A 65,949-nucleotide genomic window follows, 5' to 3' on the forward strand; every position below is an offset into this window, starting at 1 on the left:
CCTCCTTAAAATAATACCTGCTGTCTTGGGAAGCAAGGGAAGGTATAAGACCAGTACTTGAGGATTTTCTCCCTTGTGAGTCTCCTTGTAATACTCCTGTCTTGCTGATTAAAAAACCCTAAATTAAGCTCAGATGGAAGATCAGTTTATAGATTTGTCCAGGACTCTAGTTCCTGATATTTCAACAACTATAAACATGATACTGGCTAATGCAAAATGTTTTACAGTAATTGATTTGTGCTCAGCTTGTTTCAGTACAATGGTTCATCCAGAATCTCGGTATAATTTTGTCTTCTCCTGGGAAGGAAAACAGTAAAAGTGGACCGGATTTCCTCAAGGGTTTGCAGTATTGTCAAATTTATTTTTGAGAATCCTAGGCAGATTTAGAGGGGACATAACCAATAACTTTCTATTGATGCCGTGTGTGGATGATGTGCTTATAACAAGTACAAATAGGGAAAATTGGAATATACATGTAATGCCGGTTGCTTTGACAGCTAAAGGCTATCAAGGCTCCTCAGCCAAATTACAATTCTGTAAAGAAAAGGGAGGGTATTTGGGAGATTGTATTTTTTGTCAGGAGAGGGCAGGAAGGTACCACAAGACTGAGCAAAATGCTCCAAGATACACCTAAACCTACAACTTAGGAATAGAGAAAAGTTGTGTTCTCTATACCACCCTCAATCATCAGGGTAAGTAGAAAGAATGAACCAAAGCCTTAAAGACATCAAAGATTTGTGCAGAGACTTAAATGGCCAGATGCTATACCTGAGTCCTGTTCCTTTAATGCGCATGAGGTGTAAAGGCCAAATAAATTGAGACTGGCCCAGCACAAGTGTTATGTAGCTGGAATATTCAAATTCTGAGCCCAATCTTGGCTGTGAAAACATTCCAGTTTGTTGCCTTTTTTTTATGACTGGTATTACTGGAGAGACCCTGAGCTCCGAATGTTTGATAAATACACCCAGATTTCAGTCTCTAAAGAGACAAAAAGAAATATGTAAGCAGAGGGGCTCTAGAGGGAAGAACTAGGGGGTGGTTGTCAGCTGGATCTGTGCACTGCCCAGGGTCCAGGGGTTGCTTTCAGAGCATGGTCAGACATTCATTTCGTGGGGTAAGTGCCTCCATGCTTGCACTTTCTGAAAATCTTACTCATTTCACAATTTCAGGGTGGGTAGAAATTTAATTTATTCCTAAAAGGCCTCAATTATTTGCTGTTTTAGCCCCAGCCAGAGTTACCTTGTTAAAAAGTGTCATGACCAAGGACTTTTCAATCTGCCTTTTAAGTCCTACTTGGCATACTGAAGCTGTGTTTCCCGCTTTGATCCTATAAAACACTATTTTTTCAGCCGCTTTCAGTTTGTGGATCTCCTAAATTTTTTTTCAGTGCTGCTCTTGTGCCCTTACAATGAATTTCAGTCTGTTGTCAAGACAGCCATTATCCCAAATGTCTGCATTTTCTAAGCACTTCTAGTAAGTAATACAAAGTTAAATGACCCAGGGGTTTTGTTGGTTGTTTTTTTGTTTTTTTTTTTTTTTTTTAGACAAAGAATATTCTCTGCTGCTTAAAATAAACTTTTTAAAGCTCTTGAATGCTTTAATTTGTTGAAGGTATCAGTGGCTGCAGTTTTCTGCTGTGTGGTGGCAAAGCTTCAGGAAAAGGGAGAAAGTGTGTTTCTTGATGCTTTTTCAAGTCTTCTGACTGTCACATTAGGTTATTCATGTGTTAGAGTGTGACACACAAGGAATCCCTGTCACAACCGCCTGCAAACTTGTGGTTGTAAAGCTGTTCAGGTGGCTTTTGTCCCCATTCTGCACCGTATTTGAACATTTTTTTAAATGAGCCTGGCATTAACCTTCTCCTAACTACAGCAGATGTAATGCTGAGACACTCTTCAGCGAATCCTGCAGAGAATTTTAACCTGTGAAATCTCTTTGCCTCTGCAAATAATGCTTATATGATTAGTTTGAAGGTGGCAATGTTAGTGAAATTTCCCAAGTTCACCTTCCAAGTTGGGGTTTAGCAAAGTCTGCTCTCCCCTCAAAATGAGGCAAGACAAAGCAAGGAGGAAGAGGAACGTGCTCCTTCAGTTAAGCTTTGTTCATGTAGTGACAAGATTGAACCCATATGTCTGAATAGCTCTGCAGTAATAAACCATTTGGTTTTGTTTTTTCTCTTTCTTTTTTCAAGCAAATGCAAAGCGTATCACTCTGCACGCAGCTAAATATAAATCGTGTCATTTCTAGCAGTTTTTCCCATATATGGGCTCTTCTTTTTCACTTGTCATCGTGGGCCACGCTGGGAGAGCCATGTCAGAGGAACTGTATGTGTTTATAGGATGTTGGATGCTCTTTCCATCTCTTAGCAAGAGAAAGCTGAAAATACCCTTGGGTGCTCTGAAGAAGAGAGTGCATTCCTATTGGCCCTGACTCTTGCTAGTGTTGGGCTGTGCCTTTCCCAGAGATACTCCAGGATGGAGAAAACCACATGTACCTTGTCCATGATTAGGTCTGGAGCCTTTCTGTAGCAGTTTCTGATCTCAGCACGTTTCTGCCACGTGCCTTTTTTTAAACTTGTGGGTTTCTTTAAATGTCCCCATCATGGAGATATCATCTGTAGTTGGGGCTCTGACATTAGCACTTGCTTTTATTTTTGCTTGCTTTCTCTATTGCTATGATCAAGAAAGATCTTGAAGATAAGCATAGCTCTTGGGCTAGTTTAATGTAACAAAGAAAGAGCTCATATTAATAGGAATCTTCATCAATCTCTGGGCTCCTGCTGTCCCACACGGAAGCATTTTTCAGGTGTGTGCCCCATTGCTGCCTTGTGGCTGCACAGTGAAACTCTCCTGTGAGCCACTCAAAGCCCATTTTAAAGAAAATGCACGTGTTGAGTTTCTGGTTTTACTCTCTTGGCTACCTCTGGGTGAATCTGGGCCTGTGTGTTTCCCCAGTGAGCCCTGGCACCCATTAAGGACAGTAAAAATAGGTGTGCTGCTTATGCCTGCCAGCCTGTGGAAAGGGAGATGTGCAGAGTTGATATGCACAGATTTCTCCACAATATTTCACGGGTTATTTCCTGCTTTCCTTGCTAGCTCAGGTTTTCCCATCTCCCATGCTCCATCAAGGCCTTATGCCATCTATGGAATGAATCTTCATTCCCCTTTCATGATGTCTTCAGCGTGAAGGGGCAAAATGACACTGTGAGCTTGCAGCTCACCAAGTAAAAAAGGTTTTAGTTCACTTTCCAACTACGAATGCTTGGGTTTTTCATTTGGTCCACCTTCCCTCCCCCCTTTTTCTACTTGTGATTTCTGTTAAGCCTTACAAGGTGTTTTTTGTCTGCAGTAATCACACAAAACTCTGCGTCTTTATATAAAAAGGGGAACTGAATTCTCTGCTTAGCCAAGGGTGCTGCAAGCACTCATTAGCCAATGCTAGAAATTAATGCCAGATCTCATCTAACAGTTTCATTACATGTGAAATTTGAGAGCGATGCTCTTAAAAGAGGCTGCTAATTGATGACAACACAGATTGTGTATGTGCTGTCATCTTTATCCTGGCTGTGATTCCTTTTGCGTTGTTTTTTTTTTTTTTTTTTTTTTTAGCTAGTGAGGATGTGAGGGACAGAAGAAGCCTAATGGGACTTCATATACTGTATGATGTATGGGGCACTTGCAGGCAGGAATATTGAACTCATAAATGTACTCATTTGCCCTGGAGTCAGTGAGAGGGAGACGAAATACAGGACACCGCAATGTCACAGCCGTGCAGAGTCACTTCTGGAACAGCAGAGCGGCAGCAGAAAGGCCGTATTTTTCTTGGATTTTACTGCAAATGTGTAAATGGGCTCTGCTCTCATTGGATGGAGGAGAAGGTGAACTTTTCCTGGATTAGTCTTTATGCAGACCCTTTTTACATCTTGTTCTGCTGAGATTCTGGACATTTTGGGGTGCTGTTTGCAAGCGACCCTGCACGTGCTGTCTGTTCTGTCTCGTGTCTCCACCACAGCACTGCAACCCCAACCTCCACCAGCTTGCCCTTCAAGCATGAAGGAGAAATGAAGTTGAATGTGCACATCCGAGGCAGATGGTTAGCCCCAGTCTTGCAGTGGCATTTGAGAGAGATTTTCTTCATGTTATTTCAGCAGCACAGAAGGAAACGAAAGTGTTTCTTACTGTAAATACTTTTTTCTCTCTCCCTTCCTCTGCACTGCTGCGAGTGTCTGAAGACTCACTTCACTGCTTTTCTCAGAGAAGTCTATTTCTGTCTCATCTTAGATCAATTTAGGCCTGTCCTATGCACATATGATAAAGACAGCATATCGCTGTGATAGCCTTGAACCAAATTTGTAAGTCTGGGACACTGGGAGCAGGAGGTGAGATGCAATTGTCATTGAGAAGAAGTCAGAGTGGCCAAACCAGGGGCTGAAATGTTGAATTTTTCAAGCATAGCCGGATTGTTTGAAAAATAGTGCAGACCGCAATGCAAGGGTTTTACCCACTTCTCAGAAATGTGTGTGTACACGTGAATCCCCAGCATGGAGCTTCCTTAAGGGGCTGTGCCCACATCTGTCCAGAGAAAGAGCCCAAAATATAGGGTTCCCAGCTGCATCCTGAACCCAGCTGTTGTAGTTATTCCCCAGCACATCTGCTAAGCATCTGAAAGCATCCAGATGTTGACTCTAATGCTGTACCAGTTTACTTCCTCCAGTGAGCCAGACAGTTCCTGCTGTGTTGTTTGTGTAACCCACCTCGGCACTCGGTGCAACGCCCAGTGTGCTTCAAGCCATCTCAAAAAGTGCAAAGTATCTGGCCCCACTTGGCTCTCTAGATAACTGGTTCACAGTGTTTCTTCAGGATTGGCTTTTCAGTCTCACCTCTGAGGTTTGCACTCCAAACAGAGCTGGGGTGGCTTTTGGGTGACATTCAGTTTAGTTTTACAGTGCAACTTTACTTCCCATGAGCTTTACTCTTTGCCTGGGGTGGCTGTATGGAGCCATTCCTGCATGTCAGGTACCACTCAGTCACTAAAAGAACCTGGCAAAGTTCACACTGGCAACACAGCCTTTGGGAACAGAGGGAGAGTCTAGTCCCACACCTCCTTCCTGCTGGTGAGATGTCAAGGAGTGATCATTTTTAGTATTTCAGAAAATCAGCTGGTTTTCATGTGCAGCGCTTTATCTGACTGGACTAATTTCTCCTCCCTGGGTGGGGATGCTGTACTTTGATAAACTAGAAAAGGATGAAAGAAACAGGTGTTTCTCCTTTGCCTGCTCTTGGCATTAGCTTCTTCCTAAATGGGGTGAGCTGGCCAGGAGATATTTTTGTGTCCCCTCACCTCTCAGCCCTATTCTCACACTTGCAGCTACCTTTGAGCTGCAGGACTTTGCAGAGCACGTTGTGGCTTGCATTGGCTCAGCCTGAGTTCAGTCACCCAAAACCTTGCAGGTCTATTTTGAAACATCATTCAATCTGTCCACTATGGAGTTGCTTTTCTTTTTTTTTTTCTTTTTTTTTTTTTCCACTCTTGCTTCTGACATCATTTCCCGAACACTATATTCACTGAGCTCTGTAGCCAGATCGTCTCCTCAGCATATGATGCAAGGAGCTCTTTGAAATGGATCTCGGCTCTCCTTTTACTCTGCTCTGCTTGCTGGTGACCATAACTGTTACTCAAGGTAAGTAGGATTTTTCTTTATGGGGTTGGCACAGATTTGCCTAGATGAGCAGACACCCTAATTTTGCTCCGAGATCTTTTAAGGACTCAACCAGGTTTGGGGCGACATCAAATAGTGTAGCTGCTAATTCATGAAAGGGGAAGTCAGACCAAAGTAAGACAGATTATTTTTTGAGTGAATGGGCAATAACTAACAATATTGTGCTTTCTGAGTGTCCTGCATCTGTAGAAGCTTTTCAGAGGGGAATGTAAAGTCCTTGCACACAGAGCGCTGGCTGGAGAGCGACGTGGTCCAGCTCCCAACACTCAGTGTGACCTTGGGTTAGTTCCCAAGCTACTGTCACCCTGCCATTTACCCATCTCTGATTTAACTTAGTAATGTGCAAGTGTACTGTAAGCCCTGGTCAAGTTAAAACTGTGACTTTACTCTTTGGGTGAAAGCAGCTGTGCACCTGCAGCTGTTGTTTCTGCTATCCTCTGTGCAAGGTCCATGGCACTGATGCCCTGAGGACCTTTCTTTGCACAGTCTCTCATCTCTGACAGGGGGCTGGTAGATGGTCATCTCAAGTTTAGGGGAAGAAAAGACCAGCTGTTCAGCTTTTTGTTTCCCTGTGTGCATGGTGTGCACGCCATTCCTGTGCTGTTGAGGTGGGGGAGGTTGGACCTTATAGAAGGTGTCCCACTCCCCACTCCTCTGATTTTCAGTTACTGGTGATCCAACTTGTCCCTAGGGTTGAGTCTGTCCATCTTATGTCTCACCTGGGCATTTTCCTTCCTGGGAGGCAGCCAGGAGGGGATGGATGGACATGGCAAGCTTGCTCTCCTTTCAGGCTCTGCCATCTGGACTGGTGCGCTCAGCGGCGACTCAGCAGTCTTTTCTTTGGAAATTCAAAGCCTGCAGAACTTCTCCAGCATGAGCAAGGAGGATAAGAAATGCTCAACAACTGTCCTAGATGATACTTTGTTGGCCAAGTGTGGCACTTCTGCCAGTAGATGGCTGAACTTAGAGAATGGCTCCCTGGTGCTGAGGAGTGTGGAGAAAGACGATGAAGGAAAATACGGATTTGTTTTTCAGAACACCGCCAGAAATTTTACACTGGAAGTGTTTGGTAAGTGGCCTTCTTAGTAATGAAAAGCTTTTGGACTTGTGAACCTGGTTGGAAGTCTGATGCCTTGAGATTTTTCCAAAGAAACTGCTTGAGCTTGCAGGAGCTATAGGTGCCTCTGGGAGCCATGCCAGTCTCCCTCCTCTCCCCTGTGGCCTCAGAACTCCTGATCCCTTTTGTATGCCTGCTCATCCATCTGCAGGCAGCAAAAACAGAACCAAAGTCACTTCTGTACAGGATCCAGCTCACTGCTTGGGTTAATATGGAGAAGGCTTAGGAAGGTTTGTCCTCCTGCTGAGCAGTGCTCCAGGCAGACAGAGAGCGTTGCTGTGGTCCTCAGCACCGCCGCTCCTTTTGCAGGGCTTTCACTTACACAGGCTTCCAAGATAAATTGAAGTGCACGAAACTGTAATGAAAATGTCTGAGCAAACTGGTCTCAGTGAAGACAAATGAACCCTTGCACCTTTTGGGTGCAAACAGGCGGAACTGCTGTGCACAGTAGGTCAAAGATGTGACTCCTTGGTATGAAGAACAGGGGCTTAGACTGGAAGTAGTCAAAGACTGCAGAAGTGTCCTGGATTTAACCTCCATTTCAGTGGATTTACTTTGGAAACATTCGCCTCCTCCTTCTGTTCTGTTGTCACCCCTAAGGCAGGGGAAAAACTTCCACAGCCAACATGTTCCTGGAGGCAGGGAATTTTAACTGAAGATCATGTCCTAGCACAAGAAAGTGATTTCTGAGCTTATTTTCATGGATGGATGTTCTTAGTGTATATTCTCTTGTCAAAAAACAATACCAGTTCTCTATCTAGTTTGCATTTACAAAGTGGCAATGTAGGAAATAGGTTTGCTCCTTGTAGTAGACTGAAAGTGAGAAATTCAGGGAAATGTAGCAAGAGCAGTGATTCATTGATTCATTTTAAAATGTCCTAATCTGGGTATCATATCTAACTGCAGGTGTTTGTACCCATGCTGGCCATGATTTGCACCAGTTCCTCTCTAAAATGGAAGAAGGGGCAGAGTGACAGCAAAAGGACAAACCTCTAGTGGAGGGGAGGGCTGAGACCCCTCCAAAGCTACGATTATCTGCTTATTACAGAGGAGGGCTCTGGCTGGCACATGCTTTGGATCTTTCCACCACCCTCTCAGATCATGGGCTTTTATTTTTAAATTTTTTTTTCAATGTCAGTTAGGAAAATGAAAAGATGCCAGATTTTGGTGGCATCCCCAAAACAGGGACCAAAGGTCAGTAGCAGCATTGGGGTGGGCACTGTTAAGCATGTCAGGGCAGAGTGCAGGCACTCAAGAGTCCAGTTACTTGTTTCTGTGCTCCCTCGGTAGAGTAAATGTGATATTACTGGGATTGCTGGTAAGGGAAGCTTCTGTTCAGCTCGTGTTCACTGCTGAATCCTCTCCTCACCTCTCTCTTTCCTCCCTGTTCCCATTGCCCCATGCTGTGTGTGACCAGAGCCGACCATTGGCATCCAGTGCTTCCCTGACGGAACTGCAGAGTTGTCCTGCAATGTGGCCAGCAATGAGATCCTGGTCTTTCGGTGGCTGCTGAATGGCACCCACCTGAAAGCTGAGGGGGCTTGCATCAAGGATGCTGGGAAGAAGGTTCACCTGGACAAAACTGAGCCTGGGGAGTTTGTATGTGAAGTTTTGAAGGGGAACACTGTCACGAGGACCAGGCCCATTACTCTGTCTTGCAGCTACGGTGAGTAACAGCATCTCCAGAAAATCTTCTTTTGGTCTCTTGCAGCAGCAAACTGAGGGGTTTTTGGTGTCCTCAAAATCTCAAACTCTTCTGTCCTCTGGCATCTCCCTTCCAGGGTTACCAAATTCTGCCTTTAGAAAGTGACCCCTTGATTTCCTTCTCCCTCTTGTGCCTTGGACTGACACAGCCTACAACCACAGATGGGATAACTTTGTTGACGAGGTCCTTTTACCCAGCTCTGCAGCAAGGATGGATCTCCATCTGTCTCTTTTCCTACCTTTTGGTGCTGGAGATTTGCACCCTCCTGTGCACTGGTACTCCATGTTGCTTTAGAAACACAAGCTGCTTCCTACTTTGGCGTACATCCACGACCCAGATGCCTTCCAGTTTCTGTGCATCCCCATAAAAATTCTTCCAGTAGTTCACCCCTGTTGCTGCTGGACACAGTTGAGGTGTTTTGCCTCATCTCTTTTCCCCTTATCTAGGCCAGAAGCACAAAAGATTTTCTGCTCTGTGCAAATGCCTCTCCATCAGCCTCATCCATCAGCTGTGGGTAAAGACACAAGTCATTTACTTATGGAATGTAGGGTTTTTCCCCTCCATATCCTTATTCAGACATGTAAGTCTGTGAGAAGGCTGGGACTTTATCCATTTGCAAACTATTCATAAATGCTGAGTATTCTGCTTGAATAAGGCCAGAGTTTAATGAGACAGAAATCTGGATCCTTGGGTATCATTTAATTTGCACCTCCAGTAATGAAGATTCTTCTCTCTGGCAGCAAAAATGGTTATCAAAGCTACAGGCATAACTTAACCATAAGGTTTTGGAAAAATTTTGCTGTAATTAATTTAATAACTTTTGCCACTAGAGAAACTGTCCTGTAGCGTTTTAGAAATTATCTGGGACACTCCAGGTCCACGGCAGATACTGTTTTTTTCTTCTGTAGTTGGCATGCAGTTGGTGTGAAAGCACTGCTCCTGACCTGGAGCCTGTGTGCAGTGTGGTGGCGTTCAGCAGGAATGCTGGGGGCTGTCCGTGCCTGGTCCTGCTGGCTCCACTGGCCAATCTGTGCAGATTTGCCATTTGTGGCTGTGGAGAAGGGATCTGAATTTCACCCAGTAAAATTGTTTGGAGGCTGTTCAGTGTAGTCAGACCCAGGTTGGCTGAGGCACTGGGGAGCAAGGATGTGAACATCCAAGCCCTGTGATAAATCACACAAGTGCTGACAGATTCCATGGTTGATCCTGGGTGGCTGCCCAGTCCCCCGGGTGCGATATCTGTTCCCCATTTCATCTTGGAAAACTCATGAGGGAATTTAGTGATATCTCTTTAGGGATGGACATGCACATAAACACATATTTGGAAGGGTCTGAAAGAAAGAAAATGGCAGCGATTCCACTTTTTAGTCACCAAATACAACCACATTTGTAAAAAGTGGATTAAAGCAATTCTGGATATCAGTAAAATTATTTGAAGAGGGAAATGGGTTCATTTAATTTAATTGAAGGTTAACTAATTATTTTTGTGGGTTATTATTTGCTCCAGGCAAAGGGCTCATTTTAGTTTTCCCACTGTAGGCATAGGATCTATGTAAAAACATCCATTTGGGCAACCTGTTGGCTGATGAAAATAATTTGAATGATTATTACCAAAAAACAATTTGGCAGAGATGCCGTAAACTTCCCAGACAACACAGGGCTCTGAACACACTAGCTTCAGAAGTTAAGAAATCAACATATATAAAATAATTATTTTGATTAATTGCTTGTTCATTGCTTATTTTTAGCACAATATTCTATATCGAAAAGACCTTATTAACAAGTGTCAATTTTTTTAGAAAAAAGATTCAGGAAAAGAATTTCCAACTTGTACTTATACTTTCGGCAATATTCTCTAAGCTTTCAGCAACTAAAATAATTAGGGAAATTATTTCTGAGTTGCTGAAAGTTTTTCATTTTGAATGTGGGGTTTTGTTTTTTTTTTTTGAACTTGATAATTGTTCTTAGAAAGACTGGAACAAGCACTCTGAAAATACCACGAGCACCTGTGTGCAGTTGTTTTTACTGTCTTGGTGAGTAGGTGGAGTGTGATGGTGCGTAGTATATGCTGGAACATTTTAAATTCTTCCTGGTCTCTGGAGATACGGAGCAATTAGTGCTTTTGAGGGCTTGAAAATAAGCTCCAAATGAGCTTGTTGGTTGCTGCCGTGCTGTGCAGGCGTGTGTGCTGCTGAAAAGGAGTTAAATTATTCAGAAAGGGATGGCATAGGCTTACCTAAGGAGTTTTAAGGAATTTATGTTGCAGTTAAAGTGGAGCTGTATGGGTTGGGTTTTTTTGTATACGGCAAGGAGAGTTTTCCTAGAGGCTGCCCCAAGCTGGAGCAGATTATCTCAGTGAAGGAGCAAGCCTGGATGGGTCTCTCTTGTGCAAGTCTGCGATGCCCTCTACCAGCTGCCTGCTCAGCAGCAGCGAACCTGCGGGTCTGCCCCGTCACAGCCACCCTGAGCAAGGGCTGCTGAGCCGGGTGAGAATTACCAGTGCCCTGTGCTGCCCTTCTGCTCGGCCATCTGCAGCCCTCCCTCCCGCCGCGTGTTCCGCACGCTCCCGGCCGGGCAGGGGAACGGAGCGGAATCCTCCCCCGAGCAGCAGCCGAGCCGGGGAAGGATTTTTTTCTTTTTTTTCCGACAGCTCGAATGGCCACAGTCTTTGGTGCCTGAGGCAGTGCAGGCTCTGAGACTTGCTCTTAGGACATGACGGTCCTAAGCGGATTCTCTGATACCAGCTCTGATTGGCACTCTGCAGCTTTTCCTTCAGCAGGAGGTGCTGCCTTAGGTCTCCCTCCTCAGCTGCCCGTTTTCATACAACTTGCTGAAATGCAGTGTCTTTCAAACCACCACCTTCGCTGTTAAATTCGATTAAATCTTACGGATTACCTTAGATGTCAGTGATCAGAGCAGGCGGAAGCGAAAGCACGCAGCTTAGGCGCACGGGCCTCTTCTCTTAATGAAAAATTCCGTGCCATAATTAAACGATGTGACATAAATCACCAAGTGCCACGGTTCGCAGCTGCCCTGATCCAAAGCAAAGCAACAGTGATGTCAACAAGCTCTAATCTGGCTGCAGCGTTTCTCCCTCTGGGAGAAAGGAGTTTGTCCACCATGGTACCTAACAGCGCTGTGTCCTTCTTGCAGACCTGCTGCAGTACCCGGGGTTCATTTACATCCTGGCAGGGTGTGCAGCGGGGGTGCTTATCCTGGTGGTGGCTTTGCCGGCAGCCATATGTTGCTGCATGAAGAGGAGACACAAGTTCATCCCAGTGCCTTCAGGTGAGTGGGGAATGCTGTGACCTCCCTGTGCTTAATTTTGGAGAGGACTGTGTTTGTGCAGGTCGGGGTTGACATGGCCTTAGAGTAACCTGGTCTCAGCTGGGTGGCTGCTTGTCCTCCAGCCTGTCCTCCCTTGACCTGCTGGAGCAGGAGTCTGCTTGCTGATAGGCAGCTTCTATAGCTAGCAGGGTCTTGAGTGAAGCCTCGCTTTTCCTTTATTCACCTCACACTTGTGCCCTCACACTGTGCTGCTGGCCAGAAGAAAAACCCAGACCAAAACCGTTCCTGTGGGCAATAAAACTGAACCTCATTCACGTGTGATCCCGAAATGACCTCAAGGTCTCTGATGGCAATCCTCTGTCAGCACAAGTCCCTGAGAGCAATCTGCCCGTGCCAGCTCAAGCTGTGCTGCCGCCAGCATGGCCAGGCGGGTCTCTGGCAGGCTGGCAGTGACCCTTCGTGCTCGGCATCTGTCTGCTCCGGGAGCGGGGCCAGCGCCGCCTCAGGAGGGGACGCAAACACACCTTGGGGGTCTGTCCTCACAGCTCACCTGCCGAGGCTGGGGCTGTGGGAGGCCTCTTCCTCCAAATCTCTGGGTTTGCTTTCACAGAGGAGGAGAAGGATGACGGATTAACCATGTCAGTGGTGTCCGGTGAAGGCATGAAGAGCCCCCCCAATGGAGACCGTGTCGAGGCTCAAGCTGCCCAAACTGACCGTCCTCCGAAGCCTGGTGAGTCCAGTCGGACAGACACCTTGTTTAGGAGGGACACAGTGTCTGTGTGTGGCTGGTGGGGGTGGAGGTGACAGCAGAGAGGGGCCTGGGACACGCCAGCACAGGGAAGGTGCTGCACCTTCTCCGGGAGCTGCAGCAGGGCGTTTTTCAGGACCTTTACTCATGAGAGGTAGAGGCAGCCATCCCACAAGCATCCCACAGAGGGTGCTGCCAGCAGGCTGCAGGCTGGCTGTTCCAGTATCTCCTGTGCTAAGACACGTACCGCAAAAACAGCAACCCCCCTCAAAACTCAGCATTTTCCTGCTATTTTCTCACCCCCCTCCCCTTCTCATCAGTAACACTTTATAAAAATTGGCATTGTTTTTGTAAGCAGTCATCTTCAGGACGTCATCAGCAGGAACCTGTAAATAGAGCTAAATCTCATCAAAGCCAGAGGCTTGTGTATTTTCTTAAATTGAGGCTGGAGTGGGAATATGGTCACATATTTAAATCTTCAAAGAGAAGAATTTAAGAATTCTTCAAATTCTTATTTTAAATATTTAAATATTAAATTCTTTTAATTTATATTAAATAATAAATTAATATTTAAATATTTAAATTCTTCAAAGAGATCGAGCATAAACCCCCACAGCTTTAGCACAATGTGGTCAAGAGAGTGCTATGATAAAAACCCTTCTGAAATGTCCTGTTCTGTAAGTGCTTGATATTAATACTCCACTTTTTTGCATTATGCTTCCCTTGCTTTTGCTTCCCGAACACAAATGCTGGCAACGCCTTGCCTAGTAATGCACCATCATCAGCTGAAGCAGGTTTAGCAGAGACATCATGAACTGGAGCAACATTACATAGGTCACAGCCTGGTCTCAGCACTGCATTTCTGGTGTCCTTCACTGTACTGTGGAGAGCCTCCTGTAGTAGCTCTGCTCTGCTTTCTGTCTAACCTTGGATGCTCTTTGCTCTGCTTTCAAAATATTAAATGCTACTCATGAACAGAGAGCAAGAAAGAGGAAAAAACCCCTTTCAGGTCATTGTTTAGTATTAATATACTTCAAGTGTAGAGTTTTTAATAAAAAATTCAAACATCATAAGTTTGAGTATAAAAAAGTAGCCCATATTTAGATTTTTTACAATTTATAAAAAGCAGCGATGCATGTGGAAAGTAGGTGAGAACTAAATGTGTGCTATTAGCCAGCTTTAATTATTCAGATGTAAGTGGATAGATTTGGCTTGAGTGTTTTGGTACTGAAGGTTTGGTACTAACAGTACTAAAGTACTTTGGTACTGAGGAGCCAGATAGCTTCAGTACCAAAGTGCCCTAAGGCATGATGGATAGCTCAGTGAATGAGTAGTTACAGAGAAAATTGAAATTTGACTTGCAGATGCCTGGGGCGAGGGGACGGAGCGGATTAGGCAGCCTGCAGCATTAGGGACCAGGGGGAGAATTTCCAAGAGGGTGAGCCACAGTGTGGGCACTTAAAAACCATTTCTCCCTTTTCCAGATGCTGCCCAGATTGGCCAAGGCGTTGAGCCCCAGCCACTGGCAGAAGAAAACTTGCCAGTGCAGCTAGAAGCTGAGGAAATGCGGGATCCTGAGGTCATAGTTGACATGGAAAGCCAGGAAGATGCCTCAGACTGTTTCCCGGATCCAACTGATGACTGATCTCCCGTGCTTGCAGTTCCACCCTGAAGCCTGTGACACTTGTCCTTTGCATCCCATAGTCTCACTGTGTCTGGAAAATCTAAGCAGGGGAAAAAACGGTGAGGTGTCAGACCTTCTGACCTCATTTAAATAGAAAAAAGAAAATACAGAGAAAAGCACACAAGTGGCCTGACAGGTTCACTAACAAACAGAAGTGGGCAGCTCTTTGATGCTTTGGCTGATAACAGAGCTGCGGCACAACTCAGGAGCCCCAGGGGACAGCCTGGAATGAGACAGGCGGGCGGCTCCTCCTGCTCCCTGCCCACCCCATGGCTTGTCAGCCAGGGGCAGGCACTACAGGCAGGTTGAGGTGGCCTGCCAGTCCCAGGCAGAAACCAAGGACTTGCCAGAAATTTCCTGAGAAAGCTTCTTCTTGGGAGAATTCAGGGCATTTTTTTTATGGGCCCTGCCAAGGAAACTCAAAGGAGGTCTCAGCTCAGTACCTGCTGCCCTGGGTGCTTATCTGAGTCGCTCCTCTGAGCTCCAGACCCTGTGATTTGGCCCTCACCTCTTGCTGCCTGGAGCAGGAGCAGTGGTGGGGGCTTGAAATTTGACTTGCAGATGCTGTGTGCAGAGCTGGGGTGGTGCTGGCTTTGCTCACCTCTTGGTGCCCCAAAGGACAGAGGGTACAGGTTACCTTTCACCACAACCCGACTGCTTTGGCTGCCCCTGAGCTAAGCCAGCACTGTCACTCGCTTGCTTGCTTGCAGCGGGAGGGGGGCTGGGGCTTGGGGCTGCAATTTTGGACAGAAACCTTGATTTTAATGCTGAGGTTGTTAATCAATGCAAGCATTAGTGCCTTTAGTGTAATAGTTTAGCTACTGCAAGCTGATGAAGCTGGCCATCTGCCTGTGCATGTAGGCTTCTTCGGGACTGTGTTATTTGCACAGACAGCAGCAATTTATAGAATCTCTTAGGTAAGTCTTACTGCTGCTCACATCCTGTTTTGCTCAGGGGAGGTGTGTCTGTGGAGCAGCTGGGGTAGACCTGCAGGGAAGAAGGATGTGGTGAGGAGAAGGCAGGGGCTCTGTCTTAGGCAGCAGGTAAGCTGAGTCCCAGCAAAGCTGCCAGGGAGTGCAGGGCTGTCAGGCTGCAGGGAGTGCTGCAGGATGTGCTGCCAGAGCAAGGTATTTTCTGTCTAAGACAATTTAACTAGTCAGAGTGTGGTGTTAAATCGGTTGTTAGTGTTAAATTGGCCTGCTGGGCTAGAAAGGCATGGTAGTAAAAGCAGAGATGGTACAGACTGGGACCGAAAGGGATGGGGAGGTGTGTACTGCATTCTTCTCCTCCGTTGTCATTTCGTCCCTGTTTTATATTGTGCTGACACTGTGAATCCCTTGGAAATGGATTTAAGCTATGCCTGGTGAATGCCATCCAACGAGGGCTGCGAGCACCCCAGCAGAATCCAGACTAAACTGAAAGCTTCTCTCCCAGGCCAGGGAGCTGGCGGGATGGCTGCACGCTTACCTGGGACTCCTTCATCTCTGTGTTCTTGCCAAGGCTCTGCATCAGTGACACTCAGCCATAGGTGATTGTTCTCGTTGTTTCCTTGTCCTGTGACTCTCTTTAGAAGATGTTTGGACCTTGTGTGCTGTGTTGGTGGTGATTCAGCCTGTCTGCCGTAGGAACCAGATTTCCCACGGTAAGAGGGAGGTGATGATTCTTTTCCTTACGGTGCTGTTCTAACTTTTTTCAGTATAAACATTCCTCAAAGGCTGTGAGTTGAACGACAGAAAGGTGACACAGAGTGCTTGGGCTGGCAGCGCAGAAGCAGCGATGCTGGGTGAACGTCACCGGGCCAGTGTCACCAAAATGGGGGGACATAGTCAGCATTGCTTCACTTCTGCACTTTCTGGCAGGGGCAGGAGGGGACAGTCGACTCCAGCACATGCTTCAAAGGCTGAGCAGTGCTCTGAGCTGCACTGGAGAAGACAGCAATGTTTCAGTGCTGAGGTGAGAGAGCTGGGCCAGCCTTGTCCTGCTGGGCCGGGGCATCCCAGCTCTAGCTTATCCTAGGGCTGCCTTCCTGCTGTCTGCCCTGGGAGGGCTGGGGATGCCCAGCAGCTGTGAACACCACCACTGTTATGATCCCAGCCCTGGAAGGATTTTTCCCATAGAGATGTGAGAGGTCTTTGTGAGACAGATTGTACCATGGCTGGTTTTCTGTCCTTTACCTTTGAAAGTGCCATTCAGCAACAGGGCAAGAATTTCTGTTACTGGGAGGTCAGGAGAGAAGGGATGCAGCCTGTGCTCTTCCTTTAACTCTATGTGTTTGTGCCCAGCTATTATTCTTTTTTTGGTGGTTTTTTTTTTTTTCTTTTTCCTTTCCCCGTGATTCATTTTGTTCCAAATAAAAAGATTTGTTTTCTACCTTATTTTGGAACTAAGTTTTGTTATTTAATAATTGTCTCTTTCTGGTTTTTACAGGAATTACAGGCTTGTTTTCAAATTTATACGCAGCAAAATAAAGGAAAGGTGATAACTAGTTATTGCTGACTAGAGCTGACTTGGGTGGTCAAGGACACAGAGATCATGAGAACATTCATCTGTAAGTCACCCCAAGAGAGGCTGTAGGACAGTGGCACAAAGCTTGTCCCTGTTGGAATGTGCAGGTACATCCATGTGCACCAGCAGCTCACCAAGCCCTGCTGTGGTGCCTTGCCTGATTTGTGAGGTGCAGGGCAGGGATGCAGGGTGATGGTCTGGTTTTACCCATCTTTATCCATCTGTATTCTTTTTTTTTGTGACACCTAAGCCACCTTAGCTGTGAGAGAGGATGCTGGACTGCATAGCACCTTTTGCAAGGAGGAGGTGGCTCGTTCTCACCCCTAGACAAGTGGGCCCAGGTTGCGGATAAAAACAATGTCCTGATATGATCCTGTCAAATCCCCTGAGTTCGGCATAACAGGTTTATCCCTAGAACACTGGTGTGACTGGGCATGGGAGATCATGCCTTGTAGTCTATGAACCCAGCACTCCGAGGAGCCTTCTGCCTGAATTTCCAGGTGTTTTCAGTCTGACTATGGTGCTGCATCTCCCAGGAAAGTGCAGGGACAATTTCCAGCCTGGGTCTGACAGAAGAACATGGACGTGGCTATGGATGTGGATGGTGCTATCAGGAATTTGACCAGAAACAGAGGTGCCTGTGCTGCCTCTTTGGAGCTTCTGGTGTCTTTAACGAGGCTGTGCCATGCCAGCTCTGCCTTCTCTGGACTGCTGAGAGAGTCCTTGGTGCCTCCAGGTGGCTCTGGCCTCCTCTGGGGAGCTGGTGCTTTCCAGGTGATGGGAACTGACCACCACATCATCCTCTCTGGCCACTGGTCGTGACTGAGGAAGGTTGGGAGTAGTGCAGCTTCCACCCCACTGCTAATCAAATGCTGGCAGGATGAGGGGAGCTCTGCTCTGTGGGAAATGTGGGTGTTTTGGGATGTGATATCCTCTCACCTGAGAAAAACCACCAGTGGTTTGTAGCACTGTACAGAACAGAGGTTTAGATTTGTATCCATGTCAATCTTTCATGGTGGGAAGAGAGGAGTTTGCTTGTGGCATGTGCTAGGCAACAACTGACATGAAATGCAATGTGTAATCTTTTCATCATGTAATTAATTTAGTTTATTAGTATAAAAGGAGGGCAGAGAATGAACTTATTTGGCTTAAGATCAAAGTGAAAGCAAAAGCAAGCAAGAAATGTGTTGTAGAGTGGTGAGCAGAGACAATGGAAGGATCTCTTTAGATTTCTTTTAGCATTCACAATGAACTCATCCCCACAAAACTATCATGTCAGGAAAGCTCCCACATCCCAATAATGAAACAGTGCTTTGTTTCTCAACCTCTACCACAGGCTGCTGTGACTGATGTCCCAGTGGTTGTGTTTGTAGCCCTTGGGGTGCTGCCTCAGAGCCCAGCACGAGAGCAGAGACGCCAGAGGCAGCAGTTTATGGGGAGCTGCAGGACCGGCTCTCCCTGTCACCCTCAGCTCTACAGAAACAAGAGTCGAAGTTGGTGAGTCTGAGAGCAGATAGACAAAACTGATAATGGCCAGTTTACAATAGCAAATCAAACTGTTGTTCTGAAAAGATGTGGAAACAGTGGTTGTGTGAACTTCTGATAGAAATCTCTGTGTAGTTGAAGAAAACCCCTCTAGATTTTAGGCATGTACATGGTAAGTTCACGTCACCTTTTATGAATTATTGCAGCTCATTTCAAAACAAGCAAACAAGAGGTTCATGTGTAATGAACCTGTAGTGTTCATTACACTGGCAGTGTCACAGAGAGACATCCTTAAAGCTATTTCTTAAAATGAAACAGCCAATTCTGGTGCTGTAGAATCCAAATCTATCCTGGTGTTATTACCACCAAGCAGGCAGGAGTGAGATGCCCCACAGATTTCCATAGGTGAACACACAGAACTGGTAACAGAAGTGGGCAAGAATGGCAACATCACCCATTTCTGTCTGAGGTGGAAGCAGAACTCCGTGATGTGTCATTGCAGAAGCTTGGATTAGTATTTGGATGTTGTTTGTGCCTTCTGCCAGGCTGCTCAGTGCCTGGGACCTTTGACAAACACTGCACCATGCATTGGTTTTGTTCAGAGTAAATGTTGCACTGGTTTTGTTAGAGTAAATGTTGCATTTCCTTTCTGCAAGATTACATGACTCATCTCCTCAGGCAGAGGATGTGGCTGGAGACAGCAGGAGCATCTTTGCTGAGAACCTAGAAGGCCCTAAGCCCTTTTAAACATTTGTACTTTTCCAGCAAGCAAATCATAGAATCACAGAAAGGTTTGGGTTGGAAGGCACCCTAAAGTTCACTTAATTCCAACACCCCTTCTGTGGGCAGGGACACCTTCCACTAGCCCAGGTTGCTCAGATCCCTGTCCAACCTGGCCTTGAATATTTCCAGGGATGGGGCAGCCACAGCTCCCCTAGGCCACCTGTGCCCCGCCACCCTCACAGAAAAGAATTTCTCCCTGACACCCAATCTAAACCTACTCTCTTTCAGTCTGAACTCTTTGCCCCATGTGCTACCACTGCATGTCCTTGCTGGCAGGTGTTGTGTTAATTATATCAAGATTAATTTAACTTTGGTATGATCAGTTAGCAGATTTCTTCGGGCTGTGCAGGACCACAGGGAAGTGCAGCAGACTTTCTGCCTGTGCATGCTGATGGCATCACTGTCACCTTCATGAAGGTATTTCCTGCCTGAGGTGGGACTCCAGCCCCAAGCAGCAGAGGTTCCCCCACTCTCCCATCAGCCCTGAGGTCAGCAGAAATAAAAATGACTTTATGAGATCATTCATTATGCTTGCAAGTTCATGTACCTGGCACAGCTGCAGTCTGCTCATTGTGCCGAACACTAATGTAAGGAAAGCTCCCATCTGCAGAGGTAGAAAATACAGGTGGCCAATGTCAGCTTATTTTTAAATTGATCTATTTTTCTGGTTAGCATATTCGGTGTCACACTTAGCCAATATCCATGATAAAATACTGAATGGGGCTATAGTCCAAAGTGTGTGTTTTATAGCTAACATAAATAGAGATGCTATTGGAAATTTTGTGCAGAATTTTTAAAACTGATGATGGCTACTGATAGTTTTAGTATTGCCTAACAATACAGAAAGTGGATGTATTACAGACCAAGAATTACTTGGAGGCAGTTTTCAGCAAATCTTTCGGCATTGCAAATGCAGTACGTTGGAGAGAATTATTGTCTACTCCCATATCATATGCAAATGGAATGAAGAAATACAGCTGGGTGCCTATCCTCCAGCCAGCATTGCTGTCTCATCTTTGGTTTATACAACTTCCTCTTTGAAGGCAAAACATATTTTCCCTAAACTAAGGAGTGAAGCAGTTTTAAAAGCTTTTTTTTTTTTTTTTTTTTTTTTTTTTTTTTTTTTTTTTTTTTGATGCTGGAAAGTCACGTAACAAGATGTCTTCAAACAAACAAAAAGAAAAAAAAGAAAGAAAAGAAAGAAAAAGAACTTGTGGTGGTGTTTTTTGTCTGCGTGAAGAGAATTGCAGTGGTGACATTGACAGCATGACTTGAAGCAAAGAGCACTAAGAGTTTGTGTTGCTCTCCTGTGAAAGTTTTCAATCGCAGAGCAATTGGCATCAGATGTCTCCTCTGAAACAACCGGCAAACCTACAGCGAGGGAATTTGGGACGGCCGGGGTGGGAATCAGGCATGTGTCGGGTGACACATTCAGGAAGGTGTGTGAATGTCAACTCCATTGACCTCGGGCCAGCTGGAGAAGTTGGTGGAGGCTTTCCCGAGGGGGCACAGGGAGCCTGGAGCAGGAGCACTGCTGGGTGGGACAGCCTCTGCTGCTGCTGTCTCTGCTGTGTCAGGATGAGTCGAGACAGGACACAGAGAGGAAGGGGGTGATGACACAAATTCAGTGACTGCTGTGCAGGATCCAAAGGGAAGAAAGGGCACGGGCTTAACGACTGAGGGTACAGACGTGGTGGTGAGTAATGGCAGACAGAGATGATTTTTCTTCCCTTAAATTGGTGGGGAGGCTTCAGGGGTCTCAGGCAAGGTCTGTCCTCCGTCATCCTGCAAACTCTTCAGGCAGTATAAAATGTTTTTCTCTGGAAAGCTGCAGCTGCTGTTGCTTTCTTCTCACGCCTGCTCTCCCTGGCATTTGTCATGGATGGTGTTCCCCAGACAGATGCACTCCTCTGCTGGTGGTAGATCACCACTGAGCCCCTCAGGGGATGCTTTGCCCCGGGCTGCAGGGCCTCCTCATTCCTCTATGTCTTCTGAGCCATTTGCAGGGAATGTGCTGTGCTAATTCTGATGAGCCCAAGAAGGGGAGTAAACCCAAATCTGATAGCAGCAAACAGGAAATAATCTTTCTTCTTCCTCCGCCTCCTCATTCTAGCAAGCCCTTTCCCGCATTTTTATCTTGATGTCACTTTCTGGAATAGGCTTTGTTAGATGAGATAGGAGAAGGGTGCTGGAAAGGCAGGACTCCAGCCAGCCTTTTAGGTACCCTGAATACAGATAAGAATGTGCCAGCTCTCTTTCCTTCCTGTGCACGAGTTGGGTCAGGATTCCTCTTGCTGCCATAGGAGGTCACGGTGAAAGCTGTGCAACTTCAGCTTCTCTTTGTACACATTTCAGCCCAGCTGCTGAGAGTTTGGGACTTTTTTCCTTCAGATGATTTAGTGTCTGATGAGGAGCTTTGTATCCCTGCCTTTTGTTGAGCGTTTAAAGCTTTGTTATTTGACCAGTGCAGAGATCTGTTTATAGCTTTCTCTGGAGAACCAGATGCAGATGAAAAGGCCCATCTTTGCTGGAGAGAAAATCAGGAAGAGTCAACAGTGCCATAAATTTTATCTCATCCATCTTAAAAAGTCCCAATGGCTAAACAGCCTCAGAAAAAGAGGAAGGTAGATGCCTGTTTTTATACTGAATTACTGATGCTGAAGAGCTTAAAGGAAAATCAACGTAACACAAATAACCATGGCAGCTAACCCAGTGCCTCCTACCTGTGAGGGCACAAGGCATACACAGTAACTTTCCATTGAGGCTGGACTGTAAACTTCCTGCTCTGCAAAGTGCCCGCTGAAGTTCAGCAAATTTCTACTGAGTTGCTGAAAGCTGTGTATGTAGGGAACACCAGACACAGGTAATTAACAAAAAGGCTGCTCTTCCATGATGGCAGTGTAAAGGGATGGCTGAAAAGAATGGTGACACCATCTGATTGTCAAGACTGTAACAGAAAGAGCTGGGCTGCAAGTACTGCCCTGGTAGAAATACTGTGAAAAGCCACAAGCTGCCACCGATGCCCTGGTGCGATGTCACACAGAACACACTGCACCTGCCTTACTGAGGTCTTAAAAAGCAGAAACTCTCAGAAATGCAATAGCACAGCACCTTAGCCGTTACTCTCCCTGGCAGGCAACAGCAGCTGTGGGATGTAAATGTTCAGAAAGATGGGCAGCTTTGTGCCTGTGTTTTCCTTTGCTGTGGAAAAAGCCCTTTGCCAACACTGGTGTGGCTCCTGCTGCAGTTGTGGGGTGTTGGCCCCAGAGCTGAGCCCATCCTGACACTGAGGTTGCTGCCTGGCAGGACTAGGTGAGGTGATGCATTTAAATGTAGGAACAAACATCAGAGGGGCCAAAACCAGGTTCACAGGGCACAGGAAACTTGTGGGACCAGAGAAGAAGCAGGGGAAACTGAGCTGCTAAGTCAGAATCTGCACTGAGCAGGAGATGACTTGAATTTCCACTGGATCTCATGGCCCTAGATATACATGGTGCGAAGAGCATCTGTGTAAGTGAGGTGAAAGACACCAGGGCCCTTTTCTTGCTTCAGAGAACAGCAAGACTGTGCTGACAGGTCATTGAGACGTTTCTGAGAAACTGACATCTTAATTTCCCAGTAATGACAGCCAAACCTTCTTATATACGTGCATAAGACCACATAGTGGGCCTTTTTCTTTTTGCTATCACAGGTCCACTGTCTGATAAATAAGCTACAGACACTTTTAGGATGCACAGTGAGGCTTCACAGAGGCTTATGCAAGGTCTTTCAGGAGCAGGGACATTTTATACCCACATACACGGTCCCCAGGGGCTGCATTAGCAGGAAAAATACCAACAATGTCTTGCATTTGAAGGGAAGACTTTCCTTTGCCTGTGGGAACTATACAAAAGCCATTCAGGGCCACTCCTAGGAATAAATGTATTTTCCACTTGTTTGTGCTCAGTCTCCTGCATCACTTCTCAACCTCCCACCTGCCCATTTTCAACTGTCCCTCACTCCTCTCTGAATTTATAATACTGTAGTAGAATAAAACACTGTACAAAACATCAGGTATTACATGCATTTATTAAGCTGATGGTTTCTGGGGAGTGTCAGATCTTGTCCAAAAGATTACTTGGATGGTAGCAACAACTTGTCTTCCCTGGATATATTTCTAGGAGCAGCTGTTCTTCTATTATCCTTCTTGGGTAGCTAGTCCATCCACTCTCTCATGATGAAGAGGCACATTGTAGTTAATACAGGTCTTTGTGTATTTACCACTGCCAAGACTGGAAGAGGCTTTTATTGCTATTTATCTGGCTTCTTGTGTAAGACAGATTGATTGCAGCATGCCAGCAAGCCCAACGCCTTTTGCAGCAGTAGTAATGTCACTGAATTTACTGGAACAAGATGCTAAAAGTTAGGTCCTAAATCTAGGGCCATTATAGATGATGGAAACCATCAGCAAGACTGAAATGCACCATCTGCAGGAATAACTGATGGGATGCTGCCATCTGCTCTAGCCTCAGCCATTGCTGTGAACCACAGACTGCCTGATCTAAGGGGGTTATGTTCTTTCAGACCAGAAATAAAGGGTGGTTTTTTTGTGAGGTTTGGCTGTTGACACACACTTACCGCTGGAAAAGAAGAAATTGTGCCTGAGAGAGAACACCTGGGGCTAAAGGTTTAACGGCATGAAGTTGTGTTGAGGGGTTTAGGTTAGATATCAGGAAAAGGCTCTGCTCCCATGGGCTTTTGGGGCACTGGAATGGGCTCACCAGGGAAGTGGTGACAGCTCCAAGTCTGTCTGAGCTGAAGAATTATTTGGACAATGCTTTTAGGCTCACAGTGTGATTCTTGGGGCTGTCCTGTGCAGGGACAGGAGGTGAACTTGGTGATCTTTGTGTATCCCTTCCACCTCAGAACATTCTATGATTCTATGTGGGATTATGGACATCACAGGAGAATTGCCTCTTCAAATAATCAGTTTTTCTGCACGATTCATGGTTTGAAAATGTTAATTTACTTTTCATGAGAGAAGGATAAAAAGGTTTGTGCAGACAACTATTTCAGTATCAGTAGCGTGTGTGTGTGTGTCACTGTTTCTGGAAGATTTCCTTTGTGTACAGGCTAACTTAGGGCTCTCTGTCAGCTCTGAGGCACTGAGTCAGCATCCCTGCCAAACCCTTGGCTAAAGCTCTGTTTTGAGTTATTGATCTTCATATTTCCACCCCTTTATTCAAGCTAGAGTTTTTCCTTTCCTGGCCCTGTGTAAGGCAGAAGTGAAGAGGAGGCAGAATGTGTCCTTCATCAACCAAATGGCTGAAACTCTATGCAGGAGCCAGCAGTTCCTTGGAATTGCTACGGCTGAGTTTGCTTCTTCTTTGCTCCTCCTTTGCTCCAGCCACTGCCCACAATTCCTCCTGCTTTTTAAAAAGCAACAGTAAAGGGAGATGTGCCATCAGGAAGCTCTTAGCTGCCATCCAGGGAGATCCAGATGGAGCCCAGTCTTGCAGGCCAGGGTGCAAGCCCAGGAGAGCTCCTAAGAGTAAAGTTACCCTTCCCCAAAGCTTCCCCTCCACATATTACCCATCTGACATTCCAATTAAAATCACATTTGCTCTTCTCCTTGCACACTGTGCCTCATCAAAGGCCTGGTGAGAAATTTAGAGGTGTGAAGGTCTTTGGTGGTGCTCAGTGCAGGATGCCTGACTCACATGCAAATACCACTTACCATAACCTGACTTTCATACCAGAGAAGATGGTACAAACTATCACATGGGCTACAAATCTACTTTTTGCAGTCTTCCTTTTCTAGTAGATCAAATAGCCATATTTTTTATAACAATCTTTTTTCCTTTTTTTTTTTTTTTTTTAATAAGCCTCAGGCATGAATGTTTATTGGCTCATCACTAAATTGAGAACTTAGAGCTGGCAACAGCTGCATATTGTCTCTCGAGATGTTGCCTTCAGATGTGGGGGACTCTGTCACCTTTACAAGGAAATGCGATTATGATACTTACATTCCCTCTGAGGCAACTGTGTACTGTCTTACAAAGAGCAGAAGCGTAAAGGAAAGAGAAAGCCACAAAAGCAAATTTGTGAGTACAGCGCCTTGTGGCTTCTGCAGTGGAAACAATGCCGCAGAGAGAGAGAGCAAAGATGCGACAAGACACAGCCCATTGTTGTGGCTGTGCTCAGCCCTCTGCTCCCATGTGTGTCAGAAGATGGGCATGTGTAGCAGTGCAACTGGGCTAAACAGGGCTTGAGCATCCTTAGCTTGATGCTAAGGACAGGCCTAGCTGAACCAGGCCCTACAGCACCATGCTGGGGGACATCTGCTTTTCTATCATTGCCATTTTCTAGCTGGCTTTGTTCAATCCACTTCCTGTGTGAGAAGAGAGGGTGTCTGCAGTGAGGAGAAGAGTGTGAGAGCACTTTTATCTGCAGCTCGCCTTGTCCTGCCCAGCACAGCTTGGGCTGGTGTCTGGGCTGTGGCCACTCAGAGCTCCAGCCACAGCTTTCTGTGCCACTGCCTCTACCACGAGGGCATTCAGGGGCTGCTCTGCCAGTGCTCTCTGCTGTAGCTGTTTTCAGGATGTTTATCCTGTGCCACACCTCTGAAGGTACATGCTGGCTTCTAGAGTTTCTCTGTGGCAGCAGCCCAGAGTTACATTCAGGCACCTTCTCCTCAGTGCCTTCCCTTGGGGCTCTCCTTGAAGGGAAAACAGAGACATCACTGCAACAACTTAGAGTGCTTCCTTCCAAGCAACATCCAAAAAATCCCTTTCTTCTTCTAAAATGGGGATCAAAGCCCAGTCAGGACTGCAGCATGACGTTGTCTTGCTCCTCAAGAGAGGAAGGGTAAAGCTGGCAGAATATTGACATTTCCCCACTTGTCATCTGGCAGGAAGACTGAGCTTAGAGACATGAGCTGCTTTGTCTTTCTCCAGCTGGGTCTGATGGTGCAGGAGGTTTCTGAGACTGGTTAGAAAAGGGGCTGCTTTTGGGACAGACCATGCATGTGCCAGGATCTCATGGGGGATTCTTGCTGCAGGTGAGTGATGTGGCTCTTTGAGGTCTGGCTGTGCTTTTGGCTTTTGTTACTCAAAATCTTGCAAGTGGATTTTGTGCACGTGCACAAAGTACTCAGGAATACCAAGGCCTGGTGTCACTTCTGTGATGTGACAGCCATGGAGCCCTCTCTTCTCTCAAGCGCTTCTTCACTGCTCATTTTTGAACAGACATTTTATATCCTTTACTAATGGTTTCTCGCTCCTGCCTACCTGTTGCTCCAACAGAAACCAGGATGTTTGTTGAGCTGGTTTGCGGTACCATAGGAGCTTTTGGTCTGACTCATTTCGACTGTGAGTTTAGAAGACTATGTGTGGCACGTGGGCATGCCGACCTGATTTACTGGAAGTAGCGGACTTCATTATGAACACAGAATTCCCTGTATTCCTTTTACACTTGGTTCTACCACTATGGAGCTTTACCTGTCTTCTCTCTCTCACATTCAGACAAGCAGACTTTTTTCTGTTTGCATTTCATTTGTACCATGGACAATCCCCTGGCAGTGTGAGCATGCCAACAAACGCAATGTGCAGGGGTACCCTGGAAGCAGGTGGTGGTTTTGAGGGATGTGTCCCTGAAGAAGAAGGGAGACAAATTTGAGCAGAGCATGGACAGTGGTTTCAGCATGCTGAGCTTCCCTCCACTCTGCTTGATGGACCCAGCAAAAAACCTCCAAGAAACTGAGGAGAAATTGGGGTTGCTGCCTTTGCCCAAATTTCTTTAGGTGCTCAAGCTGGAAGCAGATGTGTCCAAGAGTTTGACACAGCTTGCTTGGCTGAGGAGATACCTGAACATGGCAGGCCCTGCCCTCAGCTTGTGTCTTGCCACAGAGGGTGGAGGTCAGGAACAGAAATGTGATCTTGCTGCTGTTGCTTCCTCTCTCCTTTTGTGTGTGCCTCCTTTGTGTGTTCTTTGTAAGGAAACAAAAGCAGAAAGAAGGAAGAAAAACTAGGTTTTCCTGCAAGAAGTGTTTTACCTCATTAGTACCAGTAAAAAATGATTAAGCTGGAGAAGGGGAGGTGTCTTACAAGACCTTCCTTTAACTTCAAGGTAGAAGAATGACATGAATGAACAAGAAAGATTTATCTCCTATTGTACATTTTTCTTCTGTCTTCTTTCTTGGCCTATGTCTGTGACAAAAAGCTGGAAGGTTTCAGTGGCTAGTGTATCAGAGGAATTATGCTGGTGACGATGAGATTCAAAATCCTCACCACTCCATCTGTCTCCTGTTGGAATCAGGAATAAAGACTTTATTAGCTTCACACATGTTTTTGGACCCAGCTCCCATGCCTCCTCACAGCTTCTTTCCTCGCTGTCTTTCCCACAGCAGCCAGCCTCAGGGCTGGTTTTTGGCTAGATGAAGGCAATGTTCTCATTATCACCCCCTTCAATGCTCATCCCTCTCACAGCTTGCTCAGGTGGCTGGCCCTGCCTGCAGGAAGCATTTGTGGCTCTGGCCAACCCCTCATACACCAGATGTTGATGCAAAGCTGATCCTGATGGTTTCCAAGGGAAGTGTGTCTCCTTTCCAAGCATTGTCCAACAGCCACCTGCTCCTCACTGGGGGTCCTGGGCTTGCTCTCCCCTGGCTGCTGCTGAGGCTGTGGGGGAGAATTAGGATTCCCATAACTACCCCACCCAAAAACTGCATCCCTCCCACTAGGATGGTGGCATGTGCATGCTGGAGCTGAGCTCTTCAGGTGAGCATTGAGGAGGACAAGGGCCCCATCTGGCCCTCCAGCTGGGTGGACAACCCTCCAGGGCATTCCTGCATTTTAGTGCCCATTTTCTTTGTGTGTCCACGTTGCCTCCATGCAGAGAAAACACCCTGTTGAGACTTATTTCCGCCTCTGCTAGAAATGAGAAGTGCTGGAGGAGAGGAGGAGGGCACAAAGGCTACGCCGACATGTCCCATCACTGCTTGCTCACAGCAGAAAATCCTCTCACCTGCCAGGAGCTATCATTAGACAAGGCAACACTGGATTTTTTTTGACCCTGAAAATGAACTTTAGGAGGATTTTCCTAGTCAAGTGCTTGCTGCTTTTATTTCCCAATGTAAAATGTGAGTTTTTCTTACTGTTTTTTGCTCTTTTGGGCTGATGTTAATATTGCAATGTAAAGCATTTACAACTTGGTGGGCTGCTACTGATAAGAAACTTGTTCCACTTTTCCAATGAGTGAAGACATCTGGGTTATTGCTGTTATTATTTGATTTAATTTTCAGCCAGGGGGAGGGCAGGACCTGAGTTTCCTATTCCAGTTATAATAATAAGCTGTAAAGAGTTTTGGTTTTAAGTTAATGAGCCTTAATTTGACACATGTATAATGAGAAATGTCAGCATGCAGTTTGCTTTCTGCCCTCGAGGTAGCTTGTACTACATTAGAGATCCAGTTCACTGTGCATTATCGCATGTAATTTCCTTTTCTTATCAAAGATGTGCAAATCTTTTGAAAGTGCAATTTATATTCTTCCATAAATATTAACAGAGTGATATATTTCAGTGTCTTCAGTGGAGTTGAAGTCTAAGATGTGAAAACAGCAAGCTACTGCATATATCTTTTATATTTTGCATATTATTGTTGTCATTATTTTTTAAAATATTAATCTAAAAACTTAATTAAGGTGTTAACTCATAGAGTAGGGAAGGTTTTAAGAGATGGAGACAATACAAGCCTGCATAATTTTTTTTCCTCTGTTTCATTCCACTAAGATTGTATGAATGGCTGCTTAATGCTTTGCTTTTTCTTCAGAACAAAATTAATAGATAAATAAGGATTTCTCTTTTTTTTTAATGTACACAATCTATAAAACATCTTCCTCAGCAGAAGTAGGGATTATTCCCTTGAATGGAAAATTGTTTCATAGACTTCCTTCCTTCTCTAAAATTACTGTGGGAGCTTTTTCTTTTAACTCTTTCTTGTGACTGTGAGTGAGCTGTAGGCTCTCAGTTAAAACCTTTCTACCCTGTGGAGCACATTTCAGTTGGCATTTTTATCAGAAATGTTGTTTCATTAGCTAAACCGATTTTTAGTATCGTATGTGTGGGATACTCAGCGTTCCACTAGAAAGACTCTGGAGATCGGATCAATATCTAGAGATGTCTAGAGATGTCTCTGATCCACAGACATGCCATTGAGTTATCCTTGAAAACTCAGATTACTTTTTTCCTTTACTTTCAGAGAGACAATATGACTAGTGTCTGTTACGCAAAGAAATCCTGTTACTAGCTCTACATACTTGTTCATGACTGAGCAGGAACAGCTATCAGAATTCAAATATTGGGGTACAACATGTAGTGTCATCTGTGTGGGGCACAGCTGCTTCCAAGGCTGTTTAGCTGATAGCTTTATTTCAGGACATTTCATTAGATATGTCAAATACCTCGCAAGAAAGGCGGTGCTGGAAGAACAACCTCTCTTTAGAAGTGGTGAATTGCCAGAAGCACTACAGCATTAATGTTCTTGTTGCAGAGCCATGCTATTTTAGCTCTCTGATTATCTCTAATATTGTTAGTTTAATGAAATAGCCAGTGGATTTCAGTTTCCCCTCTGTGGTGCCATTTATCATTATCCTACATACAAGGAATGAAGGACTAATAAAAATATGCATAAACACAGTTTTTCTCTCTCTGTGGGGAAAAAGCGCTTAAAATATATAAAATTAGAGCGGAATCAGCTCTGCGTGGTGATGAGAAGGGAAATCTCCTCCTGCTGGTTGGCTTCACCCTGTAAATCGAGGAGGAATGAGCACAGGAAAATGACAAACTAAATAAGCTGCGGCTCTGAGCGCGTGCGTTCAGGTGTCAGTGAGCTTATCCCACCTGACACTTGCACGCAGATTTCGACCTCCTCCTGAAGGTTTGTCCACCTGCCACGGGGGTGGGGACAGTGCCTCACTTGAAATAACCTCCCTGCAAAGTTTCCCAAGTCCTGGCTCACCAGAAATGGGCCTGCAAAGAAGGTGGGTGAAGCAGCCTGGAGGGGAGCGGGCAGAGCACCCAGGCACTGCTCCAGGAGAGCGTCATCCCCACTGCTGGAAACACGATGGATGTTCAGTAGCCTTGGCTTTTCTGAATATCCCCTTTGGCAGACCCATGCTCAGGTGCTTCCCAGTCCTGGCACCACCTTTGGGAAGCCCCTGCTCTTAACTGTTCTGGAGAAGGGACCTGGAATCAAAGGAAGAGATAAGATTTTTTTTTTTTTTGGCAATTGCTTTTCTTGTAATGACTCCTGCACCCCCACAGTTCACAGGATGCTGGTAGCTGTTTCTTCCTGCCTTACTTGCCCCATCAGGATCCGTTGTTAGAAAAATCCAGTGGATACATCCCAGTGGGGCAGAGTAACTGGGATGGGAGAGGAGCGGGCACTGCTGTGGGGGTGCCTCCAGTTCAGTGCCTTACACTCACTCACACCTTGACATGGGCTGCTAATATTATCATCATTGCTACCACTGGGGTTGCTGAAAATGGTTCTGCTGTTCAGGGACGTGACTATTTTTGCTGTCTGCAGTAATGTTTGCGGTGATGGGCACTCTGGGTACCAGCCTGTGTCACGTGCAAAGCACAGAAGTGACCTTCTTTGCAGGAAGGGCTAAGTTCATGTTAAAGTGAATGGGAGGCCATGAATCTTGGAATCCAGAGTCACTCCAAGTAAGTCATCCAGGGCATAAATCCAGCTTTTGAAAGCTGGACTCTTAGCTTTCTTGTCTCTCAGAATTAAATTGGATGCTGGCATTTATCTAATGAACAATCAAGAAGCGCTTTGGAGTGGGGAAGAAGATGTCATCAGTAAAGCAGAGAGGCTTAGGCACCTCAAGAAGGGGGATGCATAGCAAATGACAACATTTTGGGTGATTGCTGTGGCTGCTGGAGACAACTGATGGGCTGTGCTTCCCTCCACAGGCTCCAGCACCAGCTGGATTTACAAGGCAGTGAATGACACAGCCCTCCTCAGCATCACTGCCCCTGGGAGCTTCTATGAGGCAACGTGGATGAAAGGCAGGCAGAGGCTGGTCCAGGTCAAAGGTACAAATGTTAAGTACTTTGTGAACAGGGAGCAGTGCAGGTGCGCCGTGTTCCGGAACAGGACCCTGCAAATCCAGCGCCTGGAGAAAGGGGACAGCGGGAACTACACGGTGGTGGTTTACCAGCAGGATGGGAAACTGGAGGCAGAAGAAAATACAATGGTCTTTGTTCAGGGTGAGTTTTTGCTTTCCCCATGCCATTCCCAGCACAGCTGAGCAAGACTTGGTATATGCTCTGTTCTCTCCCACAGCCTTTCCTACTCTGTGCCCTCTTTTCTGGTTGGGAGTGGGAAGACTTCTGTAGGACATACCTTCTCCTTCCTGCCACTGACAGCAGTCTGCCTCTCTTCTCCCTTCTCTTGCTCCTGCTGATGGCCTCAGATCCCTGGTTTCTTTCTGGCTCCCCTGTTTGTCAGCCAGCAGGTCTCTAGCTGTGTGCAAGAAGGAAGCTGTGAGTGCATTCACACTGACAGCAAAGTGAGGGTGGTCAGCCCCACTGCAGCAGCACAAATGGTGCCAGGACCCTGAGAGGGGACTGTGCTCCCAGCAGCATCCTCCTTCCAGAAACCTCTGGTAGGACCACAGCAGCCTATGTAAGGTACAGCTGATGCACTGTGGGTTTCAGGTATTTCTGGTGCCATTTTATGGGCACTGAGTTATGACTTTTGTTCTCTGGCCACTGGTCCAGCAAGCTGAGCAACTTGTGTTGCCATCCCCTTGAGGAGAGCTCAGGAGTCCAGATGTCACTAAATGCCTGCATTTGGGCAATGGAATCCCACCCCATTTTTGCTCTAACATACAAAATAGTCAGCAGTCACCTCTTCTGAGATAAACCACAATAGGAATTGAATTTGCAGTGGAAGAAGACTCATGCACCCTATCCTTGCATAGCATAACACAACAACAATTATGATTGTGCTGTTCAAAGCACAGTTAGACACACACCTGAGGATTTCAGCTGCACGAAGGCAGCCTCCATTCCTGTGCTGTATCTTGTCCTAGGAGATTGGAGCAGTAGCAGCCCAAAGGTTTTGGGGTGAGTAGGGATGATGGGAGTGGCTATTCTGCTCCTTAATAGCTGCTGTGACTTCTCCAGACATCTAAGCTGTAGGACAGCACAAGTTTTTACCCCAGTGAGGGGATAGTTTTGTTCTGTCCTTCTTCACCCAGCATGCACACCTTTGGCAACATCTTGGGTTTGTGGGGACCAGCTGGGATCATGGAAATGATGCCTTACTGAGGCAGCAAGGAGAGCTGGAATGGCTTTAGCAGGGTTTGTGTGCAATGGGAGGCCCCGTGCCTAACGGGCCGCTGAGCACTGAGTATGTCTCACTGCTTTGGGAGTTATTACTGTCAACAGATTCAGGAAGTCACCAGGGCATGATGCTTCTTGCTCGTGTTTTAGGCCACTGAACTGTCATTGGGGTGTCCTCATTTCAGGTCAAGGTTAATGCTCCAGCCCAGCTGTGTGCTGCATCCTTTCCTCTGCTGTGCAGCCGAGAGGTTGTATTACCCCTGACACATGGTTTTGGAAGTCCTGTAGTAACTGTCGGGTGCTAGAATAATTTGTCAGCCAGGCAAATTTGGCCCTTTGTTACTAGGGCTGGACAAACAGTTGTTAAAATAGTCCAAATGATATCCTCACACAACTCCATCACCAGCACCTGGACTCTAATGGTTCCCACTGGGATGTTTCCCTGAATAATAAGTTCCAGTTTACAGAGGAGGAGTGGGCTGAACAAGGAAAGGGTGGCTGCAGATGTTGTGGTGTGAACCCTGACTGCATGTGCTACGAGCAGTACTTTTCTGCTTTAGAATTTATTATCTCTATAACTTACACAGCCTGTAACGAGAGATGGCACTGGCATGTTTTTGTTTATCTGGCCTTAAAGGTGGAAATAATTACTTTCCATTTGCTGTCCCTGCCAGTGGCCCTTACTTGAGGAAAACCCTGCAGGCTTTTCTGTCTCTTTCAGTGCCACCAGTGATAGAGAAACTGGAACCAAAAGGGAGCAAGTTGTTTGCAGGGCATAAGGAGAGACAGAAGTCAGTTTTGCCTGTCATAACCTCACTGAGAGCTGAAGTGTCTGTTTTGTGTTCTCCATTCTGGGTTGATGGCCTTCCATGCTGTGCTGTTGTGCCTGCTGAGAGCTGTCGGTAGCACACAGAGCATCATAAGCAGCTTTTTGTAGTTTTTCCTGCTTTAGAGAAAATCTCTCCTGATGGGCACAGGCAGAACAGGACCAACTTCACTTGCACCAAAACACAGGGCCGAGAGGTGGAGGGGGCTGTGACTCTGAGTCCCTTCCATCCACCTGAAGACTCAGCTTCCTCCCCTCACCTGCCTGGTGTGCAGCTCTGCTTTACTGGGCCAACTATGTAGGCTGCTGCACTGCATTTTCTTTATTATTGCCTTGTTACTTCTGTAGTAGAGGTCTAATTTGCTCTTCATTCTTCTGTGAGCTCATTAGCTGGTGATTTGGGGTTAATTCTCTGTTCTGCATGATAACGGGGGCTTTCAAGAGGAGAAAGTCCCTCACATGTGCCTGTCCCTTTCCTTCTTTTTCAGAACCTGTCCCTCAGCCAATCCTCACTGGTGACTGTGGAAATAAAACTGTATCTGTCAGGTGTGAAGTGAAACGGAAGGCTAAGGATGAAGCAAAAGAGAAGGCTAAGGATGAAGCATTTATGATAGAACTGACTCAACCCAGTGGCAAAAAAATCCAAAAGAACGCAACAGTGCTGGAATGGCGTGGGTGGAATTCTGGGATGTTCAGATGTGTTGCTAAGAACCAAGTCAGTGAAAAAATGGCTGAAAAAGTCATTAAGTGTCCAGGTAAGAAATATCTTTCGTCAGAATCTGCTAGGGTGGACCACACAGCCTGATGCAGTAGCACGCGTGTATAGGATGGGTCCAGGTTTCAGGAGCACAGAGAACCCGAGTACCCAGTACTGTGAGCCTAATTCCAGCGCAGTTATTGGGATCTGATGCTGCTGTGGTAGCCAGGATGCAAGTCATGCTTTCTGCCTGGAATTCTCCAGCCTTGTCACATCTCCCTGCTCCCCATCCCGCTGCTACCAGCCTCACTGCTACCCTTAAGGCAACCCTACTCTAATGGCAGAGTGGCCAAGCCGAGGGCAATGGGATGTGAGAGGAGTTTTGCTCCTCTCCTTCTCTTGTTGGGAAATCCATTGTGTTTTTCTCCTCTCTGTAATAATGTCTATGAATGTGGTGGTTGCCTGCTACCCATGGGAGTGGATGAGTTCTCTCATAAGGGGAAAAATAAGCTGCTTGGACTCTTCAGCTTGGCCTAAAAATCAGGAGGGAAGTTATGGAGAATTTTGCTTCGGGCTTACATGGGTCAGATAAGCATGACTCAAATGTCCCATGGTCTCCCTATTCAGCTGAAGCCTCATCTTTCTAAACCACAGAAGCAGCAAAAAGACTGAGAGGATTGCATTTTAAACGGGCAAAGTCATGCTGAAAATGATTCAGTAGGAAGTCATCACATGTGTCCTCCTCCCACGTAAAAGTTTTGAAAGCTAAGGCACAAGCACAGGACAGGTCACACCGGTATGACACTGGCCATGGTGCTCAGTTCAAAGTTCAGAATCCCAGTGCAGTGCTGGGGAAAAGTCCTTGAATTTGCTGGGCTTGGGTTCATCCCACCCAACCATGAGTGCTCTGCTTGAAGCTTTCTCTTACTCTAGATTCCTGCTGGAGCTGGTGGAGAGTTGGGAGGGGCTCACAAGAGCTGGCTCGGTATTTCCAATTTTTACCTCTTTCTGCCATAGTGAATTTAGGGAAAGTCCAAGTCTGAAGGACAGCCCATGGTGTGAGAAGGGAGGGAGCAAGCCTTAAGGCATAAAGGCTTTACTGGAGTGATCCCAGGTCTGCTGAGGCTGACTGAAGGCCAAAGAGCTGAGGAACAGGATGGCCTCTGCTCCCCTGTGCACCTGTTGCCTCCTGAATAATCCTCCTGATTTCAAAAATAGCCAAGAAACGTATCTTTGTGCTGCTGCCTGACCTGATGGACTGCACAGTCCCATTGGTGTTAGCATTGGAAAGGGGTGAGAAGGATGTGGCATGGGCTTTGGAGCCGGGTATGAAAGCATGGATCAGGCAATGCCTGGATTAGGTCTGTTTAAGAGAGGAAAAATTATTCCAAACACCTTGTCTGGATGAGGAAATGCTGGCTGAAGCTGCCCATGCCAGGACACAAGCCAGGCAAGCTCAGGTCTGCCTGCACTGCTGCTGTAGGCAGACATTGGCCATCATCTAGACAATTTTGATTTCATTTTTTTTCACCCTTGAGAAATGCTCTTTTTTCACAGGGTGAATTGGGTCGGAGAGTTTTTTTTTTTTTTTTTTTCTCACATAATTAACAGAGAAATACCAATGATCTTTAAGGTACAAACAGCATTTCTCAGACATCAAAAACCCCCCAAAAGCATGGAGCACTACTCTTCCTACCCAAACTAAATACCTCTCAAATTTTCTGTGTAGTAGCAGGACTCTGCCAGCTCCATAGTAGATTAAAAATCCCTCATCTTGCAGTCAAATTTCCTCCGAACGCTGCTACCCTCTGTGAACTCTTGGTCCTGCATTTGAGCAAATCACTTTGAATTTTGACCTTTGCAGGCAAGGTAAATTTCAGGTGGGCTTCAGCTCAGCCAGCTTTTCATGGAAATGTAATTATATGTGAATCTGCCTGGGCTCCTCTTTCACTCATCTGGGAGAAAGAGGCACAGAAAAAGCAAAAGACACCTTGGTGTAACACTGGCAACTGAGACAAGTGGCAATTTAAATACAGTGAGCTGGCACACATGAATGCTCTGGCTTCAATTTTCTGCAGAACTTGAATCCATCAGGAAGCAATCAAAATTCTCAACAATGAGGAGCAGCAACTTTCTGCTGTGTGCAGGGAAAAGGCGAAGGGTGGGGTGTCTGCTGCTCTGCCTTTACAGTCAATGGAAGAAAATACAGAATTCTAAGTAAATGTTGTGCAAGTTATTTCCTTCCATCTAACATCCTCTTTCATCCCCTTAACTAGGCAAGATGGACTTTTATCTCATCTTAATCATAGCAGGAGGTTCAGTCTTCTTTGTCATCTGTGTGATTTGTCTTATTTATTGTATCAGAAGGAAGAAAAAAAGGCATGAAGTTTATGGTAAGTGTTTAAGGGGCTTTGTTTTGCTATCCAGACACCTAAAATAATAGGGCTTCCCACTGACAGCAACCCTGTGGTCTGGAGCATTCTGTCTGCCCTGACATGAGCAATAACCTGCTTTTAGCATATGGTGAATCTGTGTAGATCAGCTAGCATTGCCAGGCTCACTTTCTGATACGTGCTTTGAGCAAAGCCACCTGAGTATTATTTTACATTACGGCTGCTCTCTTTTGAGTGGTACAGATCACTGCCTCAGCTGTGCAGTGACACCATATCCTCAGTCCTTGGGCCTGGATTCAGCAGGAATTAAGAAAATTACTCTGAGAAAATGAGAATGAATATTTCAGTGATTATTTTATGGTGACTAGCCTCTCTGAAACAGTTTGCTGCATGTTTAAGGCCAACGCAGTGTCTCAGGAGGTAAATCCCTCAATCCCTAAGTTAAGATGAGTGATATTTCAGAAATGATGAATCAGTGGTCAGAAGCCAGTTGGTATGAATTTACTTCTCTGCGTGTGAAAATCAATGCTGGCAAAAGAGATCTCTGGCTTCCAGGTGTCTGGAAATCCCAGCATGGACAATGGCAGGGAAGAGTGCTTTGATGTTGCTTCCTGGGGTTAGATCTCACTTTCCCTTCAGTAGTCTCCAAAAGGGGGTGTTCAGGATGGGGGTGTCCATCAGTGTCTGCTGGGGCCTCCTTGAAAAAGCTGCTTCCCCCAAGAGACAGGGCAGAGCTGCCCCAAATCCTCCAGGTACCACGATCTCAGCCAGGCAGCCAAAACCTTTCACGCTGGCCTGGGAGGTGCAGGCAGAGGTGATTTTTGCTGTCCACTGGGACAGCAGGAATCACCTGAGACTGGCAGGTTAAAACCCCAACATTTGCCTTTTTTCTTGCTTGGGCCAAGAACTCAGTGCGTGTCTGACCTTGGGGTCCTTGTGTTGTTGCAGAAGAGGAGCGGGTGATGCAGGCTCTGCCCATGGACAGCGAGAGGGGGGTGCGGGAGCTGCCCCAGATGCCGTCCGAGCCCACCCCGAAGCATCTGCGAGTGCAGCAGCGCCCGCTGCCCCCGCAGCCCCAGGAGCTGCAGCAGCCGCGGCCCCGGCCCCGGCCCCGCACGCAGCCAAGGACTCCCACCCTGCCCAGAGAAAGGCCCTGAGCGGACGGCCTGGGAGGAGGGATGCTGGTCTGTCCGCTCCATTCACCGGGAAAAAGAGAAGTTCCCGGCAGCCGGGAGCCCCTCCTGCCCAGCCCCGCGTAATGCTCAGTTATGAACAGGCGGCTTTCGCTGCAGAAAATTAGGGAGAGCATCCAATGGAATCGGAGAGACCCAGCGGAGGAGGCTCAAGGTGATGGGCATTCGTCCCCGTGGCCATTTTTCTGCGGGGGTCTTCATGTTAGGATTTGGACATGGAGCACTGAGCCCTGAAACCTGTGTCTTTCTGCGGTTCACTTGTTTTTACTGCACCTTGCTGTCTTCGTGCTTTCTGGATGGTTTCCACCAAGAAGAAGCTAAAGCTGTCCTGAGACAAAACGGACCTATGGATCTTGCAGGGTTTTCATCTCCTGCTGCACATTCTTTGGCTTCAGCATCAAATACATGGCCTCCTGGACCAAAAAATAGTTGTATGTAATTAAATATTTGTCTGAAGTTGAAAGGATTTTTGTTGTATAATGCAGAGAAGAAAATATTCAAAGGTCGTGTGAGAGCCTTGAAACACTTGTGTGGGAAAAACACACATGGGACAGGAATAAGGTTTTCCCTTTCTCCACTGTGTTTAGAAAAGAAACTTGAATTGCAGCAAGAGAGAGTTAGGTCAGTATTTTGTTTTTTTTTAATGAAACACTGAGAGAGATTTCTGGGAGAGGTTCTCCAGCACTGGGATTTCAAAGGGTGGATGAGACAACATTCTGTGAAGCCTCTTTGTCCTAACAAGGGCCAAGAGAATGTGCTACATGGCCTCCTCAGAAACAGTTTAAACTCAGTTTCCTGTGACTTTTAGGCAAATAAAACAAACTTTTATTCTCAACATAAATCTGTGTGATTATCCAGACAGGTGTTTTTTTTTTTTTTTTTTGTTTTTTTTTTTTTTTTTTTGTTTTTTTTTTTTTTTTTTTTTTTTTTTTTTTCCTGGTTGTTTGTTTGTTGGTTTTTTTTTTTTTTCATAGAAGAGGTCTGATCTTGTTTGGCTTGTGAAACAAAGCATTTTCAACTGCCGGCCAGTAGGATTACTGGTGGCACTGTCTGAATTGTCAGAGGTTTACATCTCAGGGCCTCCTGCTGAGGGCGAGGGACCACGTCTCTTGATTTTGCTGGTAACACCTCAGGTATAACCAGGGCATGATGGAGAGCTGCTGAGAGATCTGCATCCCCAAAGGAGAAGCTGGACTGCAATAAGTCCACCTGTACCACCTTCCACGTGTTGGACACTGTTTGCTCCTCTGGGCCTTGGGGGTGTCCAGAACTGCCTCTACAGGACAGCTGAGGAGCTGAGAGCACTGGCCTGTCTTAGAGCAGTGTCTGGATAGGTACACTGACCCCTCTGGGGTAAAAGGTGTGGCAGGTGAAGGAGGAGAGAGCTGCAAGAGCCACAGAGCACGAGACATCCAGCCAGCTAGCTGATGGGTCTGGCAGAAGGACACCTAACACCTCTTTCAGGCTGGCCTATCCCACATGTGCCAGGGGAGATAAAACAGCCATGCCTTGTTTCTCCTGAGAAATATGACTATTTTTATCTTGTGGTATGAGGGCAAGGAGGCAACTTGTCAGGAAAAGGAAGTGTCTGCCTCCTCCAGGGCTCAGTCACTTCACTTGAACTCCAACAGCGGGAACAGCCCTGAGAGTGCCACTTGCTCTCGCCTTAGCTTTCTGCAGCTGATTTTCAGGCTTTTGCTATTTAAAATTGCATTTGGTAAATGTCTCATGGCTTATTTTGTAACACAGCATATGCTATATCCCTGAACTGAACAAATAAAGAGAAGACTGGGTGCAGAGGATCTTACTTCACAGCTGTGCTGGTACTTCAGTGTCTCACTTCAAGAAAAAGGAGGCAACAAAAACATTTTGGTCCCTGAGCCACAGAAGCGGGGATGCAGGAGGTGTCACACCATCCCTGGGAGGTGCTGGGGTGTCAGGAGCTGGTTGCCTCAGGCTGGTGTGGATGAACACAGCTGCTCTCCCTGTCCTGTGCTGCCAGAGCTACTGGTGCTGCTCTGTGGTTACAGATGTGGGCGGCCTTCCTGGGAGACAGGGAGGGTTACTGAGGCCTGAGAAAGAAGATTGATCCCTATTGGGTTGATTTACACCAAAAAACAGTTCTTGGCAGGCAGGCAAAAAAATACTACTAGCACGGAGTATGCCTGTGCAATGGAAAGCTCACCAGGGCAAACTTTATTTTTTATTTACTCCTTATTTTTTTTTTTCTGATAGTCACCATTGTTTTTGTGATGTCTCGTTGTACAAATATTGTCCATTTCAGCACTTCAGGAACAAAATATGAGACATCACAAAAACAATGATATCAATGCTCCATGACACATTCAGAAAAAATGCTGACTTATCAAATAAGCACCAAGCAGAACTTCATTTTTCTGAATTCAAATTTCAGGCTTTTATGCTGCAGTGGATGTTTCAGTTCTGGAAAATAAGCTGACATTGGGACCTAAGACATAACAGGATGTGCTCTGGTGGCTCTTGCTGTAACCATTCTTGGTTCTTCTTTTGTAGATGAGTCTACCACTGAGTCATGAGATAAAGAGTTTTTTCCTATTCTTCTTAAGGGGGGTGAGATGATCAATGTGCTGGTCTGGTCCTTATCTGTCTGCTGCCTCATCCCCCTGTTTGGAGAGCTGCAGTTTCTGGGTATTAGCAGGGATCAGTTTTGCTTGGTGGTGTGCTCCAGAGCCAATGCTGAAGGAATGGCAGGGAGGTGCAGCCCTGTGATCAAAGCAGATCTGTAGTTGTGCTGTGGTCCTGTAGCATTCACCAGACGGGCAGACTGAGCTGACACCCAAAAGAACAATGGTTGGTTCTGTAGAAGATACAATTCTTCTATCCCAGCATTGATCCATGAGAAAACTGCAGCAGCTGCTGCCCAAACTTGGCCTTTCTAGTAAAGGAGCCAGAACCTGCTTGTCTCTCTGTTGGCTATTAGCCTGTCCGGAGGGAGGTTCTCAGGCTTCTAGCACAGGCAGTGAGGGAGACAGATAATTTAATTTCTAAACTAAAACTCTAAGCCTGTAAAAGGTCAAGTTGGAAACCACAGCTAGCACAAGTCTTTCTTGAGATGTTTGCCAAAAAGATGCTATGGGGAAAAGACACTGATTTTGTCCTTATTCTGCAACAGATATTCAGGTGCTGATAAACTCCAGTCCATCAGCTCCCTCCCCACCCTGACAGACAGGCATTATCTCAGTTGTCCTGAAGCTTTGCAAAGGCTTAAAAGCACTGGGGTTGTGTTTCAAACTGCAGGCCCCATGGGCAGAGCTCAGCCAGCAGGGCAAGGTGTTCCACCAGCGTTCCTGGAAGGTGCCAGCCCTGCAGGGAGCAGCCTGGCATGGCTGGCACCTCCTGACACCCAAACTGGCTGATGGTCACCCTGAAGGACTGAGGGTTTTGTTCATGTGCTGCAGCTGATGATGTTAGAGGTCAGACCTCAGGCTTTTGGATAAGATCAGTTTGTAGTAGCTATCAAGACCGTGAAATACCCTGGGCAATCCTATCTCGTGCTGTGGCAAGAAAGATAAGGGTTAATTGAAGGAGGGCACAGTAAGAGGCCCTGTGCCAATGAACTGGCCTTCTGGTCTCCTCTGCCAGCCTCATGTCAGAAGAGGAGTGCCAAACCAAACACTCTCACTCTCTCGTCCAGCAAAATGCTCAAAGGTGCTGTAAACTGTGTACAGTTTACCACATGACCTTTTCCCATCCTTCCAGCCTGGCTGCCTTGAGCCGTGGATCAGCAGAAGTGTGGGAGTCTTTCCCTCCCTCAGAGGTGCAGCTTCAGCCTTTACCCTGCCAGAGATGTGCCAGACCAGCTGCTTGAGGAACTCTGGTCCTAGCCCCAAACTGGAATTCCCCTCTACTCTGCTCCAGCCCGCTCACCAGAACTGCTCTTCCTTTGTGAGGAGGAGTTGCTGTCTGTCTAAGAACAGCAGGAACACAGGTGAAGGAGCTCTCCCAAAACATGACATGGCTGCTGCTCCCCTGGACCTTCTGGTGGAGCTGGGAAGGTGTGAAAGGGAGCTGTGAGCAGAAAAGAGAAGGCATGTGAGGAGCTACCTCATGTCATGGTCAGTAAAGCACCTGCCAGCTACTGTCCAGAGCTCCCAGGCTGGGATTTAGGGGCAAAGGAAAAAATCAAGGATCAGTTGAGCTGGCCCAGTGAATAAGCCAGGCTCTGTGCATGGGGCATACAGGACAACAGGGCAGGTGAAGAGGATGGTCAGGTACAGAAATGGCTGCTTGAGAAGATGAGCTGGATGACCAGGAAGCAGGATTTGAGTCACATAATTTTGTCACACTCTCAGCCCTGGGGTGTGGCTTTTCCTTCTGTGCAGAGCTCCCATCTGAAGTGCGATTTACCCTTTGGGCAGGGTCATGAGTTGCCTGCCTTGCTGGGCCTCGTGTTTTCACCTCCTCTTTTCATCTGAGGACCAGCTGCATTGTTCTCACCTTCTGTGACACTTCCCACCATTCTATTCTAGTTTTCCTTTCCTAGAAAATGCTCACTCTGGATGGTTTATTCTTCCTCTTTGAACGACACCTCAGGACTCCACCTATGCACATGTCAGCGTAAGGGAGGAGAGGGGACTTTCAAGGCATCCTCATGGTGTCAGAGCACGGTTCCTCATGATCGTGCCTAGCCTGAGAAGCCCTTCTCCGGGTTGCTTTGCTGTTGGCTGCCTTTGCCAGTGCTGTCAGAAACGATTCCTGGCTCTGGAAGGAAGCTCTTGGCTGCTTTCTGCCATGGAAGGTGCCCAGCCTGTGCCTGCTCCCCTTTCTGAGTCTCACAGGGCACGGGGTGAACCCTGGGTGTGGAGCCCACGGTGCTGTCAGGCCCCGCTGAGGCTGTGGTTGATCCTGCCCACCTGCCTGTCACCAGCACTGACCTCAGTGAGGTGCCAGAGCCTCGCCTGCCTTTGGTTTGGGTGCTATTGTTCGACAGTTTCTGCCTCGGGTGCATCTGAAGCGCAGTTTTGAGATCACGGGAAGAGATAACGCCACAACAGAGATGCTCATTGGTTGCCTTTCCCACACGCTTTTTCTGCCTACATAAAAACAGCAGGCAAGTGTTTCGGGCTGCTGCCTGGCCTCCCACACAGATGCCTGCTTTCCTTTCCAGCCCTTTTTGTGTGGCATGGGGCAGGCGAGCGAGCACTGTGCAGAGGTGGAGTGGGGCGAGGAGAGATGCGCTTGGTGCTGTCCACGGAGGGGAACAGCTGTGAAACAACGCTGCCTGTAGGCATCCCCAAACTGCATTTCTGTGTCTGCCACTCCCTGGCTCAGCAGCAGTGAAATGGGGAGGTGCAGTAAGGCTGGTGCATTTGGACAACCAGCCCTTGCAGAGTCATAGGATGAAATATCTGGGACCGCTGCTCTTAGCAGCTGGAGTTAGGCAAAGCCTTCTTCCCCCGTTAAAGCCAAAGTGAGCTTTCTCATGAATAATGGCAATGAAATAAAGGCATGCTTGTTTGCCAACAAATTCCTATGGAAGGGTGACCTGGTCTCCAGTTTTTCTTCCATAAAACATGCATGCACATCACGTGCTTCCACGATGGGCTCTTCGCAAAGCCTGCGTCAGCCCCTTCCCCATTTGGCTGGGTGCCCCAGAGCCCCCCGAGCTTGTTGGCAGGTTTCCTGGAGGATCCTGCTGGGCAGTTCCAGGAAAGGAGCTCTGTGCCAGGGCACTGGGGGCTTGCCCTGCTCCGATTCTTACTCCTGCCTCATCTCCCAGCGACTGGTGTGTCCTGTCTGTCCCTTGTGACTTGCCCTGCCCCGAGCAATAGGCACATGGCAAACCAGGGAGAGCAAGGGCAGTCTGTAGGCTTGGGGTGCTCCTGTGATGCTCCTGTTAGTATTCCTGCTGGGAATGGGATTTCTCCTCTTGTATGAGAAGGGAGTACTTGTAGCTATCCGTTTGTGCTGGCACTGCTGTTTTCCTCCATCTCTGCTTTCCTGGAAGTTTTACAGCGGTTGAAGGCACCACCTGAGGGAGCTGTGTCTCCGGGAATGGCTGTACTGAGGGAGCTGTGTCCCCGGGAATGGCTGTACGACACCAGGCTGCACAAACAGCAAGGGCAACTGCAAGGCGGCAGACACACCGGTCACTGTAGTGACCAATTCTAGTTGGCTTCAGTGATTTCAGCAGCCGGGGCCATTGTAGTGCATGGCAGAATGAGGATGTGGTTTCTCTTGCTGCTAGGAAGTGCCGGTATCTCAAATCCAAAATTCCACCAGCCAAAACCTCCAATGCTCTTCTGCTGAGCTTACAGTTTCTACAGACTCTATTTTTCTTGTAGCCATTTATAAATGACAAAGCTTTAGACAAGACAAGCTTAGCCTAAAGCTATCCACTGCAAAAGAGGAACCAAGCAACATGGAGATTTTTAAAAAGCACTGTCAGGAAGGAAACTTGTCTGCACAGCAAGTGACTTGTAGGAGCCTTTAGGCCCTGTAGTGGAAATTAAATACCAAGTGTTGAAGGAGCTGATCAGAATCCAAAGTTTTCCAAAGGAAGAAGGTGTCCCCACCCTGTTTCTTTCAGACATCTTGTCTTGCCTAGAAATTCAGTTCACTGATGGGCTGCCTTGTCTGATGCTGCGGAAAACAGCAAATATGTCCCTGGCTGTTGCTGCCAAACTACACTCTCTTATCAGGTTCATTCTTGTCCCTCTCACCCCTCTTCCTTGGCACAGGAAAGGAGGGTAAAGAGGGACGTGTGTGTCTCTAAATATCAAATGTTACCCACAGAGGCCTCCCTGTTGATCTTGGGAATGCCGCATGAGGAAAACTGATTTTCCCTTAAATTGGAAAACCTCCAAACTTCATCTCCGAAGAGCCACAGGTGCCAGGGGTTAGAGGCAATGTCAACAATGTGAGGAGAGGTGTTTCAAGATGGGAACTGTAGAAGAAGTAGCTGAGAATCTCCTTTGTCTCACAGCATCTGTGCTAGGGAAGAGCATCTGTGGCAGAGCACCTTTGGCAAATGCAGGCGTGATGTCTTATCAAGAGATGAAGAAGTGCACCACGACCGGCGGGCACCAGAGCAGCTGTCTCAACTGTCTCAACACATGTACACACATGTGAAAGCAGCAGAAACTGCCGGTCCTCTCCCTCTCCTGGAGCTTTGAAGGACATGTGCTTCTGAAGGCCTCATGAGAAATAGTACAGAAGAAAGGTTTACAGGCCTGGATTGACCAGAAGGGATTCAAAAGCTCTGCTTCTCCGAGGTATAAAAGGAAGATGCTGCATCCTTTTGGAAGAGAACTGCTGCAGGAAGCTGGGATGAAAGAAATGATGCAAATGATACTCCTCTGTGGGACAGGTGAGGCTTAGCCCAGCTCTGCAGACTACACTGCAGGAGCTGAACCTCTGTGGGCTGAGTCTTGGGATGAGCACGGCTGCCTGGGCCTGGGCACTTGGCCCATCTCCCACGTGGCACCTGGCTGCTCTGCCCCTTCTCCCAGCTCCCAGTGTCATGTGGCTGCGTGAAGAACAAGCGTGTGGTGTCATGGGGCAGTCGTGTCTCGGAAGCAGAAACTTGTCTGCAGATGGTGTGGTGGCACCCGGCCAGGAGCCTGGCCATAGATCTCTGCCATGGGTCTCTTGGCAGCTTTGGCAGGCTGAACACCTACCTGCTGCCACTTCAGGGTCAGCCTTTTGGCCAGGTACAGCCCAGAGTGGGCCAGGATAGATGCCTTATCTCAAATGTGCTGCTGAAGACATTTCCTGAGGAGAATTGTACGCACAAAGAACGGGAATTTCGTGCTATGCCCATTTAACACTCGGAGCTGTGGGTTCTGGGCTACACCTTGGTTGGTGAACATCATGGCTGGAGGCAGGGACACAAGGCTGGATTCATGCTCAAGGGGCAGCTGGACCAAGGAGTTGCTTAAACTCACTGGAGGAGAAGGGGAATCTGTGGGCTGGCCATACAATGAAGACAACAGTTTAGGGATGCAGCACTTGTTAGCCAGTTTGTGGTGCACACCTCGAGGCAGTTTCCAGCACAGAACGATCTAGCAGCTCCAGAGCAATGCCCTGTCCTGCAGGATTTGGCCCAGGTGCTTCATTCAGCCAAGCTCTTGGCTGTCTCCGGGGTCAAGAAGGGGAGGCTGCAGGTGCCCTGCCTGCACCAGCCTGCTTGGTGCTGGTGTGAGCGTGGGGAGCCCAAGAACATGTTGGTGCTGTCATCTAGTGGGACCACATGAACACAGCTCAGCCACGGCTCTGTGCCCTTCCTCTCATGCCTTTTACTCCTCCCTTGCACTAATTTACGTCCTGACTACTAGGCCTGTATTTTGTGGCCGTAAAGGTTTCCCCTGAAACAGGCAGTGTGAAAGCTGTTATTGTTACAGGCTTCACACACAGTTTTGTGTCAGGCTTGTTTATCATAGGCCAGGCTTAAAGAGAGCTCATCCAAACTCTTGAACTCTGATGGCCCTCACATACTTTCCCTCAGTAGAGTGCCTGTAGGAGAGAAGAGATCAGCCCAATGCACAAACAATAATGGTTAACTGCCCATCCAATTTAGATCTCGTTTTGCACACAAAGAGATCAAGACTAGAGACTTCTCTTAAGCTCTTGACTTCTGTTATTTGTATTTGAGACATAAATCACGATTTTCTGCTTGTGATCTTCACTACTATCAGTTTCAGGTTTTGGTTCCTCTAACAGCTGCTCAGACGTATTCTAACCACTCATGGCAAACCTCCCTGTCTGCTGCCTCGAGATTTCCCAGAGGGGGCATTGAGAAAACTTGTTTTCCAGAAGACAAAAACCAATGTCAGAGACTCAGCATTTGGGATGTGTTCAAGGCTGAGTGGCAATGGAAGGGCAGAGGTGGGATTAGGGCCATGCAGCTCATCTTAGGTCTTTCCTGGCCTCTAATGGCTTTGTCCTGTGTGTGCCTCCTCGTTCCTCATGAAGCAGAAGGAATCCTGGAACATCTGACACTGCTAATTCTGGTGGAGGAACTGGAATGGAGACCACAGCTGGGCAAGGGGCAACGAGGAAGTGAGAGCACTCTCCCCAAATGTGCAGCACGGTCATGTTTCTGTTTATAAAGATGCAGGGATTTCTTAACCTCATTTTAAATAGAACTGTAGAACAACCCATATACTATTCTTCTCTACCCTTCCTTCTTACCCTCCTTTTTTTGGGAAGCACATTAATCTGCAGGTCACGTCTGTGTTTATTAAATTGTTAAATACAGTGTTTATTTTCTGAAGGATTCCTGACTTTATTTCTCTTACTCTGTTCTGCTGTGTAAATCACCCCTTCCCCCCTGGTTAATTATTCCAGCTCATGGTGTCAGCTCTGGAGGCTGCAGAAACTCAGTGGTGCAAGCTGATGGTGAGTCGAGGAAGGTCTTGATGGGATTCTGTTTCCACACGTAGGGATGGTGTGGAGGTCATGCAAAAGACAAAAACAAACAAACAAACAAAAAGCCCAAACAAAAAAAAACAAAACAAAACAAAAACAAACAAAAAAAACCCAACCAAAAAACCATCGAAAAATCCAAAACACCACACAAAACCCAAACCAACCAACCAAACTAAAAAAAAGGCCACAAATATTTGGAATAATAGAATCATTTAGCTGGGGAAAGACCTCTAAGGCCATTGAGTCCAACCATTAATCCAGCACTGCCAAATCCACCATTAATAATGTCCCTAAGTGGCACACCTACACATCTTTAAAATACCTCCAGGGATGGTGGCTCCACCACATCTCTGGGCAGCCTGTTCCAGTACCCGACCACCCTTTCGGTGAAGAAATTGTTCGTAATATCCATTCTAAACCTCCCGTGGCGCAACTTGAGGCCATTTCCCGTCACTTGTTACCTGGGGAGAAGAGCCCGACCCCCACCTGGCTGCCCCCTCCTCTCAGACAGTTTTAGGGAGTGAGAAGCCCGGAGGGGAAACCCCCGCAAGGCCAGGAGAGGGCACCTGGAAACAACCGTTCTGTGCACGGCTCTGCTGCCGGGCTCTTTCCCTTTCCCTTTCCTATTTTCGCCTCCCCCTCGCCCCACCTTTTTTTTTTTTGCACGAACCCTGTGAGCCGTTTTCATCTTCCCGGGAGCTCGCAGCTTTGTGCCATCAAAGAAGAGCACAAAAGCGCCGCTCGGCGTGCGGGAAGCGGCCGGCTGCGCCTCTCCCGCCTGCATCCCCTCTCCTCCTGCCCCAAATTCTCTCCCCGACTCCACGCACACGCCCATGCTCGTCCCCGTGTAAAACACAGGGGCACATGCAAGTGTATTGTCACCACGCAGCAATCCAGGGGCCAAAACCTGATCCTTTCCCACCCCTGAAAATCTCTTCCCCAAAACGTGCACGCTTCAGTGAAAGAGACGGGTTCAAACCACGGTGGAGTTTCGAGGAAGGAGGAAAACGCCCCACCTCAATAAGCAAGAACATCAGGCTGGAAGCAGTGCCGGGCTTGGATGTCTTTTTGAGCCGCCACTTCACTCTGGCTTTTGGAATACTCGTTGGAACAGGCTGCCCAGGGAAGGGGTTGAATCATCGTCCCTGGAGGTGTTTAAAAGACCTGTAGATGTGGAGCTTAGGGAGCTGATTTAGTGGTGGGCTTGGCAGTGCTGAGCTAATGGTTGGACTCGATGATCTCAGAGGTCTTTTCCAACCTAGAGGATTCTGCGACTCTTACTCTTTGTGTTAATACTGGTTGAATGCTGCCCCCTGAAAATCCAGGTTTTCTGAAGGATGAAAACACTGAGCCATCAGACTTCAAATCAAAGGCGTCAGGCTGGAGAAACGTTCAGAGCCCTGCTGCACTGTGGGGTGGCTGGGAGCAACACCAATTTCAGCCAGATTACAAAGCTCCTGGTCATTTGTTTCGAGTGGATTTTGACACATGCGTTCACACTGCAGCATCCCCGCCTTGCTTCCCTCCTGGGACCGTGAGCATCCCGTGGTCTTTCCCTCTCTCACTTGTGCAGAGACGGACTCTTCTCATCCCCAGTCCCCAGTCGTGTGCTGTTTCCTCCTCACTTCTCATGGGTGCTTGCAGATTCAAGCATGAAATCTCTACCAACAAATGCTTTTCACACGCTCTGCTGTGTGGCTTTGCTGTGTACACTCACGCCCTAATTGCGTCACTTCCCTGCCACTCCCTTCCTCAGGTGAGCACTCCCTCTCTTAGTGAATGCATGACACAATAAACATTTCATGCTCTATAGCTGTGCCCAGATAGTGCACATATAACTCACATTACGTGTTCATCTTCACTTACTAAGCACAAAGGGCACTGCCAGCTCTGTTCTCAATTCATACTGCAGACTGTGTGTATACAGGCACCTTTCCCATACAACTTCAAGTTAAAAAAAAAAATACTCGTTTTCTTTGCACAGGCACACAGGCACACACGTGCTTTCCTCTCTCTGGAAAAGACAAGCCTTTGTTGTTAGGCTGTCTTTGCTCCTCTGGTCTTTCTTTCCCTCCTTGTTTCTAATTCTGTTTTCTCTAATGCCTGTCTCTCCTGCTTGTTCAGGCTGTCAGCTGAAGCTGCAAGGTGCTGCAGATGTGCCGCTCGAAATCACGTTTGTCCAAGGCATTTTCCTGGGGTGACGTGTGGCTTGTTAAAATGGGCTCTGTGTGTGCTGCCTCAATGAAACCCTCCTGCCCTGTTTTAAGGGTACAAATGCAGCATTTTGACAAAAACACTTTCCTCTTGTGGGATGCTCTGTGCTGTGCTCCGGTGGGAGCTCCGCGTGGGGACATGCAAATATCCATCCGTGTTGCAAGAGCTTAAACCTGGCAACTGCTTTTGCAGACCCCTGCTGTTGCCAGGGTGGACTGGGTGGCTGTACCCAGCCTGCCTAAGCACACCTGTGCCCTGAGTGAGGTGTTGGATGGGTGGGGAGGTGTTGCTCATATGCAGAAGCTGAGGGAGAAGCAGGAGACTGGGGTGCAACAAGAGGTGATGGTGAGTGATGTGGGTGCTGGAGTGGCTAGGATGGGTTTTAGGGTGGCTTGCAAAGTTTTGTGGCTTTTAGGAGGGCACAGCTTGTGGTAGGGGGTCCCTGTTGATGGAATGGGAGCAGGCAGCCAGGCTGTGCTGCAGCACCAGGGAAGGGGAGGTCATGGGGATATTCCCTCACTCCCAGGCTAAGCACCCAGCACTGCACACCAGCCGTTCCTGGGGAGGATTTTTGCACCTCGCTGCTGCCTGGTTTGCTCTGGCCCCTCAAGGACCAGCCTTTCTGGGGCTTTTGCAAGTGATGGAGTGTCCCTGCCCAGAGCTGCCAGTCTGTCCCTGCCCAGTTTGCCCCGGGCAAAGGGCATCAGCTCCAGCCAAAGTTCAGCTACTTCCCCAGCTGTGTTCTGCATTTAAATGACAACTTCCTGCTGCTCAGAGTGAATTGCCTCTGACTGAGAGACCAGAACTGTGAGGAGGTATGTGGATGACACTTGGAAGTGTTGGCTTTATGGGATTTGACTTGTGCAAAACCAGCTTATGCCTTTGCATACCTGAGCAGCAGTGGTGACCTGTGCTAAGGCAACATGAAGCAAGAAGAGCTGTGCCAAGTGTCTCCATCCCTCTTCCCAGTCTGTGTTGACCCCAAATGCATCCACGTGTTGTGAGAGGCTCCACTGAAGCGGATGAACAGATATTAACTCACCTGAAAGGGATGTGGTGCGATGTGGTGTGGGAAAGAGTCTTGAGTCTGAGGATGTCTCTGACTCCTCTGGGGAAGGCGTGACCAGGCTCTGTGGTGCCCCGAAGAGTTGTAGCATCTTGTGCTAAGTATCATTTTTGCCATGAGAGTGACACTGGGGGTGAACCTTTGAGTCAAATACGTTCAAAAGTACTGGCTTGTCCCTGCAGTGCTGTGCCAGCAGCACCCTGGATACTCAAACCAATTTCCTCCCCTGCTGGTCTCAGCCTGCTGGGTGTCTCACTGGGGTTAGGGTCCTAAATTGGTCATGTGCTATTCACCTTTTAATGCCTTTTTGTATTTATTCTTTTCTGTTCAGAACAGACATGAGGCAAGAAGCAATGTCCAGCAGATGTTCTGTGCATCCTTCATGGTCTCCTCAGGACAGCCTCTTCAGAGAAGTGACACCAGTGCTACTTCCAGTTCTATCCCTCTTTTCATGCCTTTGTCCCAACCTCATGGTGAGTCACAGCAGTTATATTTATGTCTAACAGAGCCAGGTTTTGCATAAGCTGTTTTATTTTTTAGTGAGCTCTCTCATCTGCTCAGTCAGGGGATGGCAGCTGGTGCTACCACGATGGGGAGCATCTCCAGCTCGCTTTGCTCTGCCTCTCCTTTCTTGTGTACAGTAAAACAATGGCTCTGGCTCCCCACCCCCAGCAGCTTGCTGACCTGGGGACCTCTGAGCATAAACAAAGTGCAGTGTTAGTGGAAAATTGGTGCAGCCCCCAGAAGGTCCTTAGGAAACATGTGAGCCCGGATGGAGCCAGCTGTTCTGCGTGGGAAGGCAAGAGGCTAGCCCAGATGATGCAGAGCAGAAAGGGGAGCCAGAGCTGGAGCACAATATTTGTCTTGTGGCCGAGAAGATGAGTGGCTTGGGCTGGATGTGGGTCAGTGGTGATCGGCTGTGTTTTGTGGAGCGACCTTCAAGGCAAGATGAAAGAGCTATAGATGTCAAGTCTTGGCAAAAGGATGTTGGAAACCCCACAGCCCCAGGAGGCTCACAGGGCAGCCTGTTGCTTGTTTTAACCATTAGCTGGAGTCCTTGCACAAGTTTCCTGTCACCTGCAGTTTTATGTTCAGAGGGAAATGTACCAATCCAGTACTTGGACAGTTGATATTGCTGTCTGGTACACAGCTCCTCCCTTTGCTTCTGGACTGACACTGTGTGACAGAAGAGCATTCAGGCTACCCAAGGAGAGAACATCTCTTCTGTATAAGCCCTTGCATCCCGAGGAGCTGATTTAGATTTGAGAGGTTGTTTCTGACATAGTCTTTCCTCTAGGGGCTCGGCTGGATGTGACTGTGGATACTGTGAAACACATGTCTTAAGCAGGGTGCTTTGTTGGTACTTACAGGGAGGCCACAGCTTTTTAGCCTCCCCAGGAAATCCAGTTAGGCTCTGCCTGTGTGTTTTGGGGGTAATCTGGCTCACACACTGAAAGCCCTTCCTCATACCACTGCCATGGCTCTGAGGCTCAAAGCAGAGGGTGAGGCAGCATCCTTTCTGTGAAGTGAGTTGAAATGGTTCAGCTTCCCTTCAGAAGTTACTGGGTGACCAGCCATGTTAACACAGCTGCAGCTGTGTCTCCACAGGGATGTTGTTTTTACAAGCTGAAACCAAGAACAATTCCCTCAAAGATGCACTGAGGATAAAAGTGATTATGCGGTAAAGACCAGTGTTGTCGCTTGAGTGGTGCCTTGGCTCAAACCTTTTCCGTCAAAATTCGAGAGCTGTAGGATCAAAGCTTAATTGAGGCTGAAAGGGACCCCCTGGGGGTGATCTAGTCCAATCCCCAATGAACCCCAAATGCAATGGGTAGAATGTAAGGCATCATCATGTTTGTAAGTAGAGAAATTTCAAAAATAAATGTTGACTTCTTGGGGTTCAGTGGGACTCATGTGGTAATATAAGAGGGGCCAGGGGTTTGGTTGGCTGAGGATCACGTCCAGACTCTTGTAGGCACAAGTCACCCTCCAGAACCATGGTGGCGCTGGTCCAGGCATGATCCCTCAGTTCATCATGAGTAATTCTGCTGCCTTCACCACTCTCAGCTATGTCTGTGTGGGACAGTGTGCTCTGTGCCCATCATCATGGCTGTGCTTTCCTGGCCTGGGCTGGATAAATCATGGCCTCTTTGCCCCTCTGCAGTGACTGTGGCAGTGCAGTGGAGGAGGCACAAGAGTTGCATCACCTGCTGGTTTGATCTCCTGGGGAAAGGGTGGTAGGAACGTGGTGTGTGGGGCAGGCGTGTGTGGACCTGGAAGTTGTGAGAAGGCCACCATTGATGTTCTGTGGCTTCTCACGGGTGGTGGTTTTGCCTTGCTGTTGCTGCTCCCTTCTCCTGATGGTGTTCTGGCACCTCTCCTCCCACCCTTTTGCAGCCAGGGGAGGAAAGGAGACGGCTGAGAAACCTGCCTCTTTGCAAAGCAAATGCTACAGCTAGCTAGAAGCAGTTGTGTCCTGTCTGACCCTGGGTAGGAGGTGCATCTCACTGCAGAGAAGGTTAATGCATCCAGCATTTCTGCTTTCTGGATCCCAGCGCACATATGCTTGGAGCCCAAACCTTTCCCCAGACCTCCCAGGTTTCCATGAGTTTGCAACTGTGCTTCCTGCTACTGGTTGGTGTGGATGTATGAAAAGAACAAATGTTGGATGTTATTTAGCACTTCAGTCAGGTCGTGCTGCAGCCAGGAAGCCCCATGGCCTGTAATGGAGAACATATGGGAACTCACACAAACACCCTCACTCGCTCTGTCCTTGTTTCCCTGCCTGTGAAATGGAAATAGTAATTCAGTACCTCAAAGAAGAGCCGTGGGCCCTGATTAACAAATTGATTTGCGTAATGTTCACAGACCTCCGTCCAGGAGGGGTGGCAGGAGAGTGTTGTGCTTTTAGCGGCAGGAGTGTTGCCAATCTGTCTTCTTCCCTTGCTCCTCGTGGGAAGGAGATGCTGGGTGGCCTGTTTGGATGGCAGGCACTGGAGCACAGTGGCCCCTGACCACACAGGGACCTGTGGGGGCCCTGCTGTACCAGACGGGGACACTGCAGCAGAATGACCTGCCTGTGCCCATCTGCACAGTGGCTACCCCAGAGCCCTTGGGGTGACACCACTCGGGGCAAGACCAGCTCCACCCAGGGGGGTGTTGGATGGTTTCTCTTGGCTCTGACATCCCTGTAGCCATCTGTGTCTGTTTCCTAGTGGTTGTGAGGAAAACTGGATCCCACCCATGCAGCCGTTCTTGCACATGCGTGCTCTACAGCAAGTACTTGCTCTGAGAGATATGTGTAGCATGGAAAAAAGTCATCTTGGAAGACAGGAGTATTCCCCCACATAGTAACACAAAGTAAAAGCCAAGAATCTATTTGTTTATTTTTTTCCTCTTCCTCCTCCTTATTTTTTTTATGTGAGGGTTTTTATTTTGCCTAACTTATCTTTATCTTAGAGGTGTTTTTAAAAAATGATTTTCTTTTTCCATACTGACCTGTCTGAGGCAGATGAAAGGAACAGCCTTTAGAGAAGAGAGCTGGTTAAGCCAGAAACCCCTTCTGCTTTCACTTCTTCTTTCTCATCTAGGGCACTGTGTCTTCATTCCCTTCATCCTTCACTCCTGGTGCTGATTTCTAGAGGAGGAGATGGGCTCCTTCCTGCTTCCTGGTTGACAGGCTCTAACAAACACACACTCCCTCCCTGTGTTGGTTCATATTTTCTTGGTCTCTTTACTCCTGTTGAGCCCAGCACACTGATGAGATGAGCTTGAGGTTCAAGACCTTTTCAGGAATGAAAGTCTGGGTTCCTGTAACTCAGGATTTCCTCTCCAGTCTTCAGTGGTAGGGGTTGTAAGAAGCCCTCCTGGTGCCCAAAGCCACCTGAAAAGCAGAGTGGCTGAGCTGGGCTGTGACCAGTGGTGTGTGCGTTTGGTCAGAGACTGTGTTTCCCACCATTTCAGCATGGCCTGAAAAGCTGGAAGTGTGAGCACTCCACACAGAAATTTCCATAAAAACCCAGCTGCTGCTACCTGGCTGGGGAAACTAAATGTCTGGGAGAGCTTCTGGGGCCAAGAGAGCAAAAGAGGGTCCCTGAGAGGCAAGGATGGGGCCAGCACTGTGGCTGAACTCATCCTGCAATGCTGTGCTGTAGCTGGTGAAAATCCGTCAAAGCTGAGATGCGCTGAGCAAACCAGCTCACCAGTAAATGAAGTGGCATTTTGCCAGAGAAATTTTTGCTCAGCAGAAACCATGTGGCTGCATCTGATATGGACTCTGTAAATGGCCATTAGACTGTTGTGGATGAGAGTGATATAATTGAATTTAAGGAAAAGGTTTAGGAGGGAGTAAACTTGTTTTTTGCATAGTTTCCCAGAATGACTTTTTTTTTTTTTCCCCCCCTTCAGTTGGCAGCTGAAAATGTCAATAGGATGCAGTTAATACCTCGAGACAAAAATAAGAACTAAGGGAGGGCAAATGAGAAGGAAAACTAGAGATGTCCATCTTCACTAGAGCTGGGAGTATGTAGCAATAAACGTTCACAAAATGTGCTTGTGAATAAAACATGCAGCCTGTCTTCCTTAGCGATTGTGACCCATTTTATTCCCAAACACTCGGCTGAAAAAGAATTTCCTACCCACAAAGATGTTCACGAAAGCAAGCCATCTTTTGGAGTAATGTGAATAAATATAATTGAATGCTCGGGCTGGCGTTCGTTCTCAAAGCCATGCTGAAGAGCCCTATCAGTTGCATAATAGGCTCGTGGAACAATCCGGCGTGATTGCAAATAAGTGGCGATGAGGAGGGGATGTCACCTAACCAGAAGCGACGCAGGATGGCTTACATGACCAATGGCACAATGTAAATGCTGAGTGAGGAGCGGGATATTTCCAGCAAAAAGGGTCTCAGCTCAGCCATATGTTAAAATGCCTTCACACAAAGCGCTTGTCACAGTCACTGGAGAAGGGAGCAGCCAGGCTGCCGGCTGATAATGCGGGGACAGATAGCGGCGCTGCGTTTGTCGGAGGGTTTATCTGCAGTGAGCAACTTGATCAGCTTTAATCATATGTGACAGCAATGTGAGGTCTGAAGTTGTGGTCAATCAATTTGAATTAATCCCTCCATCAATGTCACTGAACTGAAGATCAGGGCGAGTTGGTGCGGTTTTCTCACTTAGCCCGTCGCCAGCAGGAACGGCTCTCCCTGCCTGAGGTGTTCCCACCTCTCCTGCCCTGGTCTACACTTCTCATTGTGAGCCTTCCCTGGCCATGGTATCAGGGGTGAAGATGGAAATGAGCTATTGGTTCACACAGAGTCTTTTCACCACTGGCTATTGCAAAGTCCTCTCCAGTGGGGTTTTTCATTTTTTTTCCATGTGTAGCTGCAAGTTGCATTTCCATACGCCCAAAATGCCTGGGCTTTCCCAGCATCTCCCAGATGGCTATTACACATTAAACTATAATTGCACCGTCAGGGAGTTTTCCCTTCTGATGGTCTGCCAATGTGTTCCTTTTCAAAAAATTATATCTATTGAGGTTAGCAGCTCGGGCAGGAAACAATCCAGACAAATGCAGGCTGCCCCATCTTCAGGCCAATTAATCTGAACTAGATATCCAGCGAGAGGGTGACGGCGGAAACGCTGAATGAGAACTGTGGGGAGCACAGGGCAATTTAGCCGGGCTGTAAACTTGCAATTGAGATGCTGGCAACAGCACTCGGTGATTATGGGCTCTGGAGAGGGCACAGGAGGACTCTGCTGCAGTGGGCAAGGGAGGATGGGGTTTACGGGCAGCAACTACAATGCTGTTGTCCTTCAGGGATGCCAAGGCCAGCTCCATATTGACAAGCTGCTGGGCGTTTCTGGAGGGAAGGCCAGCGAAGTGCTAGGCTGGAAGAGCATCCCAGTGGGAATAACCTGTTGGCAAAGTGCAGGAGAGCAGCCTGGGTTGCTCAGACCCAGAAAGCAGTTTGCTGTGCAGAACAGCACTGGCTAAAGGTGCTTGGTGATGCAGAGAGCACCTGTATTAAGTAATTAATGGAGTATTAAGAACACCTTTAAGGCAGAAACACTTTTGGGAAGCTGGGTGGCTGCCTGGATTGGGCAGTGTGGATTGCAGCAGAGCCCATGGGGCGGGGAAGTTGTGAGCAATTCATTCTTCTGCTCTGAAAACAGCAGGATGTAGTGACTGGCAATTCCTGGCAACCCCATGGCAGGACAATAAATTAAGAAAATTTAACTTAAACACAGTCTAACTTAAAACATGGCAAAGTAAAGAGGCAAAGTCATGTATTTCATTTTCTTTATTCCATCTATGAGAATTTAAGACCTTCTGGATTAGAAAGAAATGAAAAATTGTTCCAAATGTTTCATTTTGACAATACTGAAATGAAATCTTTTGGCTGCCTGGAGAGTTGCTTGGTCACCTCCCCCTCCCCCCCCCCTTTTTTTTTTTCAAATATCAGCCCTACCCAGGCTGTGATGAGCCCATGAAGATTTTGGTGCCATCAGATCTGGACATGTGTCAGGAAAAGCATTGCCAGTTGTATTCAAGTGCAGAATCAGGTTATCAAGGAGATGTCACAGGATGGGGACACGAATTTCTCCAAGGAACACCATGAAGTCTGTGATCAGGTTCATAGCAGTGAATATTAACCAAATGGGGAGGAATGTGTATAGGAAAAGTTAGATAGAGACGTCTAAGAGAAGGACATTACTCTGAAATAATAATTGCCTTTGCACTGCAGGCTGATTTGGGAAAAAAAAAAAGAAAAAGTGTTTTTACTCATTCTCTTTCTCTCCCTCTATCCTCCTCTCCCCTGTTTGATTTGTAGTTATAATACAAATAACACAATATCTATAAACCTTCTCTCAGTAGTGCCATTCCTGACCCTAGGTGAGAAAAAAACCTCAAAGCAACCGAAAACCTTAGGCAAAAGCGTTCAGGAATGGATAGCATGTGATGTTCTGTATAGATTTTAGTCCTGCTAGATGAGTTATATGAAAATGAATTGGATGCTGCAGAGAGGTCAGCAAAAAGCTGTTGTTAAAAGCTACTCTCTTTGAAGATACCTATAAAACCCCCCAAACAGACTCTCTTTATGAAATATACAGCTGGAACGACAGGAGCTGCTATCCAAATTGCAAAGGGTGCAAACAGTGGGTCAGGAGAGGTGTGACCAGAGGAGAGAGTAACTGAGTGCAAGCACAGGAGGCCACTGCGGAGCAGGGAAGGGAACTGTATCATTTTGTGCAGAAAAGCCACAAAAGTGTCACAGAAGCAGATAAAGGAGGATGTAAGCAAACATCAAAGAAAGGCTTGTAGCACTGCTTTAGAGAGTTTTAGGGGAAACAATCCTGAAAGAGTGACTGGGAAATCTCTCCTTTGTTTCCCTTCTGTGTTTAGGGAAACAGGCTTTACCATGCTTGCATCCACAGTTCTGCCAAGGAGAGAGGAGAAATGCCCTGCTGGAGGACAGGCAGGCTGTGAGGACACAGCTCCAGGTGTGGGGGTTGCTGAGGGGCAGCCAGGGCACTCGTTTTCTCTCTGATTCCCTGTTCCCCAGTTGCTCAAAATGCTTGTCTTTGAAGTAATGGTCACTATTCCAGCCTGGGCATGTGCAGGAAGGAGGCTTTCTCTGGAAAAGAAATGTGGTTTCACCAATTAGGAAGAAAGTAGTGATGTTCTTAACAGGTTTTTGGCCAAAACTCCAGAGAATGAAAGGCTGAAATTAGGCAGGGAAGTAACCTCTGCAATGAAGGGCTCTCTCCGCTTATGTCTGCAAAGTTGACTTTTTCTTGAGCACATTTTGATTGCTTTAAAGTCATGTACTGTGCATGCACAGTACTTTTTTCTGTGGCTAAGCTCTCAAAAGTGAGCATCTGAACAAGGTTTTGCAGCCTGCATGAGTGGTTGATTTCACTGCACAGTGACAAGTCTGGTTAAATGTATCACGGGCTGAGCAAAGTGTGGACAGCCTGACCCCCAAAATGAGCCCCAGCCTGACCCCCTGCCAAGGCTGGAGAGGGGTAGAAGACCCTGCACTGCAGCTCCTTGGTGGAGCTTCCAGGGATGGGCCAACCACAACTTCTCTGGGTGACCTGTTCCAATGCTTCACCACCCTCACAGTAACGAATTTCTTTCTAATATCTAATCCAAACCTGCCTTTTTTCAGTTTCAATCCATTCGCCCTTGTCCTGTCACTAGATGCTCTCGTACAAAGTACCTCTCCATCTTTCTTGTGGGCTCCCTTCAAGTACTGGAAGGAAGGATGTGAGGTGGACAAGAGATACAAAAGCCAAAGCTCTGGGAAGTGATGAAATATGAGGGATATTTGGCCGCTTGAGCAAACACACATGATGTCCACAGCTACTTCTGGCATGCAGCAGTGCTTCAGAGACATGCAGACTAAAATTCCTATTTTCCTTATGAATTTCTTTAAAAAAAAAAAAAAAGAAAAAAAAAGAAAAAAGAAAACAAGCCTTCCCTTCCTTGCAAACTAGAGATGAAATGTTGGATGCCAGCTCCCTACAGACAGCAACTTTTTGCAGGTGGCCATCACCAGCCCCTGGCAAGGGGATGGAGGGTCTCAAGCCCACAAAGGGAATTCTGGCTATGAAAAGGGGGGCTGTCACAAGCCCAGCCTGCTCTTGGGCTGTGTGCAGAGGCATGTGGGGAGGGAAGGTCGGTCCCCTCAGTGCCCCCCAGATGCCAGGGCAGGCTGCTTCACATTTTCCTGCCCAATAAGTCAGCAGAGAAATCCCTACTAGAGCCAGCCTTTTTCCATCTCTTCACCTCTTCACTTCCACAGCCCACTGCATCCTCCTTCCCCCATGGAAAGGGTTACAGCATCCTCAGAGGGCTGAGCAGCACCTCCAGACCTGTGGGAGGTCAGTTTGGGGGCCTCTGTCCCATGCTGCAGCCCTGCTCTGGCTGGAGAGCAGAAAGGGTAACAGGAGCTGGCGGTGCCGTGTCTGTCATCCCATGGGATGGGAAGCTCAGCCTGAACCAAAGGGGCCATTTAGCATTGTGAATTATTGAGTGCTTTGCAATGTGGAGGAGCTGAGTGAGTCAGCTGAGGTTGGGCAACCTGTGCTCCATTTTTAGAAACATGGGCTGACCAGGGACAAAAACACTCCTCCAGCCCACCCAAGCTGCTCTGTGTGGGCTGGAGCCCCTTGCAGCCAGGGGAGGATGATGTGGGGGTAGATGGGAGGTGATGCTGGGGGTCTCACTGGTGGCAAAGGGGGAAGGGATGCTCTCTCCCTCCAGGGATGGAAAGAGCAGGCTGGGCAGTGAGCTGTGAGCACACTGCTGGTGCTTAATATTTATTAATGACTTGGAAAAGTGGGGGAAGCAGTGAAGCAGCAAGTTTTGCAGATGGCATGAAATAATTTAGGATAGAGAAGACTGTGCAGGCACCCAGTGGGACTTACCCAAGGTAAGGGGCAGGTGACCCTGGCTGCTGAGACACATGGTGGGGAAGGCTGCCTCGATGGCATCCCCTCCTGGCCGGGTTTGGGTTCTCTATCCAGTGCCTGGGGGATGGCGGGGGGAGTCTGGGTGTCACAACACACAGTTCACTGGGAACATCTGCTCAGTCTGCAGCAGCTGTCTCAGAAGAGAACAAAATGGCTGGCTATATAAGGAACAGCACTCAAAAGAAAAAAAAAAAAGAAAAAAGAAAAAAAAAAAAAGGAAAGAAAAAAAAAAAGCCATGCTGAAAATACCACCTTTCTGCTGTCTAAGCAGAGCAGGTGAGTTATGGACTGGAGACATCCTCTTGTTGCACGAGTAACAGATGAAGAATGTGGAGCAAAATCGAGCAGAGAAAGTGATGGATGCAGAGAGGCTGAAAATAACCAGTGTCTTGTTTCCACCTGTATCAGGAGGATTGAAGTGTTTGAAAAACAAAGACAAATCAGTTTATCTCCCTAAATGAGTCACAATCAGAGACATCCATGGACACTGATGGCCAAAATGGCTAATGTGGGCAAAAGGATGGATTCTTTTCATCTGAGAGTGCAAGATACACTGTGCACACCAAAAGTCCAGCATGATTCAGGGTAGGACTGTACATGTAGGTGAATCACAGACATTTATGTTTTGTGTTGGGGTTAGGAGTTGGCATGGCAGGTTGACTGGGCTGTAGCTCCAGAGGGTTGCCCTTGAGGTTCTCTGCAGCTCTTTCCTGAGGCAGTGCAGTGGTCACAGTGCAAAGCTGATGCTGTGCTGGGAAGGAAGGTGAGTGGTCCTCCCAGCAGGGTGAAACCATCAGCCAGCATGTGGGACCCATCTGATTTCTTCACAACAGAGGGCTGAGGTGCTGGGCTGTGCCACCCACGGCAATGGGGGATAGAGGCAAAGGGGATTGGGGTTTACATTGAAATGTCTGCTAATCCTTGCCTCTCCACCTACTCCTTGGCACCCAGGGCTGAGGTTTGGGCTTTCACCTGCACCAGAGGTGTGGAATTTCTTTGCCCCATAGCTTTTGCTGCTTGGTGCCGTTGTCTGCAAGATTAACACAGAGCACAAAAGTTGAGCCTGGGCAACTAATGGGGTAAAGAATGCAAGCTGGAAATAACTTGTCTCAGAGGCACACATATTCATACTGCTGAAAAGGAGCTGCTTCTCACCTAGGATCTTAAAGCAGTGGGACTGCAAAAACAGCATTTGGTCCCTTGCACTCCTCCAGGGCAAGGCAAGGAGGAGTCATGTCTCATCATGGACACTCGTGGCACCCCTCGGTAAAACTCTTCTAGGGTGGTAAGTTAAATCACTCAGGCAAGACCAGCCTTTGCCTCCGATACGGTGAGGAAATGTGACCTAGTTAAGCCCGGACGTTTTTGAGCGCGATGAAATGGAAGCGACTTGCGCTGGCTGAAAATTGACACCAGAAATAGAGCGCTCGCTGCTCACCCGGCCAGCGGAGCCCCGAGCCCGCCCAGGGTCGGGTGGGTGCAAGAGGCAGGACCCTGCCACAGCAGCCCTGTCCCGGTCCTCCTCCTCTGCACCCTGACTGTCCCACCGGGCACCAGGGACCCCTGCAGCCCCGGCCATCCCCCCTGCGCGCCTCGCTCTCCTCCATGAAATCCAATTAAAGGGTGAAACGAATTTTGAAGTCACTGCTACGGGCTGTGCATGTCTGTGCATGGAGGAGGGGGTGGGAAAGGCCTGTCTGCTGGTGCTGGAGCAGCAGAGGACTGGCTCTGCTCTCGTTTGAAAGCCCAGCCCCAGTGAAAAGCTGCTGCCGCAGCTGCAAGGGAACTATAAACGTACCATGCAATAATGTTATCGCTTTGATGGATGCTGGAGAGGGTTTGAATGCTTTTTCTTTTCCTTTTTTTCTTTCTTTTTTTTTTTTCTTTTACACTGTGGCCTTGTACCTTGCAGCTTCCCTTGCTGTAATGTGCCGGTTTCTTTTGTAACTCAAATCCTGCCCCCTCCTCTCTTTTAATCGGAATAATACCTTCGTTTGCTGCCCCTTTCCTGGAGGAAAAAAAGAAATGCTCTACTATTTGGGGAAAGAAAGGCCTTTGTCCAATCCTGTTGCTGTGCCCAGAGCAAGTTTATGTCTCTCCAACACAGATTAGCACTGAGGTGTCCAGAAAGGAGCACCAATGCAGGCTGTCCAAGTGCCTGGAGCTCTTCTCTTGGAGAGGAACTGGCCTTGTGGGGATTGCAGGCTCCTTGGGAGGGAAAACAAACTTCTTGGTGCTGAAAGTCATAGGATTTGGCATTTTCTTTCTCAGAAACAATTTCCCTTTTGACAGTGCTACGCTTGGGGCAGTCCACTCAAATGCACTGCTGATGTCTTGGACCCTCCAAGGGGCTGACACGAGAGCTTAGGAGTGCACCACAATGATGCGACCTCAATTTGCCATTTTAGGAGGGTTCTGCAAATGGCTGATGCAATGGGTCCTTTCCCAGAAGGATCCCCTCCATCCTCCCTCATTTCTCCGCAGCTTTCCTCCCTCCCTCCCTCCCTCCCTCCCTCCCTCCCTCCCTCCCTCCCTCCCTCCCTCCCTCCCTCCCTCCTCTCCCTCCTCTCCCTCCTCTCCCTCCTCTCCCTCCTCTCCCTCCTCTCCCTCCTCTCCCTCCTCTCCCTCCTCTCCCTCCCTCCTCTCCCTCCTCTCCCTCTCCTGTGTTTTCCCCTGTGCACCCTCAGGCTGTGGAGTTCACTCCTGCCAATTCAGACAGAAGCCAAAAGCACAGAGGGGTTTGCAAAGCAATCAGGTTCAGAGGAGAAAACTCCCTGAAGGCTATGAATATTGCAGGCACAGCCTCTGGCTCAGGGAGTTGCTACGCTGTGGAGTAGAGCGTGGGAGTGTCCTCTGGGGAAAGTCACACTCTACCCTGTTCTGGCCTTTGTGCACTTTTTCCTTGGACATCTGCTCCTGGCCACTGCTGCAGACAGTGTACCAAGCTGGATGCCCACCAGTCTGGTGAAGGGTGGTCCTTATTCTCTGATTTTGTTCGCCCTCCTTATTCCATCTCTCTGGCTGTTTCCCTGATAAGAAGACTTCTTCTCTTTCCCACTTGGCTCTGTTCTCATCTTAGACAATTTGCCTCAACGTTCAGGCCTTGCTTGGCTTCAGCTGTGGGTGACTCATTCCCTGTGCCTTGCCTCAGTCCCAGCTCTTGGCTGTCTCTTGGACATCTGCTGTGCACTGCATCATTCAAACACAGCCTGCCTGCCGATGCAGCTCTGTGCCCTCACACAGCCCCCTGACGGCAGAAACCTGCCTTCCCTGGAGAGCTGAGGCCTCTCCAAGGGCACAGTGGGCTCTCCAGTGGATAGCACCAACAACAAGCCATTAGTACAGTCCTCTCCTCCTATCCCCAGCCTAAAGATAACTTTATCACCCAACCAGCCTGGAGTCGCGAGTGCAGGAGAGGGACAGAGCAGCACAAGCTCCTGCTGTGCTCACCGGGCTGTCCCTGGGTATTCAGTCAAGGGATTTTTGAGCTTCTAGGGTGTAAGAAGCCATGTGCAGCCAGATCCCTGCTTGCACTGTTGCCCTGTGGCTCCCTCCCTGCTCCTGCACCCATGTCTGGAATGTGCCTCTCTCTGCGTGCTCTGCCTGCCTCTCTTTCCTCATCACCTGCCCTGCTGCAGGGCGGCACAACTCTTGTGATGAGTTCCTTTCCCATGGGAGAAGAAGGAGGAGGAGGAGAGTTGTTTTGCACAACCTGAGGCCCTGTGGAGAAGAGCTGCCTGACCTCTGTTTGTTTCACAAGCTGCATTCCCCCAGAGACCCCAGTTCCTCAGGGACACAGAGAGCTCATTGTAGAGGGATACATCCCAAAAAAATGGAGTAAGAGTATGATTTCATTTAATCTTACTTCCAAGTAGGGTTTCAGAGTAAGGCTATAAAATCTAGCAAAAGTAGAAGGTTGAATTTCAGGCCAGTATCATTAGCCTAGACAAAATTTGATGAATGTGTTTTCTTTCTTTCCTCCTCTCCTAAAATGAATTCAGACCAGGCCAGTGCTTCCTTCTGGGTGAGGGATTTCTGAGGTTCTGACTCCATGGAAAGTTTGACTGCTGTGTGGGTGTGTGTCCAGTTATTGAAGACAGCATTTGTTGAGGGTTTACTCAGTGCTTGGAATATAAAACTGAACAAAGCATATACATTCAGTTGCTGTGCTAAGAGTAAGGGCTTTATGTGTGTACTGTTCAAACACACAGGAGGGACTCTGCTGCTGCAAACCCAACCCAACTGGCTGAATGAAATACAAAGATACGCACTTAAGAAACTCCCGTGCACATTTGCAGTTGAATAACAACTGTGCTGAGAAGAGACAAAACCCGGGTGCAGTTCCAAGTGAAAACTTCCACAGCTACTTAATGTCAACAATAATAATTCCTGTTATAGGTTCCTTTCACCTTGAAGCCTCTCCAAATGCTTTGTAGGTCTGTGTGTACCCTTGATCGTTTGCCCAGCAATGAAGGGGAGGCTCTGGTGTGGGATGTAGCAGCCATACTCTGTTATCTACAGTGCCCTTGGGCTCCTTCTCATTTCTGAGCACACAACAGCAGTGTTTTTAGCTTTTTAACTTTCTCCTCCAGCCTCCTTCCCCTGCATTTCTCCTCCACATGCCTCCTTGCGTCCCTTGCTCCCACTCTTGCCTTTCTGTGTTGCGTTTCCTGTTCCTGGACAGCCCTCCCTCCTCTCCTCTGTGAGTGCACTATCACTCTGCCTTGGCAGTCCTCTGCAAAACTGTCCTAAAATAGTCCCTCTTCTTTCCTCCCCTCCAGACTCCTCCGAACTTGAACTCTTGTACTTCAGTTGGATTTGCATGCCATGCCTGTTTTAACTTGCACACAGCCTGGGACAGCAAAGATGTTTTATCTGCAGTGACAAATTGCTGCGTGAAGTTACAGCGCTCCATGGAGAGAATGACCACCCTAATGGTGCTGCAATCTGAGAGACACAATATGCCAGGGAGAGGAGGTAAAGAAAGCAAAGGTCAGTGGTGTTTTATTAAATCTGAAAACAAAGGAATGTACATAAAAGGTGTCTTTATCTAATGCTTTGCATCCAGACACTATCTGGGATCATTTGCCCAGAGTCTCCTGTTACAGGCAGAGGAAGGACAAACCTCCTTGTCCCTCAGGGGTGGTCAGAGCATACTGATTGTAAGAACCACCTGGCAAACATCCTCCAGGCTGAGGTTCCCACCTGCCAGTTCTACCCATGGTTCCATTTAAGCTCCTTTAGTGAGGACTTCAATGCCACATACCTAACCTCACCCAGCTGATCCTCTGCCATACCTGTTCACTTTAATTTTTGCTTCTGGGCTGGGCCTCTTCATATTTCAGATGACCTTACAAAAAGTGAGTGCTGCATGAAGTGCTGGGCACTTAGCAAGCAAGCTGTCCCGAGCTGCTGCTCATCAGCTACCTGACACTTGCACATCATGGTTTTCCACCCTTCTCCAAGCCCAAGCTTCAAGTCTAGCTCTTCAACACAGAGAAGAGTCACAAAAAGACACCAAGAGAGTAATTTATGATGCGCTCATGCAGTGCCTTGCACTGCAGGGGCAAAGTCTTTATGTGCAATGCCTCGCATCTGCATTTAAACATTTGGATAATGTGTGATCTCTCTCCACCCAGGGCAGGAGCAGAGCTGATCCCAGTGCAAAGGGCAGCTTGGAGCCTTTGGCCCATTTCTCCACAGACATGCTGGATGCTCTGACTCATGTGGCATGTGTCCGTTAGAAACAGGCTTGGGATCGTCCTCACCAATGTCTTCAACAAAATGGGCCAGAAAATACCCGGGGGGACACTACCAGGCCTTGGCTGTGAGTTCTTCTAGTCAGCAAAATAAGAAAAACCAGATTTTTTTTGATTACTCAGCTACTCAAAGGTAGCTGAATACCATCAGTGTGAAACCCTAGGCTGTTGAACAAGACAGGCGCATGAGGACAGTGGAAAATAGGGACCAAATTTTGGACCATATAGTCCAATCCCCTGCTGTTTGGGGTAGCCGTGGTAAAGAACTGCCCCACTTCTGCATTAAAACAAGTTGGGATTTTTGTGCCCATAAAATCTCCTGGAAGTCAATCCCAGAGATGCACTTCATGGACAGTCAGGTCTTTCTTCTAATTTCCAGCTGAAATGTATTCCTGGCAAATTTATAGGCACTTGTTCTTGTGCCAGCACTGCCCTTTCACTCAAATAGCTCTTCTCTCTTCCTGGTACTTCCCTCCAGGGTATTTGTAAGCAACAAATATATCTTTTCCCAGCCTGCATTTTGCTAGACTCAAGAAACCAAGCTCA

The 65,949-nt window shown here is 47.6% G+C and overlaps 2 protein-coding genes across 9 annotated transcripts; both read left to right on the forward strand.

Moving 5' to 3' along the window:
• Positions 1–5,608: 5,608 nt before the first annotated feature.
• Positions 5,609–16,636, forward strand: LOC136304618 (uncharacterized). 4 transcript variants are annotated; one of them, XM_066208116.1, is made up of 8 exons: positions 5,609–5,680; positions 6,510–6,788; positions 8,254–8,502; positions 11,695–11,829; positions 12,440–12,559; positions 14,062–15,388; positions 15,616–15,789; positions 15,958–16,636. In XM_066208116.1, exons 1-6 carry the CDS (start codon positions 5,620–5,622, stop codon positions 14,220–14,222), a joined length of 1,005 nt encoding a protein of 334 aa, XP_066064213.1. In that variant the 5' UTR covers positions 5,609–5,619; the 3' UTR covers positions 14,223–15,388; positions 15,616–15,789; positions 15,958–16,636. The 4 variants fall into 4 exon arrangements, with proteins under 4 accessions (XP_066064213.1, XP_066064228.1, XP_066064223.1 ...); XM_066208131.1 differs by having other exon boundaries at positions 15,696–15,789; XM_066208126.1 differs by having other exon boundaries at positions 14,062–15,304.
• Positions 16,637–16,742: 106 nt separating this feature from the next.
• Positions 16,743–39,284, forward strand: LOC136304643 (T-cell surface antigen CD2-like). 5 transcript variants are annotated; one of them, XM_066208146.1, is made up of 7 exons: positions 16,743–16,873; positions 18,103–18,263; positions 20,181–20,473; positions 30,992–31,288; positions 33,683–33,949; positions 36,168–36,284; positions 37,233–39,284. In XM_066208146.1, the coding sequence occupies exons 4-7, from the start codon at positions 31,081–31,083 to the stop codon at positions 37,439–37,441; spliced, it is 801 nt and encodes a 266-aa protein (XP_066064243.1). In that variant the 5' UTR covers positions 16,743–16,873; positions 18,103–18,263; positions 20,181–20,473; positions 30,992–31,080; the 3' UTR covers positions 37,442–39,284. The 5 variants fall into 5 exon arrangements, with proteins under 5 accessions (XP_066064243.1, XP_066064244.1, XP_066064249.1 ...); XM_066208147.1 differs by lacking the exon at positions 20,181–20,473; XM_066208152.1 differs by lacking the exons at positions 16,743–16,873; positions 18,103–18,263 and adding an exon at positions 19,499–19,522.
• Positions 39,285–65,949: the final 26,665 nt, after the last annotated feature.

Source organism: Chamaea fasciata, unplaced genomic scaffold, assembly GCF_029207755.1.
Source record: "Chamaea fasciata isolate MVZ Bird 193981 ecotype frontalis unplaced genomic scaffold, bChaFas1.0.hap1 SCAF_2, whole genome shotgun sequence".
NCBI lineage: Eukaryota > Metazoa > Chordata > Aves > Passeriformes > Sylviidae > Chamaea > Chamaea fasciata.

What these genes read in the sequence shown, in the direction of transcription:
- LOC136304643 (XM_066208142.1), top strand. Translation starts at nt 28,092, where the DNA reads ATGAACTTTAGGAGGATTTTCCTAGTCAAGTGCTTGCTGCTTTTATTT. An exon ending in TACAATGGTCTTTGTTCAGG is followed by an intron (nt 31,289 to 33,682) that starts GTGAGTTTTTGC and finishes CTTCTTTTTCAG; the next exon opens with AACCTGTCCCTCAGCCAATC. An exon ending in AAAAAGGCATGAAGTTTATG is followed by an intron (nt 36,285 to 37,232) that starts GTAAGTGTTTAA and finishes GTGTTGTTGCAG; the next exon opens with AAGAGGAGCGGGTGATGCAG.
- LOC136304618 (XM_066208109.1), top strand. Translation starts at nt 5,620, where the DNA reads ATGGATCTCGGCTCTCCTTTTACTCTGCTCTGCTTGCTGGTGACCATA. An exon ending in GACCATAACTGTTACTCAAG is followed by an intron (nt 5,681 to 6,509) that starts GTAAGTAGGATT and finishes CTCTCCTTTCAG; the next exon opens with GCTCTGCCATCTGGACTGGT. An exon ending in GTTCATCCCAGTGCCTTCAG is followed by an intron (nt 11,830 to 12,439) that starts GTGAGTGGGGAA and finishes TTGCTTTCACAG; the next exon opens with AGGAGGAGAAGGATGACGGA.